At 50.2% G+C, this 71389-nt stretch overlaps 1 protein-coding gene across 3 annotated transcripts; it reads right to left on the reverse strand.

Moving 5' to 3' along the window:
- Positions 1 to 834: 834 nt before the first annotated feature.
- On the reverse strand, positions 835 to 44219 carry Jdp2 (Jun dimerization protein 2). 3 transcript variants are annotated; one of them, XM_038336315.2, is made up of 4 exons: positions 44203 to 44219; positions 34774 to 34997; positions 9764 to 9868; positions 835 to 3514 (listed from the first exon to the last, which is right to left on the reverse strand). In XM_038336315.2, the coding sequence occupies exons 2-4, from the start codon at positions 34972 to 34974 to the stop codon at positions 3329 to 3331; spliced, it is 492 nt and encodes a 163-aa protein (XP_038192243.1). In that variant the 5' UTR covers positions 34975 to 34997; positions 44203 to 44219; the 3' UTR covers positions 835 to 3328. The 3 variants fall into 3 exon arrangements, with proteins under 3 accessions (XP_038192243.1, XP_041911367.1, XP_041911366.1); XM_042055433.1 differs by lacking the exon at positions 44203 to 44219 and adding an exon at positions 43809 to 43925; XM_042055432.1 differs by lacking the exon at positions 44203 to 44219 and adding an exon at positions 43398 to 43509.
- Between the last annotated feature and the right edge of the window lie 27170 nt (positions 44220 to 71389).

Below are 71389 nucleotides of genomic sequence, written 5' to 3' on the forward strand. Positions count from 1 at the left end.
AGAACACATGAGGCTCTGCGCCATCACTTCTGCCTGCTGCCGTGATGCTCTGGCAGCCGAGGTCTCATCGCAGACAAATTAAGCTCAGACCATTTCCTTTCCCAGGGAGGCGTGGGCCCAGCTGTTATCCACCAGAGGAGCCGAGAATAGCATCCCGCCACTACCTAACAGGTCTGTGACCTTGGGTGAGGTCCCTCCTCTCTCTGCCTTGTCCTTCTGAGACTGTTGCATGGACCTCCCAGGAAAGCCGTGTGAACCAGCTGAAACACACAGTGTGTGACACACAGGAGACACCCTAGAGCTGGCTCTGATGGGGAAGCCAAGAATGTAACTAATGGAGAAAGTTCACACAGCCGGTCTGGATCAGGCGGACAGTGGTGGAGCATGCTTCAGTCCCAGCACTGGGGAGGCAGAGGGTGGATCTCTGTGAGTTCGTGGCCAGCCTGGTCTACAAGAGCTAGTTCCAGGCCAGTCGGGACTGTTATACAGAGAAATCCTGTCTTGAAAAACAAAAAACAAGCAAACAAACAAAAACCAAAGGGTTGGATCTATGAAAGTCCAGGTCTTGGCTTCCCAGCAGGAAGCTAAAGAAGCCACGACCCGGGGTGGACAGCAACCCTGCAGGGACATCTACAGGCCTCTTGTCGGGCTCTTACAAATTCTCATTTTCCTTACTCTCCTGGCTGGACAGTGCTGAAGAAACCCAGGGGACGGGTTATTACTGTGTGCTGCCATGTCAGACAGGGAGCTGGCCAGGTTCTGTCTCCAGGCTGCGGCTCTGGGTAGAGAGACCAACCACACCAGGCAAGTTGGATGGAGGGAGCACAAGGGGAAGAAGAGAGGGACCAACTGTTTATTAGCGACCTATTTTCCATTCCCATCCCTCCCAGACGCCTCATCGATGATTGAGAGGCCACTCAAGGTCACCGACACAAAGATCCAACACCAAGCAGTTCCCCGGCCCCAGAAGAAACACATTTCCAGGAAGGAGCAGCGTGGAGTCTGCGCTCATCCCGCTTCTCTCGAGCTGGGGGACTTTAAGCTTGGTGGGCCTCCGAGTGGAAGGGAGCTAATGGCAACCACTTTGTTGGCCTGGCTGAATCCTCACAGAAGCAGATAGCACATCGAGCTGTGCCTTGCACACTGTCACGTGTGGAGCGAGTGGCATCTGCTGTATGAATGACATTGAGCTGCCCCAACTCTGCAGGACAGATTTGACTGTGGAGATGAGAGCTACTATATGTGTCTCTAGGTCATGGACACCTCCGCTGGGAGAGCTGGCTCACTATACCATCAGGGGCCAACCTAGAACTCTCTAGAGTCTACAGCTCTCTCCCGAATTATATCTATAATGGTGGCCTCTAGGGGCTGGAGAGATGGCTCAGAGGTTAAGAGCTTGCCTGCTCTTCCAAAGGTCCTGAGTTCAATTCCCAGCAACCACATGGTGACTCACAACCATCTGTAATGGGGTATGGTGCCCTCTTCTGGCCTGCAGGCATACACACAGACAGAATATTGTATACATAATAAAAATAAATAAATATTTATAATGGTGGCCTCTTAACCCCCTATTCCCAGGGGTTCAGCATTCATCTATAAGGACAATCAGAGACAGCAGGTGATGGGAAAGCCATGTGTCTCTGGAGGTGGAGTTCCAATACCCGCCCAGTTTCTTGTGAACTGAGTGACCCTGGGTAAGTCATGTGCCCTCTCTGAGCCCTAGTTAAGCTATCTGTCTGAGAGGGGGGATCTGGTCTGTGCTGTTGTGGGAAGTAAAAGTGTGGTTAAGACTTCAACAAGTGGTGGCTTCATCTTGTCTCCCTGGGTCTCCAAATCCCCGTCTATGAACCGGGACCAGTGGCCGCCCCTTTGACAAAAGCCACCATGCAGTTGAAGAAGGGTATTGGGTTTGAAGCAAGCAAGCAAGTGCAAGATGACCCCAGCGTGCGCTCCATGGGGCAAGACCAAGGTTTGTTTATTCCCTAGCAAAGGTTCCATTCATTGCCGCGCCTGGCCCACTCAAAGCTGCAGCTTCTGTGGAAGCTGAAGAGAGACAGTTCTGCTGTTCAGAGTACATACTGCTCTTTCAGAGGACCCGAGTTCGGTCTCCGGCAAGCACATCAGGTGGCTCACAAGAGCCTGTCACTCCAGCTCCAGAGGGACCCAAATCCCCTAACCTCTGCACATATCATACAAAGACATACACACACAATTAAAAATAATAAAAATAAATATTAAAAAGTTTTGGCCTAAATAAATGAAGCGAGTACTCTCAAAACTGGGATGGATGGAGTTCTTTAACCTCTCTAGGCCTTGGCCTCCTCATCTGAGAAATGGGCATATTCAGGCTTACCTGGGAGGGCAGCTATGGCATTACTCCCAACGCCTCCTGCCCTGGGCATGTCCTCTCCCTGGGCAGACACCACTCGAGGCAGCTGAATAATTAAGAGCAATGTTTACTGAGCGATACAGGACTGAGTACTAGGAAGGGTTTACAAGAATGGAAATGTACCCCCACCGCCTGGCCACCACCCCTCAACACCCAGAGCCTACAGTACTTAGGAATTACAACGGCTGTACCCAGTGGGTGGATGTCCTAAACGACAGACCATAGCGTATTTGTACTGTGTCAATCGAGTGATTATAGAAATCCATATATATATTGCTCATATAAAATCTTTTTTTGTAAAAAATATTAAAAAAAAAGAAAGTATAAAAAAAAGGTGTGCAGTTGGAAGCCCCGCCAGGACAGCCAGTCTGTAAACATTCATCGACTGAGTGTGTGCTTTGGGAGGGCGCCTGCGCCTCAGTGCCACAGCAAACTCCAGCAGGGCCACCAGGCTGTGCCACCTGGGCAGGGCCATCACAGCCCCGCAGTGCACCCCTTTCCTACGGGCTTTGGCAGGGCTGGGGAGGGTGGATTGCAGTCCATGCTGAGTTCCATCCTTGGCCACACCGTGTTTGGGACGCATGGCTTTTCTCGGCTGCTCGGTAGTCTTTTGGGTGGGGGTCTTGGCAGAGAGGCCAGAGGAGTGCCTGAGGAGGCTACCTGGCTGGGCATCTCTCTGGCTGAGGTGCCCTTCAAGCTGGTCCTTGGAGTGGGACAGCCCCTACCTGAGGGTCAACTTTGGTCTCGTCGCTTGGTCCCTCTTCAGTCTGCTCTTGCTCTCGCGTGGCTGGGCTGAGTTTCAGAAAGGAGCCGGCTGGAGGCCAGTTATGCCAAGCCTCATCGTAGAGTTTGTCATGCGCCCAGGGGGAGACCTCCATCACCTCTTCTCCTCCTGCTGCCCCCCTTCCCCATCCTCCGATGCCTCCTCCAAGCCTTCAGTCACTTCTTGTCCAGCTGCTCCAGCAGCGGGTTGCCTTCGGACTCGGGTGTCCTGACGCTGTCTGTGCGCACGATGCAGGTTGGGCGGTGGCGGTTGAGCATCAGGATAAGCTGTTGCCGCTCCAGCTTCAGCTCCTCTATCTGGGTCTTCAGCTCGGCGTTCATGAGCTCCAGACGCTCTGACTCCTGTGCAGACAGAGACACACCGTCAGCCGCCCCTGCCAGCCTGCTCCCTAGGAATACCCAGACACCTGTCCTGTTGGCATGGTTTTCTGCCTGCCAGTCCCACAGAAGCATCTGGGGGTAAGTGACCTTTTGCAGGCAGTGCCCTGTCACGCGGTAATGACCTCTGCCACAGTAGACTGGGTCCAGATGACATGTGGGGAATAGTCCAACTCAGAGCCCTTCTTGCTCCCTTCCCTCTATCTGCTCCAGCCTCATGGCCTCCTTGCTGTTTACTAAAAAACATACCCAAATGCTCCCCTGCAACAAGATCTTTGCACCCCAAAAAGGTGTGTGTGGGAGGGGAGGCCAAGAATGGAGGCCAGGTGACTTTGGAGCAGGTCCGTAAAGGGTAGTCCAAGGTGGCCCACAGGTGGCAGCACAAAACCAAGAGCTTTACTACATGGTGGCAAATGTCTGATGGGATTGATAATCCGAGTGTGCCTCCTGGCCATTAGCTTGCAATTACTTAAAACTTTCCCCTCTTCCCTCAGGATCCCCCAGAATCTAGGAGTCTCGCCCACAGAGAGACAATCGACAAGCAACCTGCTGGACCCCAAATGAGGTTTCAAACTGGTCTCAGATGAGACTTCCTAAACACTCCCAGCCCTGAGGAGAGGAAGGGATGCTGAGGGTGTGATGGGGTGTGGGTGTGGGCTTGCGTGTTCACAGTCGGGAGAGGTGACAAGCATGCCTGGTGTAGGCCTGGGGCTCACAGTAGGACCATCACACAGTAGGACCATCACACAGTAGGACCAAACAGCACAGCAATGGGCCTTCCAGATTTTCAGTTACAGCCCGTAACTGCAAGTTCTCCTCCTGTGTGAACGAAGGAGCCTCAGGCCAGCGAGCTCTCCGTGGAAATGACCTTGTCCCCAGGTATGGAGAAGGGTTTGGCTCTCACAGCTGAGGCTGCTTAACTGGCAGGCGGGGGATGGAGAATAAAGACCTGTGTTTGTAACACACAGGCAACCCTCACAAGGACATTCCGGCTCAAAACGCCAATGGTGCAGATGCTGAGTGGCCTGTGTTAGTCACAGAGCAAGCTGGGTGACCAGTGCTTCTGCCCAGTGGGGTGCAGTTGGGGCAGCCTCCCTCTGAGACTCTGGGCCTTCTGTGAAATCCCCACACCTCCAGTGAGGGAGGCATCTTCCTCACACTGCCAGGTTGGGATTGTTCCTCGTGCGCATCTCTGAGGTGGCTGCATGGGCTCCCGGAGAGTTCAGAATAGCTGAGGAAGGCAGGCTTTAGGATCACACCCTCAAAGCAACAGTTTCAAAAAGGAGAAAAGAAATGCTAAGGGGGAAACTCCCCCCCCCAAAAAAAAGTGTCTATGGTAGCTTCTATTGGGACAGGCTAAGACAAGACTGGAATGCAGGCCTGGTCCACACTTCTCAGAACTCTGAGAGATGGCTCGTGTTTCCGCCATCCTCCCCACCTCCTCCAACCCAAGTGGCTAACAATCTTCAGATTGTCCTCAGTCTTTGTATTGAGAAGCCTCTGGGCCATCTACCTACCTCTGAGGATGTGCCTAGGCCTGCCCTGGCGATAAACAATTTGGGGAATCCAAAGCCTGTGAACTGCTCCTCCTATGGCTCCTGAGGGGTGTCCACTCAGCACATAGCAAGGCCCCCCAAAAATGACCAGCCATTCTGAGTGCAGGAGACCAACAGGCATTGCTAACAGCAGGGTGAGGAGCTGCCTTCAGATAGTTGAGGGGGCAGGGAAGGGCATCTGGGTAAGAACCCTCAGGCAAGAGGAGTGACAGAGGCAAGCCGTCACAAGGGAAGACAGAACCAGGGACCTCTGCGCTCAGCTCTCTAGGACACAGTCGGGTGCACAGTGGAGAGGGCAGAGAAGACAGAGCCAGAGGGCAGCTATGCAAACTCTGTAGGCTTAGACTCAGTCTTAAGCAAGTTATCTTGTCCGTTGAGAGGTGTTGATCCCCGGGATCAGGAGAGTTCCCACAGAGAAAGCACTGTAGAAACTGAAGGGCTAGAGGGGCTTCAGGGAGCCTCCCTTTAACATCTGGGCAGGAGGATAGTAGGAAAATGAAAGATGCTTCAGGGTCAACTCAGCAAGTCTTGAGGACCGCCTGGGTTTGGAGAACAGAGGAGGAAGGGCAGAGGGGGACAGCCGCATGGACACTAGAACGGAGCCTGGGAGGGGAGCTGGGCTGGAGGGTGCCAAATGGAGTCTGGAAGGAGTTTGGCCTTGGTTACAGTGTGCCTGGAGTTCAAGCTGGACATGGCTACCTCAATATAGCAGCATAAGCTTGTATTGCAAGTCCTCAGAAGCTGGAGGCAGGAAGTTGGGAGTTCAAGGCCAGTCTTGGATACTCAGTAAGCTTGAAGCCAGCCAGGGCTATATGAGACTCTGTCCTTGTGTTCCAAACCCAAAACTGTTAAACAAACAAACAAACAAACAAACAAAAACCTAATGGAAGAATGTGACATGGCACTCAACACCACATAGAGCTACCGCCTCCGAACCAGCAGTGGAGATCCAGGCCCTGCTGTGGACATCTGTGTCCAGGTAAGGTTTGGGCAACTTGTCTGGGCTGTCAAAGCATCACTAACCTCTTCGTTGTTTTTTTTTTTTTTTTTTTTTTTTTTTTTTTTTTTTTTTTTTTTTTTTTTTTTTTTTTTTTTTTTTTTTGGTTTTTTTCGAGACAGGGTTTCCCTGTAGTTTCTAGAGCCTGTCCTGGAACTAGCTCTTGTAGACCAGGCTGGTCTTGAACTCAGAGATCCGCCTGCCTCTGCCTCCCGAGTGCTGGGATTAAAGGCGTGCGCCACCACCGCCCGGCCTAACCTCTTCTTTTTTGTTTTGATTTTTGAGACAGGGTTTCTCTGTGTAGCCCTGGCTGTCCTGGAGCTTGCTCTGTAGCCCAGACTGGCCTTGAACTCAGAGATTCGCTTGCCTCTGCCTTCTGAGTGCTGGGATTAAAGGCGTGCGCCATCACATCCAGCCCTGACTATATATTTAAAAATGCCCCAGGGGACATAAAAGCGAGTTTCATCAACTTTTCTAAGGGTTGGGAAGCAGCTTGTGTCTGGGCTAAATGTTGGCTGTTTGCTAGCTATGCTACTACTGTGAAGAGCTCTCTCCATGGGAGGAGAGCCACTCATCCCTCAGAAATCTGCCAGCAGAGGGGGCCCTTCTTATCCTTCCAGGGTCAATGCGACCATGAGGAGGAAAGCACCCAGGGAGAGCACAGATTATCTTGGGAATGTAATAAGGTCTCCTTGCCTCCAGGGTCGGAGGACCTTGCGCTGGGTATAGCGGCACAGCATCAGCCAGCATCATAGCAGAGAGACACCTTAGGCTGCAGACGGAGGCTTTGGGGTAGGCCCAGGGTCTGTGGGGTGTGAACTGACCAATCCAAAGGCCTGTGCCTGCCCAAATTCAGGCCTTGGCTGATCTAAAGAGGAGAACTTTCTCAGAGGTCGCCTCTCTTTGGTGCACTTCAGTGACCAGAGGTCAGGGTAGGGGTGAGGGTTAAGAGCTACGTTCCGCGAGTCACTCGGGTCTGCAGGCATGGCCAGCACAGTGGTCACATCCAGATTTCTCCTTCAAGGCCGCAGATCGTGAGGTGTGTCCAGGGAAGAGGGACTGGGCTGGAGCCCACATGGTGCTGCTCTCCAGGTCTAAGCTCACATAGTTTTCTCCATCATGGCAGCCACATCTCTTACTGGGACAGCACAATAGTATTTCATCTGCCCCAACCCCAACCCAGCGGACTGCCCCGCATCCAGTGGATTCCTCTGATGGGCTGGCGCCTTTCTCCTCCTGAATCCTGTCGTGGGTCCCCATGACCACAGATAGTATTGTGTAATGGGGACACTCATGAGAGGGGAAGAAGGTGTCCTAATAACGGGGGCAGGACAAGAGGGATACACGGGTCTATTTCAGACAAGCCAGTATGTAGGATATCTTTAAAAATGAGGCTCTGGGTCTGCCTGTCCCTGTGTCCTTCCACGTGGGACGCTAACCTCCAGCTACATTGATAACGTTCTTTCTAATCCTCTGAACACACCCTTAAACAGCAGCACCTGCTTTCGTACGCGCTGCTTCTGATGCCCCCTTCAAACCCACATTCCCCATTCTTTTTTGTTTTTTTGTTTTGTTTTGTTTTGTTTTTGTTTTTTGAGATGGGATTTCTCTGTGTAACAGTCCTAACTGTCCTGGAAGTAGCTCTTGTAGACCAGGCTGGTCTCGAACTCACAGAGATCCGCCTGCCTCTGCCTCCCGAGTGCTGGGATTAAAGGTGTGCGCCACCACCGCCCGGTCTTGCCTTTCCCTATTTCGTCTCACCAATGGAATAGCTTTCTCAGTCCATTCTCGGGTGGGGCGCCGTACAGCAGCGTTGGAAGTCCCCACAGCACTCTGGGCTCCTGAAACAACATTCCTCACTAGCTACTGCTCCTCATTTGCCATCTGCTACCCACTGAGAACGGGGCCCATGGACCCATGCAGGGGGCCCTTGGCTATCACCTGCTAGACAGAAAGATGGATGAGTCTCTGCCCTCCACCTGCTAACAGTGTGGCCTTGGGCAAACAACTTGATCCCTCTGAACTACAGACCAGTTTCTAGAGTGTAAATAATTAATGTTACCTTATGAAAATGCTGTGACCATGTGAAATGCCTGGCGCACAGTAGGTGCTTCACAAGCTCACCTGGCACCGACTCTCTAGGCGTACAGTAGGCGCTTAGCAAGTGTTAGTAGGCTGAAAAGCCATCCATCTGGGGTTGGCTATCTAGTGTGCTGCTGTGTCACTGAGAGCCTTCGGTGTGGGCACATCTTGCCCACTGTCTGACAAGCTCCAAGAAGCTGGGGTCGCATGGGCAGCTTCTCCTAAGAAGCCTGGCTGCACCTCCTGGCTCTGTCCATCGGGTACTCGACAGATGGACATAAAACACAGAACTGCCTCATCTTTAAGGCCTGTATCTTTAAACGATGCCCTCACTTTAAGACCTCCCAGCAGTAGGCGATTCAGTCCTGTTGATTGGCACTGCCCTGCCCAGGGTGCCCACAGCTTGGGAGCGGTCTATACATGGCCCACACTGTTCATACCTGGGACCCCAGAACAGCTCTCTGCAAGACTGAGATGGGACCACAAACCCCAGTGTTGGAAAATATCAGGCCGATCCAGCCTTACCTCTTCATAGCAAGAAGGATGATGTCCACTTATGCTCTGCCACCCCCACTCCCACCCCCCCCAACAGCATGCCTCACACACCCCTGGAGCCTGAAGACCAGAACCAGAGGTTTGGAGACTAGTAGCGGGCTTTGACATCAGTCCGACCCTTCAGTGGCTGAGAGACCTGGGTGGGTCACCACCTTCATTGTGCCTTCCTCGCCTGCAGAAAGCGAACCACGAAGCTCCCCATCTTCATGGCTACTCTGACAACAAAATGAGATACAGTGCCTGGCTTTGCAAACGTTCACGACTATGGCTCATCGTTAGGGTGACTCGCGGAAGAAAAATGCCTGCCAGTTAAGGTAGCATATAGCATTGCTATTACTGTTCAGCAGCAAACCAGTGGTGGGGGTGGAACATGGCTGCCCACCGGGGCACTGCCCACCGGGGGACTGCCCACCGGGGCACTGCCCACTGGGGCACTGCCCACTGGGGGACTGCCCTGGGACTGCCTATCCAGCTTTCCACTCTCTTCAGGGCCACCATTTTTGGAGACAAAGGCAGCCGGGGCTGAGACACAGGACCCTGCTAGGCATATCACAAGTAAAAAGGGGCAGCTGATAGCGGGAGGCAAAGGCAGTACATGGAGCCTGACCTCCACATTCAGACCAGACCTCTGGTCCCTGGAGGCAGCAACGGAGTTCAGAGGTCATCTTCAGTGGGACTAAGTGCTGGGCAGTGGGGATGCACGGCAGATGAGACGTTGCAATAAATGGAGTTTTTTCCTAGTAGCCAGCCCAGGAGCTAAGTCCACTGCCCACAGACATGACATTGCCCCAACATCCTACTTCATTAGCGTGTACCCTAACACCATGGCAGCCACGGGGGCCAAAGTGGATACTGCTGGGTTTGGACCACTGCGTCAATCAGTACCCAGGATCTAAGCTCAGTGGGGGGAAAACATGGATCTTTCTACCTTCTCTGGGTTGCCGTGTCTGATGATGCACCCGATTACGGAGCACATTGGCTGCAAAGGCCAAGGTGCCTCCCCTCCACCGCGGCCCCGCTCACCCTTTGCAGAAACTCCGTGCGTTCCTTCTTCTTGTTCCGGCATCTGGCCGCGGCCACTTTGTTCTTCTCTCGGCGCCTTTTCCTTCGCTCTTCTTCCTCGTCTAGCTGTGAGGGCACAGAGCCACGGATTAGACACCACGGGTGGCCCTGGGCACAGCTTCCCACCTGACACATGGACAGACAGGGGGACAGATCCCCCTTTTGCACCCACATCTCAGCAAACACCTCCGTCTCCTGGTCATAGGATGATACTCCTCAGAGCAGGTGGGTAACATGGGGAGGAGCCAGTGTCCCCCACCCCCCCCCCCCCCCGCCACGGGCGGGGCTACCTGGCTTAGCCAGAGTTTCTGAGGCAGGCGGTTCCCCGCAAGGGAGTGGGGCAACCCGTTCTGCCTGGCACAAGCCCTCTGGGTGTGATTTTTTTCCAGGCCAGCAGCTCCCAGGCACTTCCTTTAAAAACACCTTGGGCAGAGACCAGGTTCCCATTCTGTACCCACCCCTCCCAGACGATCTTCACACCACCTCTTGGGCTGGGATTTCAAATTCTCACCACCCATCTCTGCCAACTGGCTCCTTTTCTTGGACCCCCAAGTTTTTGCTCTATTTCCCCAGGCTGTCACTGTCACAGTGACTCTGTCCCCTCACCTGACTGGAATTCTCTTCCTCTTTTTTATAGTCCCCTCCTAAGACTCCAGCTGGAAGACAGCTAGGAGGTACCAGCACACATCCTAGAGTCCCCTGAGATTACAAACTAGCCTGTCTCCCCGGAAGGAATTCAGGAACATAAAGGAAGGCCCATAACCCAGGGACAGCAAAAGCTCACCCCTTACCCTCCCTGACTGGCAGTTGCTAAGGTTTCGCTGTCAGTAATAACAGGAGCTACCTCTTGTCTACTTTGGCAAATAATCCCAATACAAACCACTCTATCCCCAAGATCACGTGACTGCTACTGTCCTGTTTTGCAGACAGTAAGTTTGACGCTTAAAAGGCCACTTTATCAAAGGCCACAGCAGAGCCAGATCTTGAACTTGGATGGATTTTACCAGTTTCAACCTTTAAAAAAAAAAAAAAGAACCAGAGGCTTCTGTAGCCAGGGTTGTTCCCCAGCTCACTACGTAGCCGAAGATGACCTTGGATTTATAATCGGCCTGAGTGTTAAGATTATAGCTGTAGGCCATCACAAATCAATTTATTAGATGCTGGGGATGGCATACTAGGCAAACACTCTGTCAATCAAGCCACATTCCTTCAGGGGTATTCTGTTGGGGTGGCTTGTGCTGTCCTTGCCAACTAGGGAGATCTGGAGGCCTCAGAGGGCCAGTTGGACTGGGGACAGCTCCAAGTCAGAGGCCACAAGCTGTGGTGTTGCTCTGGGCTTGCTAACTCTGTCACTTCTTGAGTGGGATAAGGTTAGGGGGTGACTCTGGCAGTCCACAGCCTGTGACAAGGCCTCAGCCCAAAGGGGCATCAGCCAGGAAAATAAGTGCCCTCTCTGCATGCCCTTCTGGCACAGTCAAGAGCACGAGGAGAGGACCCAGGCCAACACTCTGGCCCAGGAAACAGACCCTGGCAGGGTGGCTTACTTCCTCCTTCATCACCACTTTAAGACTCCTCTCTAAGCCATACTACCCCCGCCCCCCAGGAGGCTGTTGGAGAGGTGCCTCATGGATGCCACCACACCCGACACCTCCCAGGCCCCTGGCCTCCTTTGAAACTGAACCAGAAGTGACAGCTCCTCTGGCTGACCTGCGTCTAAGGTACAGAAACCTGGCTCAAATTGATTCCGCCCAAACTCAGCCTCACCCCAGAGCAGGCCGAGGTAACTGTGACATCAGGCAAAGGGAAGGAACTGGAGGAAGTGGCTGGCAGCGCAATCTCCTCTCGCCAAGAGGTTTTGCCCACAAACTGCCATGGTGATGGGTGCAGCCTGCTCCTGCCAGGCTCCAGGGCTTCAAGCCTTCCCCTAAGCAGCCTGAGGAGACGTAGTCCCATCCCGGGAACCTGGATTCCCACCCCGACCCCTTCACAAGGATTGGACCAGAGTTGGGAGCGACATTTTCAGGGGCTGTGACTGCAGGTTTAACAGGTCACCTGGGTCACTTTGACCCCAGAGCAGTGGGCCATTCTGTTCACCTTCTGAGCCAATCAATCCCTCCTGTCAATCCTTTTGACTCTGGAGGCCACACCCTCCTGCAGCAGGTCAGACCATCTACCCTAACTAAGGGGACTTTTCTTTCCTACTTGGTAAACTCCTTCTCGTCCTTCAAGAGTAAATGTCACCTCCTTTAGGAAGGCCCCTTAGATGCCCCTTATAGGATCCCTGTGCCACTACAGAATTCCACTCCACCCCAGTGAAGGTGACCATTTGCCATCCCTGCTCTTCTGGAGAATGGGTACCTAAGCAGGCACTCAGTCAGTGACGATGGGTGAACAGAATACAGAGTGTAGAGAATGGACGGATTCTATCTATAGACTTCGATGGTTGAGGTGACATCCAAGGGATGCCTCTGCCTGTCTGTACGGGGTTGGGAGGGTGGTACCTGTCTCCTCCAGAAGCACACTGGCGGGAAGCAAGATCTAGATGACCAGGACATATCTGTAGAAGTTCTATGTAGTCCTGGCATGGATCAGGGTGTGAATTTAGGTCTAGAATCCCTATTCTGCAGCTCCCACTGCATACACACCAGGCTGCTTCTCCACCCACTCTGAGCCACCTTTCCCACTTACCACATCTTCCCCATTAGAATGGGGATACAATCTTCCGCTCCCCAAATGTTGCTTTGGAGCTGCCTAGGGGTGATATGGCTAGCAAGGTCCTTCCAGAAACAGGGCAGGGGCTCACAGGGCAGGGGCTCACGGGGCCTCTGCCTTCTCCATCCCCACAGTCACTGGGCTCCTCAACTGTCTGTGGCCCTCACTAGACAGAGACTACTCTCCCTCCCCTCCCTCAGTCTCCTCTGGCATCCCCAGGAAGGAAGCTAGACCTCCCCCTTCCTGATGCCTCCTGAGTTCTCCAAAGCATCTGACAGAATGTCCTCACCACACACAGTGCAGTTATCTAAAACCAGAACACCCAAGTGGGGGGCAGCTCTTACAGCTGGAAGAACCTGGGTGTCGGAGGTAGCTTCTAGCAGAAGGGATCTAGAGAATGGTGCAATGGAGTTGGGAGCTGGGGAGTCCGCCCTTTCCAGCCATCACCCTTAGCTCTGTCTGTGGTCTCCCCCAATTCCCAGAAGCCCCAGGGGTGAAGAAGTCTGCAAGATCAGTCAGAGTTGTTTCTGCACTGTACTCTGCATTGAAGGGAAAGATGCTTCAGGGACCAGCGACCTGAAAGGTCCCTCCTCACCCCACCCCAAGTCTATTCTCAAGTCCCTGCTGAGGGACAGGGAAGCCACAGATGCTGACCACAGCTAATGGGACAAGGTAAGGATGGATGGCTGACAGGAGCTGAGCTGTGTTGTGATGTGAAGATTCTAAAGGCTGCACACAGAAATGCACAGAGTCACCAACTCCCAGCATTGCCGGAGGCAGGGAGATCAGGCATTGAAGTATACAGGAATAAAGAGAGATCTGAGGGAAATGCTCAGCTCCAGGAGGGAGTCATGGGGACAAGGGGGAGGTGTGGGCCAAGATGGGTGAGCAAGATACCCAAGACACACACTGGGTCCCCTCACCCTGAGGGCCCTGTAAGTACAAGGTAAGTACAGGGAGAGGTATATCCTTCAATGTCTTATCTAGGCCCTGAGAGACGATTCCAGAAAGAAACAGATATATGCAGAAGGAAGAGACAAAGATGGGCAAAGAGAGGTGGGGCTTGAGGAGATAAATAGGAGACACAGACAGAAAGACAGACAGACAGAGACAATGGCAAACAGCAGCACACAGGCAGAAAAAAAGAAAAAAAACAAAACCATCTTGGTCCTCTTGATCCCACCCAGTAGGGCCTGACTATAGAGCTTGTCTTTGGGGTTCACGATGGACCCACGGATCTTGAGACTTTTTCCTTTGACGTGGAGTGAGCCTGAGGTTTCTACCACTTGCTACTGAAAAACACCTGGGACATTAGGTTCCCCCGCCCATCATCAGGGGTGCCTGGTGATACAGGAAGAGAAGGAGGTGGTCCTCGTGATCTTAGGAAGAACTACCCAGCAGTAAAGTCTAGAACCAGCCACGCAGAGCGCAGAGCACGGGTGCAGAGGGCCCTTAGACAGCAGCTATGGGAACAAGCAAATGGTGCCAGCACTGGGAAGACTGACGTCTAAAATCCTCCCCCTAGCTCCTGCTATACCATTGTGCTAAATGGACACGGTATTAAACTGACTCCGAACAACTTATCATTTTACTCGCAGATTGGTTCATCAGAGAAGCTTCTACGGGCAGTAGACAATGATTACCAGAGACCTACAACTGATCAACATGCCGAGAATGAGCGAGCCTGGAGCCCTTGGTCCTAAATGGGACAGCTACTTCCTCCCTCCCCTCCCAAAGCACAGAGAGCACTGCAGAAGAGAGACTGCAGCGTGTGTGAGCGCCAGAGGTGGCGGATGACAACAGCTGTTTCCAGGACACGTGTGGGCAGCTGTACATAGGAACTCAGAGCAGGCATGATAGCACGCACAAAACCTCAGCAAGCTCCAGACAGACAAGATCCCAGCATAGAGAAGGGAAGTGGACATGAAGTTCTACCCCAGCTGCTCAGAAAGGAGAGGCAGCGTTCTTCGAAGATGCAGCCCTTGAGAGTCCACCCTTACCTCAGTAGATAATCCTACACCCGCACACATTCTGGAGGCCTTTGGGTCACTCAGTTGGTAAACAATAAACACATGAAGCTGGGAGGAAATCGTTGGTGGGAGGTGAGAGGGGAACTGAGTGGAGGGAGGGTTAGCGTGATCAAAACACCCTGCATGCATGTATGAAATACTACACTCTCCCCAAACATTTAAAAATGCTCTAATAATTAGCTAAAGAATATTCCCTCTCCTTGCTGGTGCCTCCCATTGGCTAAGCTCAAAACAAAGGATGCTGGATAATGGTACTTTGCTATGATAGGCCACAAGAGGCACGCTGCAGGCAAGATACACATGGATCTGACGGCACTGTCGGGTTCTAGCACCCTGAGACTGAGAGTGAAGATCTAGGGACAACTGTCTGCTTAGCGGCTTCCTTCCTGAACCCCACCCCAGGCCTTCGCGACTGGAATTTGTCTGTAATCTGATTCCCAGGGGACTTGTGTGCCCTGGAGTTTGCTCAAGAGAGCATCATGAGCCCTTGGCTGTTCTCTCTACAAATGTATCTCTCCCGCGGTTGTGTTCTTTCTGTAAATACCACCATCTACCTGATGGTTCAGCCAGAAACAAGCCTGAAACCACCTGAATCCAACAACCCCCCTCACAACAGCCCATTTTCACACCCTGCAAGGATCCCACTTGCAAGCCGACGAGATTGCGTCATCATCGAACTCTCGCTGCTGAGCCTTGTGACAAGCGATGGCCCCCAGGGGCTCTCCTGGCTACAAGGTCAGCTATCTCCTGTTTTCAATCCTCCACAGCCTCCATCACTTCCGGCACAACCCCTCGTAGGTTGGGCAGGGCCCAGCGGGAGAAGATCCAGCCCTGACTGCTTCTTCTACAGCCTGGCTTTTTCCGTTACCCTTAACTCCAGCAACAGGGTCTCCCGTGTCATCAGAACGCCAAGTCCTTCCCATTCCTGGGCTCTACACACGCCGTCCCCTCTCCTGGGACTCCTTGTTCTAGATTCCACGGCCACCTCAACGGAAGGTGCCTTTCTTTTCATCACCCCCCCCCCCCACACACACACACACCATCTATTTCTTTCCAGGGGCTTTTCACGAATCGCATTTACCTTTTCCAGGTAGACATCTGCCTGCTGCTTTTTAGTTTCCCCTGAGGTTATTAACCTATTTATAGTTTGCCTATCTACATAAATACCTTAGCCTGCCTCTACTGCCCTCACCCAGCCACTAGGGCTGAGTATGGCATGGCGGGGGCGGGGGCGGGGGCCTCGATGGATATTTATGAATTAAATCAAGAATATTTACTTTTCTATCTTGTTAGGCATCTAACACAGACCTCTCTTGGCTCCCCACCCCCTTTTACAGATAAGGCCCAGGACTGGTAACAGCTCAGGGTTCTAATCCAGGTCTTTCAGCCCCCAGGACCCAAGCACTCCTGGCTTTGTGAAAGGTCACGTGGTCTCTGTGTATTCCACATGCATCTAAAACCCCCACCCCACCCCACCCCTGCCGTCCCCCCCCCCCCCAGCCTCTTCACGTAAGCCCTCCATGGAAACACATATCCACCACAGAACTTCTAGTCCTGATAGCAAGGTTCATTTTGCTTTTATCCTCTTTGGGTCTTTTTAAATTTATATATATATATATATATATATATATATATATATATATATATATATATATATATACATACTACACAATGAACAGGAACAAGCAGTGGCTACCTAGCTACTGGCGGGACCTCTTCCGTTCTCCTCAGCTTAGTCTTCACCTTGGGTCACGTTCCTCGGGACACAGAACTTTGCCTCTGCAGCTGCAGGAGTTCACACAAGACTGATATGTGACACCTGACATTTCAAAAGTAGTTTCAAAATTATGTCTATTGAAGGCTGGGGATATGACTCAGCTGACAGTGTTTGCAGTGTAGAAGGCCCTGGACCCCACCGTCAGCCCCGCCTAAACTGGGCGTGGTGGCGCGCACCTGTGAGGTGGAGGCAGGAGGATCAGAAGTTCTAAGTCAACACTGGCTACACTATCTAGGTCAAGGCCAGCTTGGGCTACACAAAACTCTCTGTCTCAGGAGGAAAAAAATTCTTTTGTGAGACCACCAAGCGAGAACAAGAAAGAAAAATGACACGTTTCACCCAAGGTATAGGAAATACAGAAACTCTCTGTCACGAGGTCACAAGGACAAAGCAATAAAGGAACACAGCACAAGCAGACAGGTAGACAGAGAAAAGCAGAAGCCAACGGTATTGTTAGCGAGGAGATCTGAAGGGCCCGGAACCAAAGTGTGCACAGAGGGAGCCAGGCGTGGGTGTGGGTGACGGCAAAATCTGCACTGTTCTCCATGGTTTGGGTCCACAGCCACTCTGTTAGTAAGGCTGTGGGCCCTTCTCTGAGTCCCCATTCCTCAATTCACACGGATGGCACAGGGTGGATTCTGCAGGACACAGCCCCAGCCCAGAGCCAAGCACACAGGAATGGCTCTGCAAATGTCCTTCTCTGCACGCAGCAAAGCAGCTAGCACTCCAATTGCCCAGAGGCACAGTCAGCCTCCCTCCTTGGCATGGAGAGAGGAGAGAGCCGGAAAAGGTGAAACAGCCTTGCAGCATCCAGTCGCAGCTCTGGGCTTAAAGCCACTATCCAGGCCCACAAGAGTCCCCACAATGATATGAAGAAGCCACATTTCAACACCAGGGACCCATGAGCACCCTGGGAAGCAAACACCCAAATGCCAAACATACCAGACATTCCCCCACATAAACAGGCTGCGATGAGCCAGGGGTTCCCTCACCCCCACCCCCAATCAACAAAGTAGGGCAGTTCAGAGGTGAAATCTTGGCCACCACCACTCCTGCAGGGATGAGGAAACCCCAGGGTCTGTCCCTTTGCAGCCTTCTGGGGCCACGCCTCTGGCCTGCTCTCTGAACCATCTGCTCTTGGCCTCTCCTCATCCCCAGCCAAGCCCTCTGATGCAAGCAGCCAAGGGCTGAAGGTCTGCTCCTTCTGGGCACGGCTTCACGAGCAAATTCACACAAATGGCACTCAAAGGCCAGGGTGGCAACCCCAAGCCACAGTCCAGAATGAGGCCAGTTAATGAATAGTTAATAAAGGAGGCGGGGCGGGGGGGTGTGTCTGGATAGGGCTGTGTCTGCAGAGGAGACACCCGGGTTAACACCAGCAAAGCAGTCTCAATAGTACCCAATCTTGCAGTTTTCAGGACTAGCTGAAAATATGAATTTTTAAAAGTAAGACCTCTCAATTCTTAGCATTGCCAACTTTAATTCCACTTTGAAGCAAACAACACTTGAGCCTACAAAACAAAACAAAATAAAACAAAAAACCCACATCTGCCGGTTGTACGGCCTCCTGGCTCGCATCTGATTCCAGTGGAGTCTGCCATCAGAAGTCTGGGGTCTCGCCATCACTATCAATGTCCTACTGAGACCCTGCCAACCACTCTCTGGACCATCTCAACACTTTACAGAAACAATAGTTCCCACTTCTCTCTGACCTGTAGGTACATCTGCAAGGGAAGCTGAGGGGCCTCGTTTGCTTGTTCTACCAGTGAATGAACTGCAGTTTGGGAAGGTAAAGATCAGCCCATAGCTCTACAGGCAGGGCAGCTACTGGATTCTGTGATGGCAGACTGCCTCCTGCGACTGACTGCAGTAGACCCTCCTCTCCGCTGACTTCCCTGGGTTCTGTCCTCCTGGCAGGTTTGGTTACAGAGCAGGGAGGAAGAGTGAGATACAAGAAGGACAATAATATTCTCCAGACCCCTTTGAAGAAGTTTTTGTATTCACAGATTAAATGGCAAACACCAGGCCCTATCCCTAGATTCCACAGATGGGAAACTGAGTCTGGCTCCAGGTTTACACTTGAGGGCAGGGACTGGGTCTCAGAGGACAAGTTCAAAGGACAATTGGGAATGTGAGGGTGATCTGACTGCGACCTCTATCACCCCATTGATCTCCAGGGTTGATCTGGCTGATCCAGCCGGCTAGGCAGGTGTCCTCTTCCCCCCTCACTGGTCGGTCCATGTGCATCCCTCCTGAAGCTGCACTCAGTTGAAGAGGACGACCTTCCCCGAATAGAGAAGGTCTGGTCTTCGGTCAAGGGTCTACAAGTAGCTGCGCTCCCCTTCTAGAACCTCCAAACAAACTCTCAAAGGACACGTGGGTTCATCCTCTTAGGCCACTAGCTGTCTGTGCCACCTCTGTTCTTGAATTCTCTCCACCTTGGTCCAAGTCACTTTATTACTCGCCTAATCCCCGACCCCGTCCCCACACCTGGGAGCCTTTCCATGCCACGCCCTCGCCTACGCTTCTCATTTCACTGGCACCACCACAGGTACCATGGCATCCACTCCTGTGGTGCCACAGCCTCCTGGACACGACTACTAACCAGATCTTTATGTCCACACCCACATACCCAGCTGAGGCCTGGACGCTCACTGTGACGCGCTTCGGCCACCAAAGATGAGATCCCCTACTGGTTCCTTCCTCTCTGTTCTCCACCCTGGCTGGCATCGCCACACACCTCTTCCCCTGAGATACAAGCTCTGGCCTACTCTGTCCTATCTTCCTCGTTAGCTTCAATTCTGACCTAACTAGACACCCAGTTCCGTGCCCTACACCAGGAATGTCCAAGCTTCTACAGCTGTGACATGGCACCGTCATCTACAAATCGACTGTGTAGTGAGGAGCAGCAGGCTGTGTTCCTGCCACCCAGCTCCCGGCCGCCTGGCTAGCTTATGCCCCAAAATAACAACACACAAATTGTATTCTTTTAAACACTGCCTGGCCCATTAGTTTCAGCCTCTTATTGGCTAATTCTCACATCTTGCTTTAACCCATATTTAATAATCTATATACAAGTGGTGTCTTACCGGGAAAGATTCAGCATGTCTGACCTGGCGGCTGGCTCCATGGCAACTGTCTCAGAGAGGAGAGGCATGGCATATGCCCGAGGCATTTGCCTCACTCCCAGCATCCTATTCTGTCTACTCCACCCACCTATGTTCTGACCTATCAGGCCAAGCAGTTTCTTTATTAATTAACCAATGAAATCATCAGATAGCTAGAAGACACACCTACATCAGGAGTGCGCAGCGTTCAGAGCTAACCTGAGATGCACGTGGCCCATGCAACATAGGTTGGACATGCCCACCCTGCACGGCTTTCAGATTCGGTCTCCGTCTTCCATCTCTACTGCCGTTTTCCTGAACCCTACTTCACACACAGCTGGAATACCACAATGGCCTCCCAGAAGGACTCCTGGTCCTGCAGTAACTATCCTTCATCCTCCCAGCCACCAACTCCTTCTGAAATGCAAGCATAACCAGTGGCGGCCCTTTGATGGCGGTAGTGGCTTTCTTGCTCTAAATGCCAAGCTGCTTACTAAATCACACAAGGTTCCTGTGCCCTAGCCACACCTGTCTGTGATCTCCCCTGCTGCCTGTGCCAACTCTACTACTCTGTGTTCCCGAAGCGCCCGGTGCTAATCGGCCTCAGACTGCCCTGGCCTGCATATCTCTGCACCATTCTGCCATCAGCTCACTTGTCAGGTCTCCTGTATACTTAGTGGGAATACCACCTCCATCAGGAAGTCCTCCTTGACTATAAGCCCTCGAGCCAAGAACCATCCCTCTGAGCTCCCCCCATTCAACTCTGAGCTTCTCCTTGTTTTGTACCCTCTGCTGCTGTCCCCATCACGGTGGGAGCTTCCATGAAGAGAAAGCCTGTGTCAGGCTGGCTTTTTGTGTGCCCAGAAGATGGCTAAACATTTGCTAGGAGGAAAGGAGGCTTCATCTAGACAAGAACCTGGGTATTTATTTCCCTTTATGCTGAAATGGTTCCCTTTATGGGGACCAGACCTATGGCTCAAGTATAAGAACCCAATATTTCAGATCCTGGTCCAGTGTTTTGCTACTGCACTCTGCTGCCTGCAGAGCCAGCATGTAACCATGGCAACTGCAAGCACCAGGCCCTGCTCCCTGGAGGCCACTTGGTAAACCCTGGAAGAAGGCTTCATGAGAGCACTGATGGGGGCACCAGCTCCCCTGCCACAGTGATTCCTCAGCTCCTAGGCTCAGCAGGTGGATGAGCACTCCCCATACCTGCCGGCAATGGTAGGAAGAAATGGGTCTGGAAACTAAACCCCAGCCTGAGGTTCCAGAACAGACAAGACCCTAAGATACTATAGCTCTGTGCATCCGTGAGGCAAAAGCTCACAGAGGTGAGTGAGCATGCCCAGGTCCCTGGATCAGATACTGGCAGGCTTGGCAGAAAGTCACTGTCTTCCAGGAAGAGGCACGGATACCATTTTTACGAACTGGTTAGTCTTTTATGAATTGCTACACTAGTGCCTCAGGCTCACCTGTTAAACCAACTTCTGTCTCCTCTCCCCACCACCCCTCACCAAGAAGTGATGCTTGTCTCTGACTTTGGCCTTCTACCCACCTAGTCCACAGAAAGAAAAAATCTTTTGGGTCAAGAGAACCTATAAAACAAAAGGCTGCTAGGCGTGGGCTGCTTTACAGCACATGTCGGGAAAGGGCCATTTTCGCAGAAAGCCATACAGAACAGCCTGTTTCCGAGGCTAAGAAAAGACAGCATTGTGTTTGGAACAAAGCCTCCAAAACCAGGCTGAGCAGGGTGACACCCATTCACTGACAACCGGGCTAGAGAAAGAGCAAACAGAGCTACTAGGAATGAGAACGGAGGAGACACCAGAACAACTGTCCTGGCCCAGGCAGGGATCAGTTCTAACCGAGAGGAAAAGAGAGAACAGCAGCCAACAGGGAGCTGTTCCGAGCGATGACTTTTATTGAAATGTGTCTGTTTCAGGCTTGTTCCACACCTACGGAGGCTTGGTCCACACCTACGGAGGCTTGGTCCACACCTACGGTTTAGTGGGCTCTGGTTTCCCAACGCGAGGCCATCAGTCTTTTCTCTTGTCCAGCTGTCTTGTCTAAAGACGATAAAGGCCTCTCAATATCCCCAAAAGGCAGGCACAAAACAAATGCAGAAAACAAATGGCAGGAGAAAACCTATTTTCTCCTCAAAAAGCTAATAACCCGTTGGAAGTGGTTTTTCGGCGTGTGTCCACGCACAGGGCAGAGGCTGACACCGGCCGTCTTCCTCAATAGCCCCTACCTTGGTTATGCTGTTTTATTTTATCTTTGAGACAGAGCCTCTCACCAAACCTGAAACTTGACGATTTACTAGACTGGCTGACCACTGAGGTTCTTCTGGTCTCTGGCTCCTTAGCAGCAGGATCGCAGGTGTGTATCACCACGTCTGGCTTTCACGTCGGTGCCAGGGATCGAACTCAGGTCCTAGCGCTTATGCAGCAATTATTCAGTCAGATAGTTGACTGAACTATCTCCCCAGTTCCGAAATGGCTTCTCTAACAGCGCTGTGTGGCGTGAAATGCCCGAAAGACGTTGGTTAACGCACGAGATTCCTGCTCCTGTGCATGGACTCTACCAACAGTTAGAGAGAGAGGTTCAGCCGCCGCACGGCATGTTTATGAGCGGGGCTGCTCTGGAAGCTCCCGTTGGCCCAAGTCTCCCTTTTCAAGTGCCAAGCCGTTAAAGCCTTTGGAAGTCATTCGTCTTTCACTGTGAAGGTGAAAAACAAGGTCCCGAGCTTAATTATTCTCCACCAAGGCAGTTCCATTTCATCTGTATGCAGGCCGTGCAGCCAAACCACTGGTTTCAGCCAATTTCTCTCGGGCGCAAGCAACAGATAACTGACAGCATCACTCAGCAGAATGGCCACCTCTCCGTCCAGGGAACTGAACGCTGGCCAATAAAAACCCTGCACTTGGGACAAGGTCAAGTAAGGTCACAGCCGGGAATGCCTGGCTTAGAGGATGGGAGGGTTTCACCAAGAAGATGAAAGCTCAGATGGGTGGGGAAGAACTTGGCCGCGCTAAGGCAGGTGGAGTATGGCAGACAGCGGTCACTGGCCAGGGGGATGATGGAGTGACGCCCTACCTAGTCCTTAAGCCAGACCGGTTAAGAACTCAAGGGCAGTCACACCAAATGCAGGCTCCCCGGGCATGGGAACAGCTTATCTGATTGTCCCTTCCTATAACAACAAAGGAGCCAGCTTAATGAATTGCGTGAAGTCCCTCAGGGCATGGGCACTGCTGATGTCAGGCCAGAGATCTCAAGACATGGAAATAAGGGGTTTGGATGCTGACTCAGACCAAGCGCTGGTTGAACAGATCCAGGCTCCATGCGCTTTAATAAACAGCCAAGGGCAGGTGGATCCATGCAAGACACTGGAGAGAAGTTTGAAGGAAAATGTGGTTTTAATCCTTGTCAGTCATTCTCAGACAGCAGCTTGCCGGGCAGGGCTGGAAGGCCCAATGACCTCACAACTTCCAAATTCCCAGAGGGCTTCACGCATAAAGGAGTCCTAGACCCCACCCTCCACAGAGTCAGCTTGGGCAAAACCCAAGATGACACTTCTGGCATACTCCTGGCTGCCATGCCATCGGCATGAGGGACCCACAGTGAAGAACATCAGTACAAATCAGTGGGTTCCGGGCTGGTTTTAGCAACGAAAGCCTTTTGTCCATTTGATACCACAAAAGTTAAATCTAGAAAATGGCAGAATTCCGTTCAAAGACCTATATGTGCATCAATACTAGAGTCATTTAATGGGAACGACGTGTGCTTTGATTAATGAAAAATTTAAACTCAGAATTAGCTGGGATGGTTGCATGGTTCAGAGAGTCTCAGCATCCAAATTTACTTACAACCGTAGGTCAGGCAATTGGCAGCTAGGTAGATGAGTAGGTGAACAGACAGAAAATGATGCCCTGGCTGTCCTCAGTTAAAGTCAAGTCACAGGAAGGCCCCTAATCTATGCAAAACAGATCACCTCGGCACCAGGAGCCATTATAGCAGGTAACTAAGAGTTATGAGATCTGTAGACAGATCTGTAGGCAGATCTCACACAAAAAGACAACTTTCTTTTCAATAGAAGGAAGTCATGTTAACAAGTTTGCTAATGGCCTGGTCTTACTGAGTCTCCATTCCCTAACAGTTAATGGTCCTCCCAAGAGGAGGCTGGAGCAGGAAAGAGCAGACCTCTGCAAAAGCAGCTTACTGACTACCAAGGGCAGTATTCAGGGAGGCCTCCTGCCCTAAACACAGACAGTGGCTGCTTTCCCCTGTACTGAAGGTTTCAACCAATAGACACAGGTTATCGCCGCCTGCCAGCCACATGCAGACTGAATGAATCCGAGCTGTAGCCAGATTTGTAGATTTGCAGATTTGTAGCCAGACGTGTAGCCAGAGTTAGTGTCACTCTGGCATACCCTATTTCCTAGAGCTCTGTGCGAGATCCTGCCCATGCTGTTTGCTCCCAGATGAGCCTAGCGACAGAAAGAAAGTAGAGAAAGCCGACCCTCACCAGCTCCGGGATTTTGCACTGCTGTTGGCACCAAAGGGGAATTTATTTGATTGTCTTTTAGATTTATTTATTCTACTTTTAGGTGTGTGGATGTGGTGCCTGCGTACCAACATATGCACCATGTGGACGCCTATCGGATCTCCTGGGGATATGGGAGGCCGTGAGCCACCGTGTGGATGCTGGGAACCAAACTTGGGTCCTCTGCAGGGCAGCAAGTGCTCTTAACCGTTTAGCTCTCCCCAGCACCAAAGAGGGATTTAATATCCATAGATGCAAATTATGGAACACTGCTGCATGCTGGGAGAACTGTTATATTGACCCTCCTCAGACCCCTGTGAGGCAGATACCATGCTCTCCAATTTATAAGTATTATTGAGATAAAATTCACATAGACAACTCACCCACTGAACTACGTGATTCAATAGCTCTTAGTATATTGAGCCAGGTAACTTGCATAACCATAGCTGACTTTAAAACTTTTATACTTCCTCTCTATGACCCCCCGACACACACCCTGAGCCCTGCCAGACACTGTTCTCCTGTCTCCCTAAGACAACCATTTTTACAGGGGTGTATCACAACTTTGGTAGAGCTCAGCCCCTTGAGCAGAAGTGACATGGGCTTCGGGACCATTGCCACAGTACAGGGGTAGTCACTGAGGTTGTGTGGTGGCAATGACAGAAGGCTGGAGAGGCCCTGCCACCCACAGTATGCGCGCGCGCACACACACACACACACACACACACGGCTCGGTAAACTGGGACACTTATGCTGCAGAGCATGGCCATCCAGGGCAGCTAAACTCAGAGAGGACTCGCAACTTCATCTCCAGAGCTCACACAGCCTGCCTCAACCCATCTACACATCTTTTAGGAGCGCTCTGCTCAGCCTCCAGCCAAATTGTTCTATGCCTTTTGGAACACTAGAGGTGAGAGGGCCTTAAACGGCTCACACTGCTCAACCAGATGAATTTTACCTGGGAAACACATAAATTTCCCAACCTACCATTCATGTTGCCAGGGATCTGGCAACAGCAAAGGAAATGGACAGAAATACCTGAAGAGGCCACTTTACAGGGCTGCTAAAACAAACAAACAAACAAACAAACAAACAGCAGCCAATAGGCATCCAGCGTTACCTAAACACCACAGGAGACAAGCAAAGGGCTAGAGCAGCTCCCTGCCCACAGTCTGAAGATAGCAGACTCCAGCTGCCTCTCCACGGCAGGAGTACTCAGAAACGGGAAGGTCCACCACTTCCTTACAGCCCAAGTCACAAGCTCCGCACATCATGAGATCAACACCCTCAAGACAGTGGAATCGGAGCAAATGCACTCATTCCCAGGAGAGGTGATTCCCCAGCACGGAGTGCTCTGTTTGATCAAGGCCGTCTTTGTACATTGTGTCTCCCTTAACCTTCGCATTAAAGTTTCAGAGTCTGAGTTTCCTTGTTCTACGGCTCAGCCCCGCCAATAACTCGCCCAAAGTCACACTGGGCATGAGGATCCTTCCGTTTTAAACCTGGAAGCACACACTCAAGCCCAGTGCTCGTCCCAGATCCCAGAAGTGGCTCCCACGGTTAGGACACCAGGGCGACGTCCTGCTCCTGGGCATCTCCAAACGCTCAGGCCGACCAGCATTTTCAAGGACAAGGGACTTTCTAGGAAACACGAGTTCGTAGAACCAGCTCCTTAATCAATCACAAAAAAATGAACTTGCACAATCAACCCTCTGGATGTGTGTGTTCTATTACAGGGCAGGCATCCTGGGACAAGGTCACTCACATTAACGCACTGTATTCTATCAGCTCTGAGAAGGAGGTACTGGTACCACGCCCTTCTTTTGGTGGGAGCATGAAGAAGCCACAAGACTCCCCAAAATTTTCAAGTGTTCAGTTTCCACCGAGAAGATACAGATATTCCCATGAAGACACAGATGTCTTCCATCATCTCTACAAAGGACCCCGTGTCAGCACAATTGCTATGACCCATGTGTTTGATATCAACCTAGAATCCTGAGCATGCTAGACAAGGACTCTACCTACCACTGGGCTACATCTTGATCCCCCAAATATTAATTACAGTAAAAATTCCTGAAGCCCTGTACATGCTCAGGGTTCAGTATCAACGTAGACGCAGGACCACAGGGGCCAACATCAGACATCCTCATCACCACCAGACACCGTCACTCCTCCTTCAGTTCAATTGTTAAAAACAAAACAACAAACAGACAAAAGTCCAGGGCTGTGGTGATGGCTCTGTCAGTAAAGTGTTTGCCATGCAGACACGAGGACCTGAGTTCAACCCCCAGAGCCTACCTAAAAATTTGGGCACGGTGGCACATGCTTATAATTGCCGTGCCAGGAAGGCAAAGGAGGATCAGTGGGGCTCCCTGGCCAGCCTGCCTACCCACAGCTAAGGAGCTATGGCCCAATAAGAGTCTTTGTCTCGAAAATAAAGGTGAAATGATCATTTCATTAGATGCTGGAAAAGCCTTCAACAAAATACAACATTCTTTCATGATAAAGGTCTTGGAGGGAGCAGGGATACAAGGAACATACCTAACCATACTAAAGGCAATATACAGCAAGCCAACAGCCAACATCAAACTAAATGGAGAGAAACGCAAAGCGATCCCACTGAAATCAGGAACAAGACAAGTCTGTCCAATCTCTCCATATCTGTTCAACATAGTTCTCGAGATTTTAGCTAGAGCAATAAGACAACAAAAGGAGATCAAGGGGATTCAAATTGAAAAAGAAGTCAAACTCTCACTATTTGCTGATAAGATGATAGCTTACACAAGCGACCCCAAAAATTCTACCAAGGAACTTCTATAACTCATAAACACTTTCAGTAATGTAGCAGGATACAAGATTAACTAAAAAAAATCAGTAGCCCTTCATACAAAGATGATAAATGGGCTGGAAAAGAAATTAGAGATAGACACAAATAGAATAAACTATCTTGGAGTAACTCTAATCAAACAAGTGGAAGACTTGTATGACAAGAACTTTAAATCTTTGAAGAAATTGAAGAAGAGTCCAGAAAATGGAAAGATCTCCCATGCTCTTGGGTAGGAAGAATTAACATAGTAGAAATGGCAATCTTACCAAAAGCAATCTACAGATTCAATGCCATGCCCATTGAAATCCCAGCAAAATTCTTCACAGACCTTAAAAGAACAATGCTCAACTTCATATAGAAAAGCAAAAAACCCAGGATAGCTAAAACAATCCTGTACAATAAATGAACTTCTAGAGGCATCACAATCCCTGACTTCAAACTCTACTGCAGAGCTACAGTACTGAAAACAGCCTGGTACTGGCATAAAAACAGACAGGAGGACCAATGGAATAGAAGACCTGGATATCAATCCACACACCTACAAACACCTGACTTTTGACAAAGAAGCAAAAAATATAAAATGGAAAAAAGAAAGCATATTCAACATGGGGCTGGCATAACTGGATATCAACATGTAGAAAAATGAAAATAGACCCATATCTATTTCCATGAACAAAACTCAAGTCCAAATGAACCAAAGACCTCAACATAAAACCAACCACACTGAACCTCACAGAAGAGAAAGTGGGAAGTACACTTGAACGCATTGGCACAGGAGACTACTTCCTAAATATAACCCCAGTAGCACAGACATTGAGAGAAACGATTAATAAGTGAGACCTCCTGAAACTGAGAAGCTTCTGTAAAGCAAAAGACATGGTCAACAAGACAAAATGGCAGCCTACAGAATGGGAAAAGATCTTCACCAACCCCCCATTAGTCAGAGGACTGATTTCCAAAATATACAAAGAATTCAAGAAACTGGTCATCAAAAGAACAAATAATCCAAATAAAAAATGGGGTGCACACCTAAAAAGAGAACTCTCAACAGAGGAATCTAGAATAGCTGAAAGATACTTAAGGAAATGCTCAACATCCTTAGCCATCAGAGAAAAGCAAATCAAAACAACTCTGAGATACCATCTTACACCTGTAAGAATGGCCAAGATCAAAAACACTGATGGCAACTTATGTTGGAGATGATATGGGGTAAAAGGAACACTCCTCCATTGCTGGGGGAAGGGCAAACTGGTACAACCCCCTGGGGTATTAGTATGGCGATTTCTCAGAAAATAAGTTAACAACCTACCTCAAGACCCAGCAATACCACTTTTGGGTATATATCCAAAGGATGCTCAATCATGCCACAAGGACATGTGCTCAACTATGTTCATAGTAGCATTGTTTGTCATATCCAGAAACTGGAAACAACCTAAATGCCCATCGACCAAAGAATGGATAAGGAAAATGTGGTACATTTACACAGTGGAGCACCATACAGCAAAAAAAAAATATGACATTTTGAAATTTGCAGGCAAATGGATGGATCTAGGAAACATCATATTGAGTGAGGTAACCCAGACCCAGAAAGATAATTATCATACGTACTCACTCATAAGTGGCTTTTAGACATAAAGCAAAGAAAAATAGCCTACAATGCCCAATCCCAGAGAACCTAGACAACAAAGAGGACCCTAAGAGAAACATACATGGATTTAATCTACATGGAAAGTAGAAAAAGACAGAATCTCCTAAGTAAATTGGAAACATGGGGACCATGAGAGAGGGTAGAAGGGGAGGGGAGAGGAAGGGAGGGGAACAGAAAAAATATATATATATCAATAAAAACAATTTCTTTGTTAGCTGGGCGGTGGTGGTGCAAGCCTTTAATCCCAGCACTCGGGAGGCAGAGGCAGGTGGATCTCTGTGAGTTCGAGGTCAGCCTGGTCTACAAGAGCTAGTTCCAGGACAGGCTCCAAAGCTACAGAGAAACCCTGTCTCAAAAAACAAAACAAAAGAACAACAACAAAAAAGCCTTGTTAAAAAAATTCACTGGAGACATGGCTCAGTGGTTAAGAGCACTGACTGGTCCCAGGTTCAGTTCCCAGCATCCACATGGCAGCTTGCAACTGTCTGTAACTCTAGTTCCAGGGGATCTGACACCTCACATAGACATACATGCAAGCAAAACACCTAGTACACACACACACACACACACACACACACACACACACACACACACACACACACACACACACACACACACACACACAGAAAGAAAGAAAACTTAAAATTAATAAAAAAAAAAAAACCAAGGTGAATCACGACTGAGGAAGTATGACATCTGAGGCCACCATCTCTGGCTTCCACAGACGCTCACCCGTGAGCGCGTGCACCTGCATGCACATGAGCGAGTGCACCTGCATATGCATGAGCATTCTCTACCCACATTTCAGATAGTCAACCACTTTCCAAACCAATGCTCACAACGCAATGGAGCCTGAGCAGAAATTCAAGATTTCAGAGATGAGTTGGAAAGGTCTCTTCCCAGAGAGGGCAGACTGGATTTCTCTGCCAACCGAGTATAAGACCAGGAAAAAAAAAAAGGGATCCGAGCCAGGGGGAACAAGGCCAAACCTATTCCAAAGAGCCACAAATTAAAAACCAATTATGCAAGGCTTGCTAAAAATGTCAGTGGACTGCCTTTATGTTTCAAGTCTTTAAAAACACAAGCAAGCCTGGGCCAATGTTTACCCAGCAGAGCGCTGACTTGACGCAGCTTCGTATGCTCAGACTAAAACAAGGATGTATGTCTCGGTCCCTTTTGTGAGCACACCCTGGACACACCACTTGTGCTGGGGAGTGAACTGTCTTCTGAAGTCACTCTGGGCCCAGAGATTCCAATTCACCTTTACCTGGCAGGGGAAAGCTTCAAAATGCCCCAGAGGGCCCTGGAGAAGGCAGGAAGCTCCCAGTGTGAGATCTGCCAGCAGTAGATTTCCTGTCTTGCTGGGAAACTGACAAGGGGACCCTGCCCTGAAGTTGGGAAGGACATATGAATGTCAGAGGTATAGATGCCTGAGAGTCAAGTTCCCCAGGAGATATGAGTGCACAACAAGCCTGATAAGTGTGCAGAGGCCCTAAATTCTATACCCAGGGCATCCCAGGGGGCGGGGCAGGGAATGAAAAGGGGGATCTTGAAAAAGCTTCCCAAGCTATGTGGATGATCCACCAAGTTTAAGAATCGTTATTTTGATTCCTATTCTCTCTCTCTCTCTCTCTCTCTCTCTCTCTCTCTCTCTCTCTCTCTCTCTCTCTCTCTCTCCTTTCCCCTCCCTCTTCCCCTACCTCCCTCTCCTCCTTCTTTCCTCCTCCCTTCCTCCCTCCCCAACCCCCATTTAAATTAAAAATTGGAAAACTAGGAAAGGTAAGACTTGGAAGACAAGAGCAAATGAGTGAGAAGAGACCACAGTACCTTGCCAAGCTGACAGTGAATAGCAGCCAGCCCAATAGGCAGGAGTGGAACCCACCACCCACACGAGGAGCTACAGGACCAGACAGAAGAAGTAAAGTGGAATATGAGACCCGAACCCACACCTGAACCCAGAGCACAGACTGGAAAATCTGCCCGTGAGCAGCATGAGAAGGGGACCAGAGCAAGACGACAAAGTGCAGAGTGAGACAAAAAGCAGCAACGAAAGTACTTGTACATAGAAGGGGGTGGCCTGCAGGGGCTAGGTAGAAACCACACACACACACACACACACACGCACACGCACACGCGCACGCACACGCACACGCATGCACGCACACACGCACACACACACGCACGCACATGCACACGCACACGCACGCACGCGCACACACACACACACACACACACACACGAGCTGAGCAGGGAGCCTCTTAGAAGGCTGAGACAGGAGGTTCATAAGTTCAAGCCTGGGCTACTTAGGGAGACCCTAGTTTAGAAAAAAATAACAAAATAAAAGGAGGAGGAGGAGGGAAGGGAAGGGCAGAGGAGGGAAGGAGATCACTGACTGTTTAGAATTTGACTGTTTGGAATAAGACTCAGTCTGCAGGCAGATACCCAGCCTAGCGGAGCGGTTTCCAGCCTCTATCCTGGAGGGTCTCATTTTGATCCCTTAAGCTCCCTCCAAACATTGCAGTGCAGTAGCGGGGTGTGGTGGTCCTGTCCACTAGTGTGAGTGCATCCTGGTGTGTGGCTCTGCCCACTGTACCAGGGTTGAGGTCTCCAGGTCAGAAGGGGCTAGCTGGCCTTCAGGGGATACAGTACATGAAATAACAGGAGGAAAGGCCAGAGTCTTCTAGAAAGCAAAGCTGCCTTGAAAAGAAGGTAGAGTCAAGAAAGAATTATCGGCTGTTAAAACATCACACACACACACACACACACACACACACACACACACACACACATACTGAAATCCTCAACAGGATAGAATGTCCCTAGAGGCCCTGGCCTGTCACCAGAATGAGCACCATGCTATCTCAACAGATGGGACTAACTTGACCACTACCTGGTCTTTAAAACTACAAATGAATTGCCTTCTTTTTTGGCCGAGCTCACGATGATAGCTCCGAATGAGAGGAGGATTCTATCTCCTTTATTGATAGCTCCGGCCTTGGGACACAACACAATGTTTGGCAATGTAGTAGATACTCAGTGGATGGACCACAGGCAAGGAATTGTTCCCAACCCATTTTAATCTCATGGCAGCCATTAACAGCAGCCTCAGCACAAAGCACTTTGTAATTCATAACCTGTTGCTTAATTCCTAACTGAACTGCTTTCTCTAACTGAACTGCTGTGTGTGTTTGGATACGGCCCAGGAGACTATTGGACTTTACAAGACAGATGGCCCCAGAGCCAACTCTGACAGAGCCGCCTGCACAGTGGCTTGGCCCCTGCTCCCTTGGGACCCTGAGACATTGTCACTGCTGAACTGCCATTGAACGGATGAGTGTGTTAGGGCTCGGTGAATCCGGCATCCTCGGGCCGAGAGAGTTCAAAGGCCTCGCAGAAACATGGGGCATGGGAACAGCACTGGCTAACAGATCTGTTGTCTCCAAAGTCACACTGGTTTGCTATTTTCCTAGCGGGTGACCTTGCACCTCACTGAGCCTTGTAGACCTCACCTGTAACCACTACATAATAGCAGCCATGACTTCAGGGACGGCAAGAAGGCCCAGTAGGTAAAAGCACCTGAGATGGAATCCCCGGAACTATCGGGGAATATGGACACATAGCCTGAGTGTCTGTCATCCTGCTGGTCCTGTGGGGAGATGAGAAATGGAGACCGGAGAATCTTCCAAAGCTGTGGAGCTAGTTAGCCCGACATACGCAGCAGGAAAACGAACAACCACCCTGTTTCAAGATGGAATGTGGAGACGGACACTGGGGTTGTCCTCTAATCTCTGCATGCCAGCCATGACAGGAAAGCAACCGTACTCACACAGCACTGCACAGAGAGGGGAAGAGGAAGAAGGAGATAGAGAATGACCTCACAGAGGCCTGCGAGACAAACCAGGAACCTCACAGAATGGCTAGCGCTACACCTGCTGACTGACCTGGAACAAGGGAGAGAGCTGTGGTGACAGCCACTGGCCATCGTATCTAGGACTTGGGGCGCCACTGTTCAACAGCACGATCTCCTGTCACTTCACCTGCCCGCTCGACCTCAAATCCCTGCTCTCTGCCACAGGGAGGACACGGGTCACCAGGACGAGGTAAGGAGAGAAAGATCGAGTATGTTAAGAACCCCTCACAGAGCCGGGGGCAGCTCATCAGTGCGAACCGGCACCTTAGCATCATTGCAGGAAGTTGTCTGAGCCTAAAACGCCCATGGGAAAATGTACAGAGGCCGTTTGCCATACACAGATAGGTCTTCTGCACAGCTCCATCAGCTGCAAGGTCCTGGGTCCTCCACCAACCCCAAGAAAGAGCTTCTGACCGCGCTGTCTGACCTAGGCAACATCTGGAAGTCAGTTCTAGGGGCATGGCTGGCCTTCCCCGGTGAGGAGCAATTCAGCTGCTCCAACTGCCGCTGCCCCCCTAGTGCTGAGCCTGACAGTGAGCTAGAGGACATGCAAATACGCCCTAAAAACAGCTTGTCATCTTCACGGCCTGGATGGTACACGTCTGTGGGTGCCTGTGAGGACAGAGCGTCACTATCGAGTACAGGGCATATGCCACCAGTCTGGGGGTGGCTGTGAAAAGTAAAAATACCCAACCCTAAAATGGGTCTTTTTTTCCTCCAAAAAAAGGAAGCTCCTCCAAGGTCTTTGGGGGAGGTAATGTCTTTGGTGGAGGTGAGGTCTTTGGGGGAGGTGAGAAGTGTAAAATGCTGCAGCCCAGGCAGGTCACAGCTGGGCCAGCGCTTACCCGAAGTTGCTGGTTTCATCTAGCTACTCACGGCCTCAAAGTTCAATGACACCGTTCAGTTAGAAACTCTCCTAACAGAAAAACCCAGAAAGGACCACTTTCAGGTAATGGGCCCAGGAAGGGGAGAAGCAGAGGGCCAAAGACAAGGGTCTTCTGTGACAGAAGAATGTAGTCAGTCAATTCCCATTTTGGAATCAGTAGTCTTTAGTAGACACCGGTGATGTCCTTAATCCAGGTAGGTGTCTCAAGCCCAGAGACTCCAGGAGGGGCCATGCAATGGCGGGGAAAACAGCTGGCAGTTAAGTTGGTAAAACCAGCAAAAAAATCAGAGCCAAGGTCCTAAGGAGGCATCGGGGTCTATGGTAATCAAGAGTGAGGCAGCTCTCTCCATCCATTTAGCCTTTGGGACTGGAGCAGCGTGCAACCAGATTTTCCAAGTTTTTTTGCTGGAAATTTTAAGTGAAATATCAGGTTGGGTTGCTCTGAAAATACTGAGCAGGCCAAAGCAAACACCTCTGAAAGCCAACTCCAGCCTGCAAAGAGCGAGTTTGCTACCCAGGGCAAGCCCCCAGAAACCCTTCTCTGCAGCTTTCATGGTACTCATGTGGAGAGAGGGGACTCGGAGAACAAAAACCCAGTCAACGCACATAGTGCGCAGCCTGACACCTTCCTCCATCCCAAATCCCCGTCTCCACAGTTTCCACTGAGTCTCCACTGAGGCTCACCTTAGCATGTGAACACTTCCTCCAGGCAGGACCACACACGCAAGATGCTTGGTTACTGCCTGTTCCCAGCCCCATTCCAGCTACCTGTACATCCTACCCCTGGTTCCATCCAGTTGGTGGATTTTTAGAAGGCATAGCTCGGCAGGAACCCTCACCAGATAAACCTTCAGACAAACCAAATCACCCGCTCTGGGTGAGGCATGCACTACACTGCCTCTCACCAGTCGCCAGGGAACAGCTGTCCTGACACATGCGGGTCCTAAGAGCAGGCAGCAGGTGCAGGAGACCTCAGAAGGGGCTGCTTCCATGAGTCAGTCCTCTGCAAACCCCATCTCAGGCAGATGGTGTTGGGGACTGAAGCCATGCCTATCTCTGCAGCAGCAGCGTAAAGAGGAAGGCTCCACTCTTTTTTCCCCTAACTTCCCTTGTTCAGCTCCAGATGGGAGCCAAAAAGGGTGGAAGCGGTGATGTGACCATGGACACTGACTTTTAAAAAGAACGCGATGCCCTCTATGCTTTTCAAAACATGTGCACATCTCCACGTCCTCTGTTGATCCTCCCAGCACCCCGGAGAGACTGCTAAATAGGATTAGCATCACTCTCCTCTCACCTCCTAGACTCCTAGACCCACAGGCAGGGTAAGCCTTCAGCCCTAGCCCAGTGTGGCTCAAACTTGAACGCATGCATGAATACCCCAGAGCTTCGTAAAAATACAGGCTGGGGTGAAGTCTGAGTCCCCGTCCCTCCTGCCACTTCTCAGACCACGCAGTGAAGAGCACAGCTAAAGTCCCAAGGTGTGTTTAGAACCAAACCTGGAAACCTGGGCTTTGGGGAACAAGGGTCTCACCTCACTCTTCACGGGTTGGGGCCTCTTGCCCAGTTTCACCTCCAGGAAGTGCAGAGGCGCAATCATGGCCCCAATGTTGCGGATGTCAGCGTATTTCAGCTCCTCTGTGGTCAGAGCAGAGCTGGGAAGTCCGGTGAGGGGGCCGAGCCCTGGTAGAGAACCTGCGGTCACTGAAGGGTCTGGGATCTGCCCAGGCATCATAGCAGGAGGAGTGGCAGGCCGGCCTGGAGGGGTTGGAGAAAAGCAGGAGGAGCAGGTTAGCATGAAGAGAAGAGGTTCTGTGAACCGCCAGGGCCCATCCTTTCCTCACCAGTGTTCCCGTGAATCCTTTCTCCTCCCGGGTGTTCTTCCTGCCTGCAAGCCCCAAGTCCTGGTGATGCAGGGAAACTCAGCCAACTGACTCACACGAAGGCCATCCATCCAACTGTAGACAACGTTTATCTGGCACTGGCTCGGCTCCAGCTTGCCCGTAGTTGTCCCACCCACCACACCAGATCTGACCAGAATCCCTTGCAGAAGCAGAAAGACAGTTCCTGGGGGCTCTGCACTAAAGCTGGTGGATGAGGTCTCACCAGCAGCGGCGGCCTCTGGAGAGACTGCATGCGCACAGATGACAGTGGAATCTCAAGCACCTTCGCACCTGTTCAAGAGGCAGCTATTTTTGGTCTGGCGTGGTGCCTCCCCTCAAATCACACATCCTACTCTGCACACTTGTGAAGACGCCATGAATACAAGATGAACCTAAGCGGAGTGAAAGGTGACTGTGTATGTGTCCGACACCCAAGGAACACACTGGACTAAAGAAGAGGGAGTGAACTTGCATGCACTCTCTCCGTGCACCACCAGGAAAGTCCTTAAAGATCTCTCTACTCTAAGAGCCCCGTACAAGGAAAGACAGACGCAAACTCGAAAGGGCATAAAAGGGGGATCAACGTCCAGGGAATTCTTATTTCTTCCTTCCCTTTGCTGAGGAAATCTTATGGGTAAGACTTAGTCATTTCCAGGCAGATAAAAGGGAAGAAAATCTGTCTGCCAAGAACCATATCTAAACACCTAGACGTATCTAGTCCTCCAGCCCACCCATCCATCTACCCATCCACTTTTTATCCTTCCATCCATCCAATTACTGACCAGTTATTAGGAGCCAGTAGGCACTACAACATGGAGGTCAGAGTTTCATAGCCTTAAAACAGCCAAACCATTCACACATTCCAGTGTGGTAAGGAAAGTAAGTTCTTGCTTTTCCCACCACTCTGCCCAGGTTTATAAAAAACCAATCTTTACAGTCTTAGAAATCAAGGGTAGTGGCAATGAACATGTGTTCAATCCTCCCACTGTCTTCTGTCTCTTTGTGGAAGACAAATAGGCCAGGAAGGGGAGATAGACATCTACTGGACCAGGTTTCTCTGCTGTCAGAGTTCAACTTTTCACAGGCCATGTTTGGGGCGACCTGTCCTCATACATAAGTGACCCTGGAGAGTGACCTTCACCACCTGTCCTCATACAGTTTCTCGGATCCAGACCCAAGAGAAGGGTAGATCTGGAGTTCGTTTTATCCGAGAATACAAGACACACTCTCCATTTCACCTCGGAGGATAAAATCTGCTTCCCTACCAGGGTCTTGGCCCTATTTGTTTTTAATTTTCACTTTATTTGGTGTGTAAAGGTGTTTCGTCTGCATGTATGGCCTTCAGGCCAGAGCAAAGTGTCAGATGCCCTGGGACTGGAGTTACAGACAGTTGTTGTTGTTGTTTTAACTCTTTAGGGGCCCCACCACCCAACTTCCAAATAAATACACAAAGACTTATTCTTACTTATGAATGCCCAGCCTTAGCCTGGCTTGTTTCTAGCCAGCTTTTCTTAAATTATCCTATCTACCTTTTGCCTCTATTCTATATACCTTTCTTTCCTTCTTACTCGAAGCTGAGTGGCTGACCCCTGGCTTCTTCCTCTCCTCCTTTTCTCATACTTCCCTCTTTTATCTCCTCTTGTTTATTCTCTCTGCCTGCTAGCCCCGCCTATTCTTTCTCCTGCCTAGCTATTGGCTATTCAGCTCTTTATTAAACCAATCAGGTGTTTTACACAAGCCAAGTAACACAGCTTCACAGAGTTAAACACACATAACATAAAAGAATGCAACACATCTTTGCATCATTAGACAAATATTTCACAGCAGAAACAAATGTGACACATCTTAAAATAATATTCTGCCAAATTTGCGAGCTACCATGCGAAGGCTAGAACTGAAACCCAGGGTCTCTGGAAGAGAAGATAGTGAGTGCTCTTTCCTGCCAAGCCATTTCTCAAGCCCCCTGGGCCAGTCTCTTAAAAATACAAGAGCATTTGCACCCTCGAATGACAGACCTCATTGGATGTTATTTGTCTAAAGAAAGGCAGACCTGGGTGGTGAGTCGGCCATTCCCACGGTACCGCAGGGCCTCTGTCCCTCACGTTGCTGACAGAGTCCCTGTTTTTACGGATCCTTCAACCTAGCTCTGCCTATTATACCCTCAATATCTGTTCTCCCTGATCTTAACACCCTCTTCCCACCTCCTGAGCACCCAGTGTGCCCTGGGCCACCTCAGAAAAGGACCTGCGATTCATTCACATTGAGTGACAGGCTCATAGCTAGGGAAGGCCCTGAACTCATCTGAACCACATCCTCATTTTGCATGAAGAGGCGAGCCTGAAGCTCAGGGAAGTAAAATGACTTGCCCAGGGTCAAACAACCAGGTAAGGACAAAAACAAGACTAGACTCTGGTCCGCTGTTTTAGGACCCTGCCTTTTCCCCAATTCCCTTTGGGAGGTTCAAGAGGTGTTGATGCCTTCAGGGAAAGGCAGTGTCCCCTCCTGACAAACTTTCACCTAAGAGCCACAGTACAGAGCCCTCTGTTTCCTAGGAGACCCAGTAATAGGAAGTTCTGCCTAATGGTTCCAAAGCAGCTTGAAGAGGGACAGCCCTGAGTCCCCTCCCACATGGACATATCTTAGTCCCAAGATGGTATCCAGAGTCAGGGACAGAGTGGGGTCTGTGATGCAGAAGGTCTGAAGCTGGGCACAGGAAGAAGCCTCCCCAGAACACCCCAGGCAAACAGCCATTCCCCCACAGGAGAACAGGGAAGGGGCAGCTGCCACTTCTTCCTCATCTGTGGCAGAGCTGTGCCAGGGTGCAGCTAGTTTACCCCCACCCCCCCAGAACAGCTCATGCCGGCTGTTGTGCTGGTGACCCTATTGCCTACGGTCACCTCTGGCACACACAAAGCACAATGAAGAAAGACTTGGTGAATGAGTACGTGCGAGAAGAAATGAACAGTAGCAAATTCACAGCAGAAGACTTCAGTATGTAGGGTATAGATCTCTCTGGAATCTCAGAGGCTCTCTGCTAAGCCACACTTACCTCCAGGTCATTCGTTCCCATAGAAGAGCCCAAGAGAAAGCCCTAAGGGCTTTGGCCGTTTCTCATCTCAGACATCCCTAGGAGATGGAAGCCAGACCTCATTCTGTTCCCAGAACGGCAGGCTCTGTTTGCAGCTTCTGTTTATGTTCCTACAGATGGTATACACGAGACACTAACAAACACTCCTGACGAATAATGAATTTTCTGCTACCGAGGAACCCCTTCTGGGAATAGTTGCCCCCAAATTCTTGTCATTTCTGCTCCCCTATAAGTCTACCCCAAAGACAAATCTTGGTCAGGGGACCAGATACCACGTTTTCCTTTGAAGAAGCAAAAATCACCCTCTCCTTCCCCTGCTTGGGAACCCTAACTGCTCAGGCAAACCACAAAGTCCTTAACACATGCCATTCCTAGGAGGCAGCCACAGCACTGACATTCACCAGGGAGGAGTCATCCGGGCTGCCTCGGGGAGGGGGAGGGTAGAGGAGTCACAGCAAAATGGAAACCCATTCATCGCGAAGCCACCAGTTGGCTATACAAGGCCAAAGGGCAGCTTTTGGTGTTTGGGACAACAAAAACAATTCCAGGTGATTTAGGGAATCTGTAAACGCCAATGGGTTGGTGCTATGAGGAGTCTACTACTTCGAGCAGGACACAGGAAAGACAAGAGGCAAGTTACTCCCCTCAGCACTTGTTCCTGACAGAACAACTTGGCAGGAAAGGAGAAGTGCACACTGGATGCCCTAGAAGAAAGACCTGGATTTTTCTTCCCTTCAGGGCCTAGGAGGTCTGCAGTGACGAGAGACACCCTTCACGGCTCCATGAGGAACTAGGATAATGAGTACAGGTCAAGTTCCCGTTTGGGTGCTTTGCCTAAAACTACAGGAAAGAATCCAACGGAACTATGGCGAGTTGGAACCCTGACCAGGGATAAGTGGGAAACCAGCCAAAGAAGGGAACCCAAGCTAGATATGTGCCAAAGTATCACCTACTACTTTGTATGCAAAAACAAAAATTAATGATAAAAAAACGGCAAACAAACAAACAGAAATCTTGGAAATGCCCAAGGCCAAGATGACAAGCTCAGTACAAATAAGACTTTTAGAAAAGGTTCAAAAGGTTCCAGGGCCCCTAAGCTGCTGTGGAGCTAAGATAATGGGAGAACTGACACAGCCTCCTGAAAGCCAGCTTGGAGAGAACGGACCAGATGGGCTCAACGGGTAAGAACTGGAGGAAACATTAGTATTTATAAGTCTGTGCTGACTTCCTCAGGGACTTGGAAGAACGCAGTAGGGTGCTGTGTTGGATGCGCAGAATAAAAAAACACCAAAAGCTTTTCCAGGCCCAAAATAGCCAGTGTCAGATATTAACACGAAGTCCTTCCACTCTGAGTAAAGGGAGCCTTAATTTATTCAGCTTCCCACCTGCCTTATCTTGATTACCGTATGGAAAGCAACACAATGAATACTTCACGTCTCTTTAGTATGCCTGTAAGTCATGGTCTTACCTTGGCAATCTACACATGTAAAGGGCTCTCCTTAAATAATCAGCATCTTCCTCTAGAATGCCAAAATAGGTCTGTGAAATTAAAAAGAGACTAGTGGAAAGGGTCATGGAACCTAACTTCTAGATCATCAGAAAAAGTGTAAGCTCCCTGGGCCCCTATAAAGACAGCTGCTCTCCACAGCAGCCAGCCTTAGCTGACACAGGGAATAATGGGTAAATGGACCCAAGATGACCTCAGGTTTGAGGCTTCTGGACTGAGAGAAAGTAGAGCAGGAAGGAAGAACAGAGCAGGGGCTGAGCAAGATGCCCATGCAACTCCAAGAGCAGGACTGGAGCCAAAGTCACAGGCAGGCAGCAGTGATCAAAAATCAGGACGACTTAGGAGCTGGACTCTGGGAGGCTCCCAGGAGGGTAGACTGTCCACGGAAGGGGACAGAGGTGGCAGGCAGTGACCAGAGTGCAGGACCCATGGTTAGGAATCCCGGGTCAAACGTTAAGAAATCTGGCCAAAATCTCAAAGCAAGGAAGCAAGGCCAAGGCCAGGAGATGATGTATTGTCAGTAATCTGAATGGTTCTGCCAAGCAGCCTTCAAAACCTAGAAACATGGGGCAAGGGGCTAAGGGGCGGGGAAAGCACCTGGATGATGGCAATGGCTGAAGTCTACAGGCCAACGAGAGGGGATCCACAAGGCCGGATGGTTCAGTGTGAAACCTTGCTATCTTTGAGACCTCAGACAAGCCTACGACCGCTCTGTGTCTCAATTTCTACACTAGAAAGCAGGAATGCCATCGTTTGCCTTGTAAGGCAGTCGAGAAAATTAGATTACTTATCGTTTGCAAAGCACCTGGAGCAGCCCTTCGCTTGATGAGTGTGGGGGGGGGTCAGTGTGGCACAGCATCCCTTCATGTGGAGGCACCAGCGCCAGACTACCCCTCAAGACGACCTCTAGATCGTCCCTGTCTAGCAACGGTCTCTCTTCCCATCATCAGGAAGAGGATTCTCCCCACAGGATTCCCTATGCTACCAAGCCCCAAGAAGGCAGGACCATATTGCACCCTGATAGTAAACTACAGCATAGAAAGGAAAGGTGCTGAATCAGGGCTGGGTACAAAAGAACAAAAATGAGGCCTCAACCTGCCTCGGTTTCTCCTAAAGTGTCCTAAAACTTGCAGGTCGACGTGCAGCGGCATGCGTTCTTGGCCGCAAGTGCTACTGATGGGCCAGGGCTCTGGCCCTGCTCCGGAAGCAGCATCTTTTACCTCTTTGGCTGGCCATTAGGGGTTACTCATGGTCTGCCATGGGAAGATGAAGAGGGACAGCCAGGGTCAGAAGAAGGCACAGTGTACTGGCAGGAATGACTTCTGCAGAACCATCCCAGCCATGGAAGAAGGAGGAACTGTCATTCCCCCCCCACCCCAGCAGACTCCTGCTCTTCTCTGGAGACCAGAAAAAAAAGTCTTTCACAAAGCCCTGCCTGCAAACACAGCTCTGCCCTCTCCCAATGTAGAGGATCAATAAATGGCACCAAATGGTCTGTCAAGACCCATACTGAGGAAGGCTATAGGGAAGGGAGAAGATCTTACCACTCCTCCGCCTTCCCTCAGCTCTGTCCCTCAGTGGCAAGGCTAAATAGCACAATGAAGGGGACAGACCATGGTGTGTGATAGCTTTGGTCCTTAAAAAAAATAAATAAAAGACATTGACCAGCTAAAGTTTCGGAAACACCAAACCCCATGGGCTGCATCCAGAAATCAGACTTAACGGTGGGCTCTGGCTAGTCTTCCCACTTCCAGTGCGTGCAAAGAAAGACTAGAAATTCCAAGCCTAGGTCACTAAAGCATTTGTTTCTGCTGAGTCTCAACAAACCACACACACACACACACACACACACACACACACACACACACGAACACACACACGCAGGCACACTGAGCTTGGCAGCCCCGGAGCTCCAAGACGGGTAACACAAACCATGGAACCGACTGCCAAGACAAGCAATAGAATGAGCCAGACCAAGTTTCATTGGCCACCATACGTTGCATATGGCCCGGGACGAAGCCAAAACAGTGTTCTCACCCCCCTCAAAGGCATAGGAGACCCTCTGTTTTCAAACACACCTCCACAGAGCCTTAATTAAAGGAAAATGGAAAAAGAGTGTGCCTGTTACTCTCCGCCTGTCTACAGAGGTATCCGCACATGGAGCCCTGCACACTCTTTCTCTTCCTCCAGTTCTGAGCTTCAGACATAATTCATTCCCATGGAAAGAAAAGTCCGCTGCATTCTGCCGCAGAAAAGAATGTAAGTTGTCCTCGGCCCTGGATAAGGTTGGAGGGGCTGAAAAGAGTTAGTGCTGAATGGCTACAGAGCAGGGCAGCCTCAGTCTGTGCTGATTCCTTCCTTTCCAGAGGGGAGAGAGAGGGAGGAAGGGAGAGAGGAAGATGGGGATAAGGAGCCGGGATATGGACTACCACACCAGTGGTTACTCCTTAACAGACAGGGCCCACAGCTCCTGGCTCTGCAGGCTGAGAAAGGTGGGAGAGGGGACACCCTGCACACAGGTGGGAGAGACAACAGATCCAGGGGGCAGGGCAGTTCCCTGCTGGCTGCTAACATAGGGAGTTTTTCCTAAGTGACACAGTCACCATGACAGACAAACCTCCTGAGAGATGACTGCAACCAGTGTATTGACAGAAAATTCAGAGGCCTTCTCTTCCCCACCCCCATCCTTCCTGCAGCCCTTCAAACCACACAGCACCCAGCTCTTCAGAGAGATGCTGGAGCTGCCTGCTCCTCTGAACTGAAGCCAGCATGGAGGGGAAACAGAGGATTCTTTGAGAAATCTATCCTCCCTACTTTAAGCACAGCAAAATCTCAAGCACCCAGAGGCAGAAGAATAGTTCATGTTTCTAGTCCCCCAAACTTCAGGTTTCTGCAAAACCAAGAGTCCAGCTCACACCTGAGCCCTTCTTCAACTCTCCCCTAGAAACCTGCACAGGAAGATAAACCTGCCATCCAAGCTGCAGCCAGGTTTGTTGAAAAGCAGCGAAACTCGCAGGGAGGGGAGTGATTTTTTTTTTTAATCCCTTTTTAAAGGGATACTTGGGGATGGGGGGGGAGACAGTTGCTAACAGTCCTTAGGACGAGCAGGTACCCACCCTGCTGTGGTATAGATCCTGTTTTCCTGTGTTCACTGAACTAAGGTCCTGGGTAGAGTGGACTAAGATTTTTTAACAGTCCACACAGGGCAAGCCCTTCTCAGACACGGACCTATGCCACAGCACCCTATCCTGAATGCCACGGGGGAGGTGCCACTCCACCACACAAGGGCTGGACAATCTAGCAGGAGCTGTCTCAAACAGTCGGTTGATTCCCTTCTTGCACCAGCTTCTCCACCTCTATCCCCAAACGGCCCATCCATTTCTGCAAATGAGCCAAGGCTTCCCAGGCTTGCCAGCTCCCCCAGGGACCCAGGCAAAGCCTATCTCTGCCACTCCAGGGTCCAGGAGTCCAGAAGGCCTAGACTTCTTGGAGAAGCGGGACAGAAGAGTGCCCTCTAAAACTAGGCAGGTTACCTAAATAAGCCTGCTTACCTTCTTATGTAACCTGATGTGCGAGAACGAGATCCCATGGGGATCCGGGACTACCCCGTGGTTCCCTCCTAACCCAGCCAGAGCCCGCGGCAATGGTCCTGAGCAAAGGAAGCCCTATTGGTTAGATACCTTTCCCAATACCCTCCTCCCGGTCCTGCGGAGCTTTGGAGACTGAGGCGCGACCTGTCAGTTGGTCTGGGGCGTGCATGTCCCCCTCGAGTTCCCCCGCAGTCCCCACGACAGTTTTCTCCCGCTCACCCCGCCCTCTCCACTGTCCGTGCACAGCACCTCCCTGCATGCGCACTAGGGGTGGAGAGCGGGGCGGGAGCGCCCCGCTGTCCCGGCCGCAGACAGGACTGCCCGGCCCAGCCCGGGAAGCCACGGGTGGGCAGCGGTTGCAGCTCTCCCGTAGAGAGCTCAGGGCCCCGGGTCGGTGCGAGCCCCCGGCGGTAGCTACTACGACGGTGGCCGTGGCCGCCCCAGGTACCCGCGGCGGCGCGCCCCGCCTACACCCCCCGCCCCACCCCCCCAGGCACCCACCGTGCAGAAGCCGCTGGCGGAGGCGGCGCCCCCGGGCCCAGAACCCGGCTGCAGGCGCCGTGCCCACTCCGCGCCGCTGCCGCCCGCTGCCCAGGCCCGTCCCGGCCCGGGAGCCGCCGCGGCGCCAGCCCCGCCGCCGCCGCCGCTGCAGCTTCTGCCGCCGCCAGCGCCCCCCGTCGCGGTCGCCGAGCGTCCCTCCCGCAGGCTGTGGCGGGCGGCGGGACGGGTTGCATCAGCCCCGGCTATATAGCGGGCCCTGAGTCGCGGCGGGGAGGGGTCGGGAATGCGGAACCGGCCGAGCTGCCAGCTCCACACGTCAGAGGGGGGACGGAGAGGAAGAGAAGGAGGGGACGGGGAGGAGGGGGTGTGGATCGCGCGCTTCACACCCACTGACCTTCACCTCCCCCGCCGCCAGCGCCCTCCTCCCGCCGCTGCTCGCACTCCTCCGCCTGCCGGGCCGGCCCGGGCCCTGCCATGCTCGTCCTGGCAGCATCACGGTCCCGCGGCGCGCCCCGACCGCGGCTCCCGAGAGCGCGAGGCAGCAGGACCCGGCGAGCGGTTATGTAAGCGCATCCCCTGCTCGGCCGCGGGGCCGCCACCCCCGAGGCGCTGAGCAGCCAGGGAGGCAGCCACGCAAAGGCGGCGGCCGGACGAGCGGAGAACCCCTTCCAGCTCAGCCCTCGCTGAACCATCGTCCTCCTCCGTCCGGTGCGCTCTCCTCCCTCCCCCGCCTCAAACCCAGAGCGAGGTGACGTTCCGCGCAGTGATGTCTTCGGACGCTGCAGGATCTCGCAAGCCTGTTTTGTTTTTCCGTGCAGGAGCATGGGCGGGGAGATTAAGGCGTTTGGGAACCTCCGTCCCTACCCACTGTCCACCAAAGCAACCTGAAGTCCTGAAGCCACGCTGTGAGTGGACAGAGACCCAGACTGGAGCTGCAGTTTGAGGTCACTGTTGTGTCAGTGGCTGGTCCAGTTTGACCCAGGGCTCTTTGCCCAATCCCGCAGGCTTTTTCCCTTCCTTTAACAGGACACAGCAGTGAGCAGACCTGACTTCTGCAAGACCTCCTACAGCCTTCTTCCTCAAGGACTCTCAGGACTGGCTTCCACGCCCTCCTCCCAACCTTCTACGGAGACAGATGGTAAAGGACACTCCAGAGAGAACATGACAGTCCTTCGAAGGCTGGTACACAGAGCCCTTTGGGAAGAAACACATGTGGCACCTGAGAGCTATTACTTTCATCCCAGGTCTTCAAACCCTTGAATGACCAGTCAGTTCCCTCCTCCCCGCCCCCTTTCTGCTTAAGCCAGAGAGAGGTGACAATGTTGACACTCAGTGACCTTCAGACTCCTTTTCAGAGAGATGGCAGGTCATCACCCATAGAAGAAAGGAAGTGAAAGAAAAAGCTCAGAGAGTACAGATGCTCAGAGTGAAAGACTTCAGCACCAATGAGCCAAGCCGGACAAGCACAGCTCCACGTGCTTGCCTGCTGGGAGGAGTCATTCTCCACGCTTCCCTTACATCTTCCCGCAGGGAAAAAACAGGTCGACTAGGAAGAGACCGTCCAATGACATTGCCTGTCCATCCTCACAGTCACCATCAGCAACCTCCCTCAAAACACTGATGCAAGAAAAAGGAAAGGAGGACCTCCAGAAGAACACACTCTGCCAACTCAGTAGTAATGGGATAGTCTCGTAGAAGAACCTGACTCTCCATCCCAGAAAAGCCAGCAACACCTTTACCAGGGCACAAAAACCAAAGCTGGAGACTGTGAAAATGGCTTACATGATGTTTCTCCCCCAAGATGAGGGTCTGGACATTGATGTGAAAGAAAACATTGAACACGGGAAGCATTACTTTATGTATCCTCTGTTGGGACTTTGAAAAAGCTAAACTGATCTCTGTGCAGGGACTAATAATTAACATGTGTGGTTAATGTTGGTCCTCTCCAGGGCGTACTTTGGATCGTGGCTGGGTGACTGGCAGTACTACTAGGCCTTTGCTTCCTACACAAATTAAGTATGCTATAGGGAAGGCACTAGGGAGGCCACAAAGGAGTCTATTCCCTCTCATCTCCCATAATATCCATTTATGCTCCCCTTTCTGATACAGATGTTCTCCAGTTTTATATACACATAGAGCTCAAGACCTGTCTTCCAGCCATACTGTTTCCTACCAGACCCCTCTCTGCAGCCATTGCCTCTGGGAGAGGCCGAGAGGGAAAGGTCACAGCTGGCTCCTCTGTGCAGACTTGCAATCTCCTGATGGAACTGATCTATCTCAGGCTCCTAGGGAAACAATGGTCTAGCCTAAAGCAATCTGAATTTAGGTGTCTCCTGCTACTAAAAATAGGTCCTGATCAAGATACATAGCCATGGCCAGTGAGCTGATTCTAAGGTAATCACGTAGCCCAGACCAAAGGGATGAGACTAGGAGTTTTCCCAGTTGGCTGGGAAGACAGACTACCAGAAGCTGACCTGGAATTCATAGGTGCCATCTCCGCAAGGGAGTTTACATGGAATAATATTAATGCAAAGAACAGCAGAGGGAAGTCAAGCCACCAAGGAGGGGTAACAATGGAATGCCCATGGCACCTGTACCCTACGTCCAGCCAGGCGGGCTTTTCTCCCTACCCTCGGAGATTTCATTTAGGGATCTGTGAACTGTGGCTTGTCTGAAGCAGCTTGGGTTTAGATCTCCTAGTATTTGCTACCGAAGTCCTCATCGAGAGAGCATGTGTTGGAGTGGGGATAAAGCCCCGTTAGTAGAGTACTCTTCTAGCATGGTCCCTAGCATCAGCATACATTCGGGGGAGTGAAGCAGACCTATAAACTCAGAGCTTGGGTGGTAAGGGCAGGAGGGTCTGGAGTTCAGCTACACAATGAGCTTCAGGTCAGCCTGGTAGCCGTGAGACCCTAGGTAAATAAATAAATATACGTTGGCTGTCATATCTCTTATTTGGACTAGCCTGTTTTAAAGGTTAATGGACGCTGATAAATCCCAGGCTCTTTGCCGAGGAAACAGTGAATTGATGAGGTAAACCAGTTCCCCGGAAGTGTCCCTCAGCGTCAAAAGAGGAAGCGACAGTTCTGACTAGCCAATCTGTCAGCTCAGTCACAGTGTTTACTGAATATCTATCTGCTGTATGCCTGTGACCTGTGACGTGCACAAAGACGCGGCTCCTCACCTGTCCTCACCTCCCGAGGAAAAACGAGTTAAAAGCAAAAAATGAGCTGCAAGGTCAAGTGTAGCTGAGAGGTAATTACGTGACCTGAGCCATAGGCACTGCAGGAGTCCAGACAGGATTCTCGCATGGTCTCCGTTCCAGCAGCTGATGCTGTAGCAAATAAGCCTGAGCTCTCCGTGGAGCATTTACAATTGATAAAAAGTCTCTGAGTCAGTTATTTGGGAGCTGCTCTTCCAGAGGACCCATGTTCAATTCCCATCACCAACATAGGGTCTCCCAACTGTCTGTAACTCCAGTTCCAGAGGATCCGGCACCCAAACATAGACATACATATAGGCAAAACATCAATGCACATACAATTAGTAAACTATTAAGATATCATGTGACAGGAGTCTGGCCTACAAAGGAATCAATGAGGAGAAGAAAGTTCAGACATACAAGAAGAGAACTACCCATGAGTTCATCTTTGAATCACTGAGTCTAACAGGTCACGTGAACATGCACTGTAGTGATGGAGTCGGCCTCCTCTTCCTCTATTGAAGAGATGGCTTGAGTCAGGGTTTCTGACACTTGCCACTAAAAGAATGCTGAAGAATACATGCAGAAGCTATCCAAAGTGAAGTGTTTTAAGGAATGCTGAATTGGCTCCATGGAGTTTTATGTTTCTATTATTGCTCATCCATCAAATGCCACTCAACCTCCGAGAGACTAAATACAGAACTGTAGAAACTGCTTTCTCATGGCTCACAGTTGAGCTAGTCATTTAAATAATTTAGTCAGATAACCTCATTTGAATATCTGCTCGGCGCTGGTACCACCCTTATGAAGGAAGCAAAGTAAAAAGGAAATATCATTATTTCCTGCCCACAAAGAATGACAGTCTGTAGACTGGGAGTGTGAGTCGGGTGGCTGCTTACCACACACAAAGCCCTGGACTCAATTCCCAGCATCACAGAAACCAGCTATGTTGGCCTACCTGCAATTCTCACACCAAGAGACCGAGACAGGAGTATAAGGAATTCAAAGTCATTCTCAGTCACATAACAAGTCAGAGGTCAACTTGGCCTATAAGAGACACTGTCTCAAAACTAAATAAATAATAAATTAATTAATTTAATTAATAAAACAAAACAAACCACACACACACAAAACAAGCAAATAAAAACCAGCCTCAAGGTCCAAGAAGATGAATACTATTCATGGAATTGAGGCAAAGAATGATTGTGACCTAAGGAAAACCTGGTACATTCTGCTCCCAGAATGGAAGTGGTCTCTGAAGGCAATACTAGGACTGTATGTCGACTCTCTGAACTCTGTTAGACCAAAAATGATGTTTCAGTCATATTAAATTTCAAGCCATGAGTTATTAACGAATAAGTACTGAGTAAATAAGTGAATGAATTAACAGGTTCTGGAATTTTATATCTAAGTTTATATTGGCTCAAAGGTCAAGGCTACAGTCCGTCATGACGAGCAAGTCAAGGCAGCGGGAACTTGTAGCATCTGGTCACATGACCTCCACCATCAAGAAGAAGAGAGTAAAGAATGCTGGTTCTTAGCTCTAGGTTTCTTTTTTTACACAGCCCGGGGCCTCAGTCCAGGGCAAGGTGCCACCCACTGTGAGTGAGTCTTCCAAACTCAACCTAACAAATACTGGGCTGCAGGAGATTTTAGATCTCATCATGTTGACAACTGAGGTGAGCCATGGCAATCGTCACCCAGATTATAACCATCAACGTGATGGCCCATCCAACACAGACCCTGTTGCTGTGTAGGCTTCTCAGATTGGTCAGACTCACCGTGGCTCCTCCCTTTCCTGCACCGAATCCTTCCAGCATCTGATCATCTGCGACTTTTACTCTGTTCCTTATTTCATGTGTGAACAAAATAAATAGATTAAATAAAAAGGAAAAGAAAACATGGCTGCTCCTGGCTTTGGTGGAGCCAGTTTATTGCCGACGTGGAAGAGCACAGTCAGAGGGAGAGACCTGGGAGAGTCTGGCATGGGCATGACCCTCAGCCAGGCCACGTGGGAAGACAGGGTAGGGAAGGAGAGGGCGAGAACCGGGTGCAGCAGCCACGAGGTACAAAGGCATAAAGAAAGTGAGTAGCCAAGATGGCTGGATTATATAGAGAAGAGCAGCCCAGCCCTCTGGGCTGGAGAGTTCAGGGTAGTAGGGGCAGGGTATGCCAACCAATAGGTCACTCTAACAAGTAGGGACTGAAGGATGCAGGTGAAACCTGGCTTCAACGGTCACTTTGATATGCTAAATAGGCACTTCAGCTGTGTTTGTCCAGCGTTTGACACCTAACTACATGCACTGCCACTTCCAACTGTTTAGACCTACCATAGAGGTGAGGACAACATTTTTTTTCTTTTTGTTTTGAGACAAGGTTCCTCCTTGTAGCCCTGGCTATCCTGGAACTCACTCTTTAGTCCAGGCTAGCCTCGAACTCAGAGATCCACCTGCCTCTGCCTCCCAAGTGCTGGGATTAAAGGTGTGCATCACCATCACCAGGCTAAAGGTTTTCAACTCCTGTAACACCAGCCATGGACTGCACTTCTAACACTTGACAGACATTTAAATAAAAATGGGCAGGGCCTAGAAGATAATTTATTCTGAATCTTTGCTAAGGTAGAAGGCAGTCTGGGTTCTGGTTTCAAGAATCTTCACAGGCTGGGCAGTGGTGGTGCAAGCCTTTAATCCCAGCACTCAGGAGGCAGAGGCAGGCAGATCTCTGTGAGTTCCAGGCCAACTTGGTCTACAGAGCTAGTGCCAGGACAGAGGCAAAGTTACAGAGAAACCCTGTCTCGAAAAACCGAAAAAAAAAAATCTTCACGGGGCAGGTATGGAGCAGAAACAGAATTATCAGTCATACAGAGCATACCACCTAGCCCGTGAGGAAAGTACTGTATTTCATTGAGGAGGAAATTAAACCCACACCGATGACACAGATCTAGCTGAACAAAAGTTATGGTGGGAATAAATCTGGGTAACTTTTTTTTCTTCTTCTGCTGCATGTCTTAAAACAACCATCGATAAAAAGTTATTTCAGTAAATGTTTGTGGAAGGGGGGGCGTCCGCCAGGTTTTCTGAGCTAGGTGACGTTTCCTCTGACACTCGTCAGTCTTGGTGTGGTGGAGAGGTGTGTGGGAAGGCACTCAGGGGCAGAGACTGGGCTAGTGTGTGTGGGCTCCTGTGGGGGAGGGGCGGGGTTGCCACTCCAGGCAGGGGAGCCAGGTTTGAGGCCTGGGTTTTCTAAGCGCACGGGCCCCAAGTCAGCCTGTGTGTGCTTTCCAGAACAACACTCCTCCAGCTGAGGTGAGGGAGACCATTACCTTGGGTTCATAGACGGAAATGCACCCTCGGAGACAGCAGAAGCCTCTACACGTGGTGCCTGGGTATCTGTTGTCATCATCCAGGGATGGAGAAGGATTGAGCACACTACTCTAAGAGGCCGCCTCTCTGGCAGGCCTCAAGGATGTCAGACAAGAGAGCCCCCCACCCCCCTTAGGGAGGTCTGGGGACAAGGGCCTCTTTGGTACCCAGGCTGGTTCACAGTCTCCTTTTCAGGTTTCATGCCCACAGTTCCTGTGTCCTCCCACCTGGCCTGTGGCCAGCCTTCCTCTATCTCCTGCACATACCTTCTTAATCCTCCCCTTCCTCCTTTGAAAAGCCTGCCTTCCCTTACAAATGCTTCCTCAAATGCGGACTTGTTATTTTTGCGTTTACCCCTTGACGGTTTCCCTCCAAAAAACCCCGGGCTGAAGGCGGGTTTCAGTGCACAGGCTCTGGTTTTATTAATCCCTTCATGGCGTGGCTGTACATTCTGCAAATGCTTGACTGGGCGCACAAGCAAGGTCATTATTGTCAGAAATCGATGAACAAGGCCAGCCTCGTTGTTAGGTGAATAGATAATTAGCCAATTTTAACTAAATCGTTAGAAGAGCACACGGGAGAATTAAGAAGTGTCACAAGACAGAAAAGCTGCTGCAACCAACTTCTCCCATTATCAGAAATTGTTCTCCAGCTATGTTTGGTAGCATACACCTAAAATTTTAGGACTTGGGAGCCCAGCAGGGCCAACAAGAACTTGAAGCCAGCCTGGATTCTTAAGTAAGTTCTACCACACCCTGGCCTACATAAAGGAATCTTATAATTAAACATAAAACCAAACCAGAAATTCTTACTGAAACCAGCATGGGTCCCAAGGCTATCACCCACTGGGCATGGCTAAGAGCCTTTGAACAAAACCTTCTCTGGGAGCTTTGTCCTTTTCCTTCCTCCCACGGTTCAAAGTCTCCATGCTGCAAAACATCTCTACAGACTCTATGGCCCAGTCGTGATTCTTCCGGATCTGCAGCTACCTTAGTGTCTCAGAGCATATTTGCACTTTTTAATTAATACCCTCATCTTTTAAGATTAGTGCATCATGTGAAACAGTTGGGCATGGCAGAAAATGTTGGGCCTCATAAGGCCCGAGCGTGAGGCCCAGTGTAATTTCCTAAGCCTAGCTCGAGTTTGGAGACCTGTCTTTGGCCATGACTTCCACGCGTGAGTGACTCAGCACCGCCCGACTCTCAGTGATGGTCATTTTCTATGCTTCCTTCCTTTCTTTAATGACGGAGGATAATATTCATAGGATAGTGGCATTGAACTCATTTTAGCCTTAGGGATTCCATATTATACTCTTCCTAATTTTCCCTCTAAGGGAACTAAGGCTCATGAAAGCCATGTATCACAGACAGCATGGGGTGGTGGAAAGATGGGACCGTGCCGGAGTCAGACCCTAGGCTCACAACCCAGCCTGGCTCCCAGACTCAGTTACTTCTCCAGGGTAAACAAGGAGGAACCCATACTCGGTGGGTCACCGTGAGGACCAGGCTGACCATGTGTGTCATGCGCCTGACCCAAGGCCTGCATGGGGTTTCTGAGGACTCAGCAAGGGAGCTTCCTGGTGCTCCTCTTCACTGGGCAGTGGGAGAGAAAAGCCGGGGAGGGGCTGGAAAGACGACTCCGGAGTTCAGAGCGATTGCTACTCCTTGCAGGACCAGGATTTGGGCCCTAGCATCCACTGGGCGGCTCACAAGCCTCTGTTGCTCCAGTTCTAAGAGATACAACACCCTCTTTTCACCTCTATGGGCACTGCACACACGTAGAGCACAGATATACATGCAGGCAAAGCACCCATACATATAAAATTTAAAAAATAAAATAAATTTAAGCAACAACGGGGCTGTAAAGATAGAACTACTAGATGGTCCTTCGGTACCATGAATATTAATTGCCCAGTTAAGAGTCATTAAATCTATTTGGGAAGCCAGTAAGAGTACTGGGAGCTAAAGGGTTAATGTCCATGTATGAATTTTTAGTTTCTGGTTCTTGATGGCACTTGGGACAGGGCTTCTCAGAGAAACCAAGCCCCTACCTAGCAGCCTGGCCTAGCAGCATGGTCTCCGGGGCTAAGTTCCCTATGGTCAGTCTCTCTGCCAACATACCTCTACTGTGAGGTGGAATTATTAAAGCTCATGTCTGGGCCTACGGCTTGGCTCTCAGTTCTCTCTGAAAACAACTGTGGTCGAGTCCACAAGTGTCACTGCTGGTCCGGACCTCTGGCCATATAACAAGGACAGTGTCCCCCTCTCCCTGTCTCAAGTCAAGGTGGCAATGCATTCAAGAGCATCTAAGATTCAGCTGTGCCATCATCTGGGGGGGGGGGAGGTCAGACCCAGAGTCAAGGAAGTGAGCCAGGTGATAAGTTTAAGAGATACTGGAGCATTAAGTAGAAGGAGACAATTCTTCTTCATCTGTGTTTGCGGTTTGGAAACTCGTCTTCCTTGAACCTGCCGTCACCTCTCCTTTGCCAGCACTGAGCTGTATGTGTACTCCTGGACTAATCCTGATGGGCTCAGGCCCTCCACTCACTTCAGGGAGGCTGAATCCCTAAACCTTCCAGACACTTGAGGACTGTGTAGTGGGGAAGGAGAAAGGAGGCTCTGAGCAATGCAACGGGCTATCATCAACCCCAGGGACTCATTTTTGTTTGCAATGGAAGTACATTAAAACATCACAGCCGGATAGTGGTAGCGCACGCCTTTAATCCCAGCACTCGGTAGGCAGAGGCAGGCAGATCTCTGTGAGTTTGAGTTCGGGGCCAGCCTGGTCTACAAGAGTTAGTTCCAGGACAGGCTCCAAAGTCACAACGAAACCCTGTCTCAAAAAATCCAAAAACAAAACAAACAAAAAAACAACCTACCAAAACAAAACAAAAAGACGTCACAGACTGAGGCCACTGTGCTTTAATCCCAGCACTCTGGAGGCAGAGGCAGTAGATTCTGAGTTCAAAGTCAGCCTGCCTGATCTACAAAGTTCCAGGGCAGCTAGGACTACACAGAGAAACCCTGTGCCGGAGAATTGTCTGTATTCTGTCAATCATGTTTTCAATAAACGCTGATTGGCCAGGCAGGAAGTATAGGTGGGTCAACCAGACAGAAAGTAGAGGCGGGCTAGGAGAACAGGAGAATTCTGGGAAGGAGGAAGCCCATTCCTCCCAGTCCTTCCCAGATCACCGAAGAAGCAAGATATGAGCTGCCTCTCTGAGAAAGGTACTGAGCCACATGGCTAACATAGATAAGAACAATGGGTTAATATAAGCTACAAGAGCTAATAAGTAGCCTGAGCTAATGGGCCAATCAGTTTATAATTAATGCAGACTCTCTGTGTGATTTTCTTTGGGACTTGCTAGCTGTAGGGTACTGGGTGGGACAGAAACCCCAACAAGCCAGCCCTCATGTTACGTGTGTGTGTGTGTGTGTGTGTGTATGTGTGTGTGGTATGGTGTGGTGTGGTGTGTGTGTGTGGTGTGTGTGTGGTGTGTGTGTGGTGTGGTGTGTGTGTGTGGTATGGTGTGGTGTGGTGTGTGTGTGTGGTGTGTGTGTGTGGTGTGTGTGTGTGTAGTGTGTGTGTGTGTGTGTGTGTGTGTGTGTGTGTGTGTGTGTAACCGCAGATTTCAGCATCCTGCATTGGAGGACACGCTGTGCTACAGTGCCCAAGGTGGCTGTTCTGGTCAGGAGAAGGCTAAACGACCTAACTCAATCCAGTGCCCGGCCTTCCTCCCCAGAGCCACAGGAGACACAGAACAATGCTTGGCTGATGAAGGACAGGATGCGGACTGGGAATGTTCCAGGTCACTCAGGCAAAAGATACTTAAGTGTAGAGTGTGTCTGGTTTTGCTGCTGGGGATGTTGGAATGGTCCTGTCAAAAGCATTTTCTCTGGGCCTCAGAGCATGCATGGGCTTGAGGACTCTGCCTCCAGAACGATCTTCCACTCTGTCACAGTCGCGAGAAGTCTCTCTTTTCATCCATGCTACGGTGTATCCTGACTTGCAGTGATAAAACGCAGTTGCCGTCAATCAATGGGATCGGCTCCTTAAAACACTCGTTTTTAAATAGCAGCTGGTGTTGACTGCGCTGCTACAGGTGTCAAGCACTTGGCCAGACGTTGTAGATCTGCTAAGTCTCCCAGTCCACACAGAAACCCACAAACGGGCACTCTTACCATGCCCATTTTACAGCTAAGGACTCAGTGCAGAGTGAGTAGCTAGCTTGCTGACAGTCACAGTTGCCTAAGGGGACAGAGCCACAATTCTAACTCAGATTCCACAGCCCCAACCCACCCTGTTGACCATGCTTGGCACAGGGAGTTCTGTTGCTGTTCTCATTTACTTTGTTTTCAACAGAACTGAGAATCTACTAAAATTCCACTCCTATCAACGCCTCTAAGCACAATGGTATAAATTATCGCGACGGAGGAGTCCACGCTGACACACCAAGTTGTTCCAAGCTTTGAACTGTGTATAATGGCACATAGCCACTATTAGAGCATCATTCCAAATAGTTGTCTGCCCTGAATACTCTCTGTTCTATGCCAGCTGTCTCCCCCCACCCAACATCTGGCAAACATGATCCTTTTACTGTCTTGAGACTTTTGCCTGCTCTGAGGCATCAGATAGCAGTTAGAATGATTCAGAAGGGCTTCAGACACTCACTCATGGCTTCAAGACTCCCCGTGTACTCTGGCTTGGTAGCTTGTGTCTTTCCGTCACTGGATAAAAGTCCATCGCCTGAACACACAACATTCTGTTTCTTCGCTCTCTGTGTTGCTTGTGAGATTGAGCAATTATGAATGACAGCTGTAAATATCTGTCTTCATTAGGGTTTCTATTGCTGTGAAGAGACATCGTGAGCCTTTACAGCATCAGGGATGGGAGGGCTCCAAATCACCCATTTTATACATGAGAAAACACACAGAGCAACGGGGCAGGGTCCTGTGCCCTCCATCAGAGGGATTCCCATTAGGCCATTTCCTTTGTGGGCAGTTGGCTCCCGTGGACAGGAGCCACACCTGACCACTTGCCATCTACCACAGAGTGTTCAGCATGGGGCCCATGGATGTCTGTGATGAGGAGAAGGAATGACCTTCCTGAGACACTTCTGCACCTTTCCAGAGAGCTGTCTGTCCTGTGACCTCTCTCTGCTCCTATCTGTAGCAGAGGAAAAGAAGGGAACTAGCATTTCAGATTCTCCATGGTGCAAAGGTCAGGGCAGAGGCCAAGTCAGACCATAAGTCTTAGCCTTGGCTCTACACATCACCCACTGAATGCCAGAGCCTATCCCCCAGCCTTCAGCTTGTTTTGTGTTTGTTGTGTGACCCTAGGCTAAGCCCTCTGCACACATGATCATATTTAGCCCTTCCTCGTGCATGCCGTGATGTGGACCTAGACACCACCATCATTCTGCAAATGAGAAAGTAGAACTCAGAAAGGTTAAGGAACTCCCTCAGGATCACACAGCTGATGGGTGCTAGAGCCAAGATGCCACTAAAGACACTTTGGTTGCTTTCTGATGTGTCGGCTGGCCTGAGCCCTGCACATAGGTGATCACGCACACACTGGCACATGAAAAGCATCCTGGGCATGCAATTTATTTGCTTTTACTTTGCATTTCATAGGGCTAAGGACTGCACCTAGGGCCTCATGCATGCTAGGTGAGCTTTCTACCTCTAAGCACACACCCAGCCCCTCAGGGAAGTTTTTCCACCAGTCTATGCAAACCATATTTGGTAAGACCCTGGAAGCTGAAGACAGGAAAGCACCAGATTGCCAGAAGCCAACCAAAAGAAAGCAATGCTCACCACAGAGGTTTGCCCACGGGGCAGCCCCTGAGGAGCACTGAGAGCTCAGGGGCACTGAGAGCTCAGCTGGAAGGTTCTTTATCTCCACCAAAAAGTAGACAGAAGCAATTGGGGTCCCTTGCACCTTGTTCTAAGGTAAACCCTAGGCGGAGAGAATGCAGCTGACCTCCAGTACACAGGCTTGAGCAATCCCCCAGTGTCATCTTCTGAGTGGTTGGAACTACAGGAAATGTATCATGGATTTTGATCTCTTTTTTTTGTTTCATGCTGTTTCTCTTTCTCCTTCCTCCCTTCCATCTTCTCCCTCTCTTCCCCTCTCTCCCTCTCTCTTTCTTTCTTGCTTTCTTTCTCTCTCTTCCTCTCCTTTTGTCTTTCTGAAACAAGACTTTACTATTGATTCCCAGCTTGGTATATAGACCAGACTAGTCTTGAACATATGCTGATCTTTCTGCCTCAATGTCCCGAATGCTTGGATTACAGGAGTGTAACACCAGCCTGGCTGGCCTGGCTTTTTTTTTTTTTAAAAAAAAATATTTATTTATTTATTATGTATACAATATTCTGTCTGTGTGTATGCTTGCAGACCAGAAGAGGGCATCAGACCCCATTACAGATGGTTGTGAGCCACCATGTGGTTGCTGGGAATTGAACTCAGGACCTTTGGAAGAGCAGGCAATACTCTTAACCTCTGAGCCATCTCTCCAGCCCTGGCCTGGCTTTTAAGTGAAAATTTTATTGATATAACATACTAACAAAAAAAAGTGTGCACAAGTATTCATTGTGCTGTTCAATCGAGTCTCACAAAGCAAATACCCTGGTGTGTCAGTCCCTTCTGGCTGTTATAAAGGATTGTCCTAGTGTGGCAGGCTGATAAACAATAGGGCTATTTCTAATGGAGTGCTGGAGGCTAGGAAATCCATGGTCAAGGGGTCAGCAGATCAGGTGTCTGGTGAGGGTGCTATGATCCATACACCTGCCTCCTCCAAAGCAGAGGGCCCAAAATTGTTCTCAAGTCATTTGCTAAAGGAATAGCCTCTTTCACGAGGACACCAACCTCCTTCTAGCTTCTAGCTCCTAGTGTTTGGATGTATGGACGGTGAGGAGAGGGGCACAGGCATCACCTACAGCTTCTAGGGACGTGATCCATTTCTTCTGGGTACCAATGTTATCGCGGTGATTGCGGGGCAGATTTAAGTGTCCCCAGAGTTCCACTGGAGACTTCTACGCTAAGATTTCTTACAATGAATTTTACATCACAGACAGATGTCCTTTCACAAAGGAGATATGACAAAAACAAACAAGAAAGCAACAGTACATCACGTACTGGAAACCACCCGTTGCTATTTTAAATACAATGTGAACCTTCTAGGAGGCAGGCTGCTATTTATTCCAGTTCATTAAGCCCCGGAAGGGGTTCCTCTTCACATCTAGAGGGGCTGGGTTTCTCCCTGGGGTATTTAGTGCAAAACTGACAATGAAGGGGGGGGCCCTCTGTCCTGGGCCACCTTTATGCTCCCTAGACTCAGCGGCTACAACTCTTGATATCTAGGCAGCTCCACCATGGGGGGCAGCGGGAAAGACGGTGTCTAATTCTAGCACAGGCTCAACCCTCAGACAACCTGGGCTCCACTCCAAGTTCCATCAGAGCCTCGCTCAGTGACCCTGGGCCAGCCACTTATTTCCTTAAGCATCAGAGCCCTCAGGTGGAAAATGAGCCACACTCTGGATGGGATCTGATCACATCAGAGGGAAATGGGGCGTGTCAAGCACTTATCACAATGCCTGCTGTGTTGAAGGACTGTTCCTTGGTCATCAGAGCCACCGAGCTCCCTCCTGGACCGTGGGCAGGAGGATAGAGCAGTCAATTCCAATCCGTTTTCAAGACCCGGAGGAAGGGAGGTGAGGTCAGGGAGTCTGGAATGGTCCTGCAGGCAGGGAGCCACCGTCACTTTCCTACAGGCTGCAGTTCTGGAGGCTTCCGCAGTGCAGGAGCTCTGGAATGTGGAGGGGCAGGGCAGGTGGGTCCAGGGGTCCAGAGACTTCTGCACCAGGCCCAGAATAACAATAGTGAAGCCCAAAGCCTGAAGTGTCCAAGCTAGTGATAATATGGTCTCCTCGTGGGGCTCTTTCCACCCAGCTGAAATCAACAGGCAGCCAGGAAGTGACTTGCTTTTGGAAACACTCAAATCGATGTGAGAGTGACTCCAGAGAGGTCACCATGACAACCGGGAGCCAGCGGCTGAGAGGATCTGAAGCCCCCTCAACCCCCACCCACTCACCAAACACTCAGCTGGTAAAGAGCCCGACTCTGGCAGCGGCAGCCATCGGTTGCGGCCCCCTGGGGTAGGAGAGGGAGCACATGGCTTGCCCATTCCTTCTTAGGGCTCCCTAGAAGCCTTCTGTGCAGGGGGTGAAAGCACTCAGGGTAATCACCCTCCCAGAATAGCCAGCTGGAAATGATCCCCTTAGGGCCTCTGGGAGCCAGGCAGGAAGCTAAGGCTGGGCTCCCCAAATCACCAGGGGAAAGACCCTCAGAATGAAGAACCTTTGTGCTGTCTCCTTCTCCACCTCGGAGTGGCCTCTCTCAGGGTTCCTCTATTTAAAACTTCATTTAGGTATTTCCAGGTAAAGGTATGGTTTAATTTTCCAGAAATTTTGAACCCTAGTGTAGCCTTTCCCTAAACTGAACCGCTAAAATTAGAGTTGGTGGTTCACAGCGAAGCTGAAGGTACAGACCTATGTCCTGGGCAAGAAAAAATATATATTTCAGCTCCCCCCTCTCCTCTCTCCCTCCTGGGCAAGAAAAAATATATATTTCAGCTCCCCCCTCTCCTCTCTCCCTCCTTCCTTCTCTTCTCCCTGTCTCCCCCAAGGTGAGACAGCGCTTTCTGTGTAGCCTTGGCTTTCCTGGAGCTCCCTCTGTAGACCAGGCTGGCCATAAACTCAGAGATCCACCTGCCTCTACCTCCCAAGTGCTGGGATTAAAGGTATGTGCCATTACACCCAATTAGGAACAATTCTCTTTCTTAACAGTGGAAATTCTGAGATCCTGGGGAGCGGGGTGTGATCAGAAGCTACAGAGAGCTGGTTTTAGGGCATGAGATGAGTAATACTCTTTACCAAGAAGACTGCATATAGTTCAGATTTAAAACTGAGCAGATCTAAGGCTCGGTTTCTCCTATGTGCTAATGCTTAGTGCTCACGGCTGTAGACACAAAGTCCGGGGCAATGCCTCAGAGCGGGACCGGTCCAGTGGGCTGTAGTCAAGTCTAGTCATGAACCAGGGCTGGTTCTGACCATCTGGATGAGGCTAGGGTGTTTATCAGCCAAACCATGTCTGACTATGGCTACTAGACAACCATAGAAAGGCTCGAGAGAAGGACCAAATTAAAAAACCAATACTTGGGTGTGGTTGTGCTTAGAATCATGTTGGAGGGAGAGGCGGAAGAGTTCTCCCAATGGGGAAACAGAAGTTGAAGGCACACTGGGTATTCGGAGTACCCTCTGCAGGGTCACAGCCTAGCCTGGAGACTCCCATCACACAGTCTGCAGAGGAAGACAGAAGAGAACTTGCTTTTCCAGCAGGGCGCCTCTTAGGTAGCAGTGGGTATTTTAATATTGATGTGGTATGAACCACGGTGTGCAAAGCTATCCTCTTCTGCTCCACAAAACAGGCCTGGCTCCTTGGAACACACCTGCAGTCCCAGCACTCAGGAGCCTGAGGCAGGAAGATCCAGAGTTGAGACCACCCTAGACTACACAAAGATCTCATCTACAAAGCCTGGCATAGCGGTTCGCACTTGCAAGCCCAGCACTAGAGAGGCTAAAGCAGGAGAATGGCCACAAGTTCAAGGTTAGCCTGGGCTAGCTCTAGCTACATGGTAAGTTCTAGGCCAGCTTGGGCTATAGAGTAAAATTCTTTTTTTTTTTTAAACAAAGAAGCCTGTCAATCAATCTACCAAATAAATAAAGCTAACTCATAAGACTAGTGCAGTGATCAGTCACAAAGGGTACTGAGCCAGATGAGTCTGCCCATCTCAGAGAGAGCACGGCTTGGCCAATCTGTCTATTAGTTGTGTGACTACCGACACCCAGTCAGACCTCAAGCATTTGTCCATGTGACGTGTTAATTCCACTTGGGCAGACCTGGAAGTTAAATGGGTCCTGCTAATGAAGTAACCAGGGACTCACAGGCGCACAAGAAATATCGTCCTTCTTTGGCAAGTCAAAAAATAGGTTCTTCCCTGTTATCACTCCCAACACCCCTAATGGCGATCTGGAGAGAGATTTTATCAGGCAAGCTGTCGGCTGCAAACAACAGAAAACCCATCCAACAGTAGCCTAAATAGGTGTTCAAATAAGGACAAGTCTAGGGACGGATACTGCTGGTTCTAGCACTGTGCAGGCTGCTGTTTGGTTCTGTTAGCCTTGCTCTCGTGGCTAACCGGTACCTCTGGCAGGTCCGCCACTAGGCAGAAAGAAGATAAGGTGAGGGGCTAGAGAGATGGCTCAGTGGTTAAGAGCATTGCCTGCTCTTCCAAAGGTCCTGAGTTCAATTCCCAGCAACCACATGGTGGCTCACAACCGTCTGTAATGGGGTCCGGTGCCCTCTTCTGGCCTACAGGCATACAAACAGACAGAACATTGTATACATAATAAATAAATAAATCTTTTTAAAAAAGATAAGGAGAAGTGCATTTCATAAATGTGAAAAAGAGTTTAATACAAACTTAACAGTCTGGGGGATCTAGGAAGGTGCTGCTGCAGAACTCCTGAGTTCTAGTTCCCAGCTCCCCTAAAATCCAGGCATACTGGTTTACACCTGTAACCCCAGCACTGGAGGCCAATCACCAAGCTCCAGATTCAATGAATGACCCTGTCTCAAAAATAGCACAAAATGCCAGGCAGTCATGGGGGCTCTTGGTGTACACCCAGGCAGATCTCTGAGTTCAAGGACAGCCTGGTCTACATAGTGAGTTCTAGGATATCCAGGGCTGCACAGAGAAACCCTGTCTTGAAAAAACAAAACAAATGAGCACAAATAAATAAACAAATAATAGAAATGTGTTTTGTACAGCAGCACTTAGTGCCACTCAAAAATCCACTGAACATACATGGTGGGATCACCCACAGTGGAATGTTATTCTGTAGAGAGAACTGAATATACTAAAGCCACTGTCAACATGGATACATCTAAACATGAAAGAAATGTCACAGGCAAGCACACGGACTGAGTGCTCCCTAGCACGCGTGAAGCCCTAGGTGATCCCCAGAATCACGTAAATCAGGCCTGATGGTGCACTCAGGAGGCAGGAGCAGGAGGCCCGGGAGCTTAGTGCCATTCTCATCTATGTCGTGAATTTGAGAACAGCTTGAGACACATGAGACCCCGTCTGGGGGCTGGCTAATTTTCCCACAACTTTTCTAATTTCCCAAGGGGATCCAAAACCACACATTCCTCCCTCAACACAATTGTAGCACAGTACTCTCCCCATCGTACTAAATGGACTCAGATGCCAACTCTCCCTCCTGCTGGCCGCTCAAATTCCATCCCTGCCTTTGACACCAATGAAGCCATCTTCTGGCTCCTGGTAGAGGGGGCTGAGGTAGCCTTCGCTCTCACGGCTTCTAAAGGACTGTTCCTTTGTGCTGTGGACTGCAGAATCCCTCCGAGGATGTAATGAGCTCAGAATGGCCTGCTATGAGTAAGCCCATAAACTAGGGTGTGGGTTTTGTAGCATTTGTATTGGCTGTGAACAATCTTTCTGTGTCTTGCTTTTCTTTGAGGGCTGTTGTATGTTCATTTGGTTTGGGGATTTTTGTTGTTGTTGTTTTGTTTTTTTGTTTTTATTTTTTTATTTTCCACCCCACCATGGTTTTTATTTATTTTTGTCTTTTTCCTCATTCCTGACAGTGTTCCAAATAGCTGAGGTTTTTGTGCAAATCATTTGGGACAAATGAAGTGCCACTGCCCCTTGAGTGTACTTCTGACTCCTACGCTGCCTTTAGTTTTGTTCTAGTGGGTCCCCAAATATCAGGACTTCTGCTAGCAGATGGCACACTCCCCTACAACAAGAGGCACCAGCTATTCCAAAGAACCCCATTCTGTCCCAGAAGTATCTATAGAAACAAAGGTGTGAGAAAATTCTGACTTTTAAATGGGACTCGTGCCTTACATAGACTTTTAACAGATTATGCAGTGACTAATTTGATGGCAGAGCCAACAAACTGCCTTGAGAACTTTTATTGAAAAGCATTTTGACAGGGGTTAAGACTACATTGATGACTGATTCTGGCAGAATTTATTAGCAGGACATTGGGTCACCCACAGAAACTCTGGGGGAGCTGGAGAACACGGTGGGAGCCAGACAGCCAAAAATAGTACCCTGTGAGGCTGTCATGCTGCCAACGAGCCTCAGATACGCCATTCTGCCTCACCCTCACCCCACACTGGATGCCACCATTACTGTCTCAAGAACTTGGGCTTCCTGCTAAGACTGCCCTTGACAAGAAGGCTTCCTTTAGATGAGCATAGTAGTATGCCCTTGCCTGGCAGTAAGGGAGGCCGGAAAAACAAATATGTCACTCAAGTTTGGGTTTTACTCTGTGACAGACAATGTAAAATAACTGTAGTGTAAACAAAGCACACATTTCTTTTGCCTGTGGGGGGGGGGGGTGACAAGCAAGGTGGCCCATAACCATCTCCCCCAGTGAGCGTGCTGCCTAGTGCGTGTCTAAGATCTTCCATCGCACCCCGGCTCCTGCCCTCAGGAAAGAGAGCAGGGTTGGATGGAAAATGTGCCCAAGGACTCATGTGTCTGACTACCTGTGATGCTGTTGGGGAGGTTGTAGAACTTTGAAGAAAGCTGGACGGTGGTGGCGCACGCCTTTAATCCCAGGACTCAGGAGGCAGAGGCGGGCAGATCTTTGTGAGCTCAAGACTGGCCTGGTCTACAGAGCAAGTTCCAGGACAGCTGGAGCTGTTACACAGAGAAGCCCTGTCTCAAAAAGATTTAAAAAAAAAAAAAAAAACTTAAAGAGACGAGGCCTGGATGGCAGAAGCAAGCTGCTGAGGGGCTAAGGGGCAGCCTTAGGTTAGACTCAGCCCTGGAGAGCAGAATTGAATGAGCGACAAAGGATCAGGTCTTAGGGTTGGTTAGGCTCAGCCCTGCTTCTCTGCCTTGCCTGGGAGAGAGAGAGGACCCAGTTCCCTGCTCTAACTCCAGCGAGCCCCATGCCTTTTTCATCGCGATGAACGCCACCATTTGAAACCAAAAGCCGCATGAATCCTTCCTCCCTTAAGATAAACTCTCAGGTCTTTGGTCACAGTGAAGGGCTGAGTAAGGAACTCCTCTATTAGCTACTTCCTGGAAAGTGTACACACCACTTCCAGCTCAGTGGTGGAAATGGTCACTGGGCCACATCTAACAGAGCAGTAAGCTGTGATCCAGATAGCCAAGCACCCAACTATAAATTGGAAACTGTTTTGTTCGTTTGTTTTTGTTTTTTTTGTTGTTGTTGTTTTTTGTTTTTGTTTTTTTAAGACAGGGTTTCTCTGTGTAGCCTTGGCTGTCCCGGAACTCAGTTTGTAGACAAGACTGGCCTTGAACCCTCAGAGATCTGCCCACCTCTGCCTCCCAGTGCTGGATTAAGGGTGTGTGCCACCACTGTCCAGCTAAATGGGAAGTTATTTCATGAAGAAAAATGGGAAAGCTGAATGCACCCTCTCTGAGGACCAGCTGTCATAGAAAGCACCATGCAAGCTTCCAAAGGAGAGAGGCAACCAACAGTCCTATATAGCTACAACGCCTATGAACCACATCAATGCCCAGCATGGCCGGACAACCCTACAAGTGCAGTACAGACACACATACGTTGGTGTTAACCAATGACTCTGTTATTGAACTAAAGACTTGCTTAGCAAGAGAGAGACCATGCCTGGTACTGGAAACCTAGCTAACTACTCAGTACTAGTGACGTCATGGTTATAGGAGGAGAATCTACAGTCACTGATTTACTCAATCAGCATAACCCCTAACAACAGTCTGTAAGCATTTGTCCTCATACCCACAGATAAGTGCATCTTCGCCCCTCATCAGGGAAACTTCTCTAGGCAACAGATGGAGACCACTACAGAAAACCTCAACCAAACAAAATGCAGAGTTTTGGAGCCCAGTCCCAATGGATGCTTCTAGAAAAGCACCTCCGGCTCAGGGAACACTGCAGAAGAGGATTTGGAAAGTCTGTAAGAGCCAGATGATCGTGGAGTCTGCTGTGAGAGTGTGTCTCCTAGTAACATCAGAAACTATACTCGCCAACTCTCTCCGCCATGACCGCCCAAATGAGAGCAGAACAAGGATGGCACCAATGGACGCACCCAAGTGGACGTGGGAAAACTCATAGGGCCTCAACCCTACACCAAGAACTCTAGACAGCTGGGGAAAGGTGGGAGCGGCAGAGCAGGGGGTCCTCACCAGCCAAAAGCACACCAACTGGCATGGTCAGCTCTGAAAACATACAGACAAGTAACACGATGTTACTTGTTAAGAATATATATTGCACGCAATACCGAAAAAAGACCAGGAATTTGGAGGCCATTGGAGATGGATATATAGAAGGGTTTAGAGGGAGGAAAAGGAAGGGAGAGATGTTATGATTATATCATAATCTCAAAAATAAAACTCAGAAAATTTTAAAGGAAAAGAAAAATAGGAGAATGGTCATTTGTCAGTGCTTGTCACGGAAATTTAGCATTTTTTGTCTTTGGTTGATTGTCGGCCAGGGATCAGGAAAGCATAGGTGTGGGGGCAGGACACCCTCTGAACAGGAAATGGCTTGGTAACATGCAGTTTCTAAACTTTACAGTTTGGATCTTAAATGCCCTCCAGAGACCCATCTGCATATGAGTCCCATAGTCACCAACCTGTGATAATCTCTAGAACCTTTAGGCGCTGGGGCCTAGTGGGAAGATGCCTTAGGTCATTGGGGGGTTGTGTCCTTGAAGGTTGTGGGGGACCTCCAGCTTTTCCCTCTCCCTCCCAGGATAAGCAGCTTTAATCCAGTGTACACTCTGGGCATCAAACATAGAACCCCATGACTTTCTGGAAGGTCAAAGTGGAGTCAGGATGGCACCACAGGGAGATAGTCCCAGCAGGGTCTGTCCCTCCCACCTTCTCTAACCCTGGCTGTGCCTGAGGGCAGCCTGCATCTCCGTGTGTTCTCTGTGCAAGCAGCCACCATCCCCAGAGCCAATTGGAGAGGGCAGACTGTTGAAACAAGTCCAAATGAGACCTGGGAATGAGCTCGGGCCATGCAGGCAGATGCTGGGGTCCCGAATGCGTTGAGAACATCTGGAAGCAGCAGCTACGGCCATGTGTTCTGTCCAGGTGCCTCCCTTGGTCCAAGGACTTTTCATGCCAGACACAAAGGGAGGACAGGACAGGGGTCTCCAGACAGTAGCACCATCTCACCTGAGGGGGTGCAAGCTTGTTTTCCACTGAGCAGGCAGGGCTTGTCCACAGTGTGAACTGGAAGTAACTGGAAACTATCCTGAGAAGTTTTGTTTGAAGTGCCGGGGATTAAATTCAGAGCTTCCTGCCTGCCAGGCAGGTGCCCTACCACTGAGCCATACCACTAGCTTCAAGTGTGTCCCCTGTGAGACCTGGGATCTGTAGCCGGCCTCCGATTTCTGACCACTAGAGAGAGATTTCTTTAGCTGTGACTCTGCACGGGGGAAGGATTCAGCTCCTAATGTATTTATCACTCCCAACAACAAACCAGAACCAGATTAGAACAAAGCAAAACAGAAAGCCTCCATTCCTCCAGATACTGAGCCAGCTGCCTCCAGCCCGCTCCTGCCAATGCCCTCCAATCAGGCTCCCTTCTCCAACTCCCAGCTCGCTCCTTCCCTCTGCCCGCCCTGCTTGGCTCAAGTCTTAATCTCTGCCATGGCTACAGGAAAAACAACACAACACTCGGGCAAAGGAGAGCCTGGTGGCAGAGCCCTTCTGAGAAGCGCGAGAACCAGGAATTTCCGTGACGACACAGCCCAGAGGGGAACCTTGGCATCATGGAGCGAGGATCAGGAAAATGTAGCTTCAGGGTGGGAAGAAGAAAGACTTTCCAAAGACCAAGAGGCTGCTGGGAAGATAAGATGGGGGAGGGGCTCTGTCGAAGTGGGAGGCTGTCTGGCCCTTGAATACCCGCAAAGGCTCTTAGCATCCTCAGACGGGTATGTACAAAAGAAGGACATTTGGAGGTGGGGCACAACAGGCACCCCACTTCTGACAGGAACTGAAAGATCCCTATTTCAGTACTATAGAACCCACACGACTTACAGGCCTGGAAGGTTGCTCAGGGGTTAACACTTCCAGGGAATGAATCTGAGGTGCCCGCCAGGGGTGGGAACTAGTACTGGTTTATTTTAGAAGTAGAAAGCTCCTGGATGTATTTCTGGACCTCAAGCAGGACAGGTGAAAGGAAGCGAGAAAAGAGGCTTGGTCTCTGTCTCCAGGGAGGGGATGGTGGTGTGGCTTTCCCAGGGAACACATGGACACGCACAGACCCACACACACACACACACAGACACACACGCACACAGACACTCACACACACACTCACACAGACACACACACAGACACACAGAGACACACCCACAGACACATACACAGAGACACACACACAGACACAGAGACACACAGAGACACACACACAGACACACACCGAGACACACGCACACACACAGACACACAGAGACACACACAGACACACAGACAGACACGCACACACACAGACACACAGAGACACACACAGAGACACACACAGACACACACACACATTCTGCACCTCTCACAAATGCCTATGATCCTGATGAGCTGGCTGGGTTCCCCACTCCAGCACAGCCCCCCTGCTCTGGCTCCGCAGCTGCCAGCACCTGCCAGCAACAAGGAAGCCGTGCACTGGAGCTGCAGCTTTTTGAAGCTGCTTGTGAAACTGATGACTAAGGCCCCAGGGCAGGAGAAGGGGGCAGCTCATGCCTAGTTCAACACGAACGAGTACACCACCAACTCAGTCCAAGTCAGCATGGGCTGACTGCCAACCTTATGCTGGCCTAGTACCCCAGGATGTGAAGATGGTAGGGTATGGTCCTTGCTGCAAAGAACCAGCCATCACCACAGGAACTGCAGTCGGAGGCACAAATCTACCAAAGAGGGAGAAAGGGATCCAGCGGCTTTTCCGGGCTTCGGCAATGGAAGCAGAAAGAGGGGACTTCTCCATCTCCACTGCTCAGCCAGTGTTCCACACACTCCCCGGGCACGCCCTCTTCCCCATGCCTCCTGATCCAGGCAGCCTAGCTTCTGGCATCAATGCGACCTTCAAGTTTCTCTGTCTCTGCCTGGTTCAGGCCCTCATTTCAAGCCATGGACCAGACTCCTTGCACACAGCCCCCCAGGCCACTCCCCACAGCTTAGCTCCAGGCATCTCACGCCTCTCTTTGCAGCCCCCAGAATAAAGGCTAAGCCCCAAAGTTCCTCACTCTGTAGTTTAAGTCGGCCTAAGACCTAGAAGTAGAACTGGCTTTGGTGTAGGTTTGGCTCAAGGCCTCATTCATGCCCCTCTTCTGTCTGGATGTTGACCTCTGGCCGCTGTGTCACGTCTTAAGGCTCAGGCAGGCTTTTCTCATGGTGCCAAAATGGTAGCAGCAATTCCTGCCCTTCTACTACATAGAAATGTAGAGAGGGAGGGAGGGAGGGAGGGAGGGAGGGAGGGAGGGAGGAAGGGAGGGAGAGAGAGAGAGAGAGAGAGAGAGAGAGAGAGAGAGAGAGAGAGAGAGAGAGAGAGAGAGAGAGAGAGAGAGAGAGAGAGAGAGAGAGTTAGAGAGAGAGAGTTTCATTCCCCAAGGCTGCCTTCTTCAGATTCTTATTAGATCATAATGTCACCCTTAGTCAAGGATTTTGCTGTCCAGTCTGTACTTTAGGGTTAAAGTGGCATCAGTTACAGAGTGCCAGGACTGTCCAACCTCTTGACATTGAGCTGTGACACTGATGTCTACAAGCAGGTTAGACCACAAAGACACAGGTAGCCCACGGGTTAAAGATGCCTGGGGTCATTCTCCTGAGATGACACAGTCGGCTCCCTCAGTCCTTACACATGTCACCTCTTACTCTGTGCCATCCTACTGCCTCATCTGCCCCATGCCAAGCCTCCAATCACAGAGGTGGAACCAAGACCCAGAGGTGACAAGGAATGTACCCAGTGTCACACAGCTGGTGCTTAGTGGAACTGGAATCCGAGCCCAAGCAGAGCAAATATTTCTTGTTATTACCACCTCCTGCCTTACCCGGTTGCTCAAACAGTTAGGGATTAGGATAGACACGCGGGTGGCTGAGTCAACATTCTGATTCAGAAGTGTGAGCCCCGGCTGTTCTGCCGAGGAGCAGGGAAAAACCAGTCGCTGCATCTCCCTGCAGGAGGATACAGTAAGCACAGGCAAGAGCTGTCAGGGAAACCAGATACACAGGGCACCCTGGCTACAGAAAGCCTTGGCGATCCTTCGAGACCTGGATGCTGCCAATATCTAGTTGTCGCGCAAGGCAGGCAGAGGCGGGTCAGGAAGGATCTGCTTACCTCCAGCTGAGCAGCAACAGGAAGCAGAAGCTGCCCACTTGGGAACACATTCCTATGCTTTGGAGAACAGAGCACACACAGAAGCCCTGCACCTGAGGTATCTTACCCATCAGCCGGCCCGCTGTCAGCGTGCCACTGAGCCTTCATCCTGGCCCTGCCTGGCAGAATCGGAGCTCAGGTGTGATAACAGGTAGGCAGGTAACAGAAGTGCGAGGCGAGATCCTTCCTCCTCGAGGTGATTAGAGAGAGCTAGGCTTGGTGGCTGAGGCTGTAATCCCAGCACAGGAGTCTGAAGCAAGAGGATCTTGATTTCAAGGCCATGCTGGTCCACCTATTAAGTTTCAGGTCAAGTTAGGCTACCTAGAAAGACTTCTCCCCATACAAACACACACACACACACACACACACACACACACACACACACACACACCAATTTAAAAAAAAAAAACTAAATGAGGGGAAGAAAGGATAAAGAAATAACAGTGTTTATCCCAGACTTTGTGTGTTGATTTATAAGCATTGGACACTATTTCCTTACCATTTCTTAAACTCATAGCAGAGCAAACAATACATGAATAGTCCATAAATAGCAAGTGGGTCCCTTTGCTGTCCCATTTTCTAGCCACAAGCAGAAGCTTCTCATTACTGGGCTAAACATCCGAACTCGACCACACCTCCTCCCCCATCCCCTGACCTGCAGCTGCTGATGCTGCTGATGCTGTTGAGTAGTGGCCACGCCAAATAATTCCCAAACCCTGCTGGGCCTGTGCCATCTGGGGACTCAGTCTGTCCCCTCTGCGGAGAGCAGCGTCCTATGGGCTACACTGGGACAGAACAGAGACCTGGAGTAAAGAGGGTCAAGCAAGGGTTTTGAGGACTCTGGTCCCCTTTGTGGATGGGGGTGGGTTGTTTGCATGGGGAACCCTAGCTGGAAAGACAGTCAAGCAGGGGGTGGAGGTGCCCCATCCACCACGGGCGTCAAGGTCAATTTACAGGTGAGAACCTTGAGCTCTAGAAGGCGGAAAGGGTGAACCGGCTGTGGCTAGAAGGAAGCCACTCTCTAAGCTGATGACCGGAACAAGGTTCTTGGCCCTGCAGAAAGAACCACAGTATTGCCGGTGCCTTGGAGGGGAGAGAAGACACCAATCTTTGTGATTCTGAGACCAAGAACAAACCCCCACCCCCGAGCCTATCAGCAGATATTCAGAAGAACTTTACTTGTTCCTTACTTATTCCGGGTGTTTTGAGACAGCTGTGTCTCACTGTGGCAGTCAGCCCAGCCCCTTGAGATAGTGACCCTCAACCTCTACGCTTCTGCAGATTACAGGTGTGAGTCACCAGGCCTGGCCAACTGGCTCTTTTAAAAGCAAATGGCCACACCTCAGTTCTGGGGAACTCAGCCATCTGGCTACTTCACAGGTCCCTGGGAGCTGAGCCACCTATCACCCTGTCTGAGAATCATTACCTTACTGTGACAGTCAGAGTTCTCAGAACCCAGAAGAGCTCGTAAATGTAAATTGTGATTATTTTAAGCCTGACACATCCCAGGGTAAAGACTTAACCCCTCCTACAGGCCTATGAAAAACCAAACGGTTGTCACAAATGCCATATGCTTATGTATATCACTTACAGGAGAACATCCAGGCCCTCTCTTTGAGTCCTTCTTTTTCTGGTTTTATACATAACTTGAACAAACTTGATTTTGAAGTTGGCAGATCAATTACAGAGGGGAGAGAGGTTGCCTGAGACAGCCAGGTAGCCATCTGAAATAAAAATTGCCCAACAACCGTATAAAGAATATAGACACATACAGGCATGCCTATATATTTATGTATATCTTCATAGTTAAAAACCTGTACTTTCTTCATATTTTCCACCTTTACCTAGTAACTTTTTATGATTCCAGGATTTCATTAAGAATGTCACAGTACTTTTAATTGCCCTGCATCTGTGGGCCACCTTTCCACGCCGTACTCTTTGGAAGAAATTCTCAACACAGCTCCACCTCCACGAAGGGGAAATGTCTCTATGAATTATTTGGAATTTTTCTATGCAGAAGATTTCTGTCTTCACAGATTTATTTACTGTTAGGAATAGTTCTTAGGATGAGCCTCTTTGCCGATGCAAATAATTCCAATCAGAACAAATCAGACCGAATAAAAGATGCCCACGTTTAATGCAGTGCTCCTGGATAGCATAGGTTAAGCATGGTGAGGGGAAGAGAGAAAGAGAAGGGGAGATCAGGCGAAACCCAGAGACCATGTGTTCATTCTCTGGGGGGCAGTTTAAGTAGCCTGTGGGAGTGGTCATGACCCTCCCTGGGGAGGGGTCACCGCTTGGCGGGCTTTCCCAGAGGTGGAGTCCAGACCAAGGCAACTCCCAGGGGAGGGGGCTTGAAATGGAACTTTCGGCCCAATATTCCAAAGATGGATGCCAGGGGCTGGAATGAGGCCCCTGACTATAATATTCCAGACTCTTTTTATAAAGGGGTATTAGGGAGCTGGGGTGATGCTTTTGACCATTTTTGCCTTATCATTTATTTATATTCGCGGGTTCTCATGGATATTTATTTTC

Source organism: Arvicola amphibius, chromosome 7, assembly GCF_903992535.2.
Source record: "Arvicola amphibius chromosome 7, mArvAmp1.2, whole genome shotgun sequence".
NCBI lineage: Eukaryota > Metazoa > Chordata > Mammalia > Rodentia > Cricetidae > Arvicola > Arvicola amphibius.

Bases quoted from the DNA above. Each gene is read 5' to 3' on its own strand.
- Jdp2 (XM_042055432.1), bottom strand. From the start codon at position 43,476: ATGCACGCCCCAGACCAACTGACAGGTCGCGCCTCAGTCTCCAAAGCT. The intron at 9,869-34,773 runs GTGAGACCCTTG...GTGCCCTCACAG, and splicing joins CCCAACCCGTGAAGAGTGAG to CTAGACGAGGAAGAAGAGCG. The intron at 3,515-9,763 runs GTGAGCGGGGCC...CTGTCTGCACAG, and splicing joins GCACGGAGTTTCTGCAAAGG to GAGTCAGAGCGTCTGGAGCT.